The 72089-nt window shown below is 40.8% G+C and overlaps 3 protein-coding genes across 3 annotated transcripts; 1 reads left to right on the forward strand and 2 right to left on the reverse strand.

The window, feature by feature from the left end:
* The first annotated feature begins 20159 nt into the window (after window positions 1-20159).
* plekhf2 (pleckstrin homology domain containing, family F (with FYVE domain) member 2) lies at window positions 20160-33946 on the forward strand. The gene is made up of 2 exons (XM_079569895.1): window positions 20160-20208; window positions 32904-33946. Exon 2 carries the CDS (start codon window positions 32913-32915, stop codon window positions 33648-33650), a length of 738 nt encoding a protein of 245 aa, XP_079426021.1. The 5' UTR covers window positions 20160-20208; window positions 32904-32912; the 3' UTR covers window positions 33651-33946.
* Window positions 33947-40920: 6974 nt separating this feature from the next.
* Window positions 40921-50846, reverse strand: wdr73 (WD repeat domain 73; the record flags this gene model as incomplete). The annotated part of the gene is made up of 8 exons (XM_079569834.1): window positions 40921-41445; window positions 42574-42936; window positions 45249-45458; window positions 47800-47867; window positions 47952-48040; window positions 49391-49479; window positions 49567-49634; window positions 50776-50846. 8 exons carry the CDS (start codon window positions 50844-50846, stop codon window positions 41216-41218), a joined length of 1188 nt encoding a protein of 395 aa, XP_079425960.1. The 3' UTR covers window positions 40921-41215.
* A 10948-nt stretch (window positions 50847-61794) lies between these two features.
* Window positions 61795-65448, reverse strand: cfap418 (cilia and flagella associated protein 418). The gene is made up of 6 exons (XM_079569904.1): window positions 65245-65448; window positions 64117-64219; window positions 63970-64034; window positions 63798-63863; window positions 63529-63624; window positions 61795-62048 (listed from the first exon to the last, which is right to left on the reverse strand). The coding sequence occupies exons 1-6, from the start codon at window positions 65436-65438 to the stop codon at window positions 61880-61882; spliced, it is 693 nt and encodes a 230-aa protein (XP_079426030.1). The 5' UTR covers window positions 65439-65448; the 3' UTR covers window positions 61795-61879.
* Window positions 65449-72089: the final 6641 nt, after the last annotated feature.

Below are 72089 nucleotides of genomic sequence, written 5' to 3' on the forward strand. Positions count from 1 at the left end.
ATGGATTTGAAGGAGAACCTTTTTTTTTTAAATCTCAAATTCTGCTGCCTTTCGTCACATCTCCATGGAGACGAGCTGGAGACGGGCCCACTCCCGGTAAAGCTCACAGTCTTATCTTAGGAGGGGTGAGCTTCGTAAATTTTAGTTTGTACATTTATGCAGTAATTTTCAATGATGAAAATATCTGTCATAAAATAAATGCTTGTTTTTCAATTTGATTTATTGGGTAGAATTCTACGCGGTGTGGCTTTAACTACAGTAACTTAAAATGAAGAGCTCTTCACGTAAACAGATGATGGAAGTGGAGGCAGAGAACTCGTGTAATCCTGAACTCTAAGTATAAGTAAAAAATATGACAAGTCTTCAATGCCGGGTATAAAATGAGCTACTACATAGAGCAGGAGTGGCCAAAGTGGGGCCCGCGTCCCAAATTTGGCCCGCCGAAACAATTCTGTTGGCCCGCCAGAGAGTGACCAACAGAAGTGTGGTTAAAACTCTCTTCCATTCATTCTCAATGGTAAATATGGATGCAGTACACTTTTTGACCACCAGCGTCAAATTGGGGGCGCTGTTTCACTCCTTTTGGAAACACTGTTGTGGTGTCTTGGTATTTATTAATCACAGTGTTGTAGCCTCAACTTTCAGTTTTCCAACTTTTATTGCAAAGGTTGTTGACATCAACAACAGTATATGTTAAAAATTTACTTATAAAAGAATTGATGCTGAACTGACACAAAATAATCTAATGTGGCATTTTCTTTGAGTTAACGAATGAGGTAAAGTTACTGTATATGCTGTAAATGCAGGTGTTTTTTTTTTTCCCATTTTGCATTAAATTGCTACAATTCTTGATTTTGTTCTATTAAAACTAGGCTTTTGCCATAATTACCATTTGTTTTAATATAGCATGTTTTTTGCATAGATAGAATCAAATGCAAATGTAATTTGCAGTTATATGTGTTTCGTGCTTGACATCGCCGTGTTTGGCCCGCGACTCACAGGCACTTTTTCATTTTGGCCCTCGGAGACAAAAAGTTTGGGCACCCCTGACATAGAGTTTATTTGCTTGTAGTTAGTTACTACAAAATATAGGCTGTTGGAAATATCCATTGTCTCAGACATAGATCTTGGATCGTCTTAGTAGGTTTCCTCCGGGTGCTCCAGTAAAAACATGCACAGTAGGTTCCCCCTTTAGAGCTCTGCTGGAAAAGAGACTCTGACTCTCTGTGGGACTTTACTGAGTGAATAAAGGGGAATCAATAAATAAAAATATTAGTCTAACAACGTTTTTCCAGATGATCAAAGTTGTTTTCTTTCGTGCATTATTCATCGGTAAACTATGCTCGAGACCTTCTAAGACATAAAATGAGTGCAGCAACTGTAGTAGTAGTAGTAGTAGTAGTAGTAGTAGTAGTAGTAGTAGTAGTAGTAGTAGTAGTAGTAGTAGTAGTAGTAGTAGTAGTGGCAATAGGCCAAATCTGAAAAGCAGCATCTGTCAATCCCACTGTTTCTACGAGAGATTATCCTAATCCACAAATCAGAAAACTGCAGCTGTGGAATAAACCCGGACTGAACCAGGACTAAACAAAGATTAAACCAGATCGAAATGAAGATAAGACCAGATCGAAACCAGGGCCAAACCAGGACAGACCCAGATCTAAACCAGGACAACGCCAGGTCTAAATTAGGATAAAAGCAGGACTAAACTAGATTTAAATTGGGGATAAAACCACACCAAAACCAGACCTAAACCAGGACTAAACCAGGACTAGACTGTTTTGTGTGTTGTGTTTCTCTTACTTGAGTTAATCTTTTATACTCTACCCACCGCTTTAAACACCTTTTGCCAATTTGGCTTAAACAACACAACGCTCTGAAAACCACCCTGCGTTTCCTCGAAAACAAATAATTTTCTGTCATTTTCCCATTTGTTTCGGAGAAAACAACTTCCACTCAAACAGTAGGGGACGGATTGGTGCAATTTGAGTCCGGGTTTGTCTCAAAGTGGTAAAGTGAAAGTGGTGCTCTTGCTGAGATGAGGACGGTTTGTGTCGGTAATACAGTGGGAAAAACAACATAGTGTGATATTCATGATCCGCTAAACATGCAATCTCAATCATTTTCCTTTGTATTGTTTCATAATATACACACTGTCATCAGGATCCTGCTTCTGTCTGTGTCGGGAAACTGTCGCCAACACACTTAACAGCCACATTTTCCCTCTCTCTTGCATCAATGACCTATGTGTCTTATTTTATTCATGATTCATGGATATATGTTCAAAGCGCTGCACGGTTTGAGAAAAGCCTTTGCCGTGCTCCAGTGTGTGTTTACACGTGGATGTGCATTAGATTTATCTTATAAACTGGTGGTGCAGGTTCTGTGATTGCTAAGATCAGAGGAATAGTGTCAAAACCAGACCTAGAGAGACTTATCCATGCATTTGTCTCCAGCAGGTTAGACAACTGTAACGGCCTACTCACTGGCCTCTGACAATGTTCAAATCCAGGCTGAAAACAGTTCTTTTTGCTCGTGCATATGACTGAAAGTATTTTATCTGCACTCTTGCCTTTTACTGTAATTGATTAATTTTATGTTGATGTCCAGAGGAGAAGGAGCGACAAAACAGAGGTTAGGTAACTTTGTGTGAACGAGCAAGAAGAAACAGTGCTCAAGACAGAGCGAATCCAAACAAGACTTAAAAATGGTGGCAGCGTCAGGGATCATTTCTGGGATGGCAACAGATTTTACAATGTTGAATGTTTAAAGCGGGGGAACGCAAGGCAATCTTTCCGTTTAGATGCAGGCTGAGCCTCCCAAAATTACATAAAAATAGAAGCATTGTCCATAATGCTACTATAATGTAGGTGGTTTAACTCAGGTCAAATTTAAAATTTTGTCATCATCATCTTGGAAGCCACAGGAGTTGTAACCTGGCAACCTATTTAGCTATAACGTTGTTATAATTCTTTGTCCTGTCAAAAAAGTACTGACTGAGAGTGAGCCTCTGTGAGCGTCCAAGTCGCTTCTAGAGCTGATGTGAGACATCACATGACATCAATGGGGTGGCAAGACCCTTACTAGGGTTGGCAGCTGCCCCGTGCTCAAATCCGCCCCTGTGAGAATCCCAATGTTTAGCCATTTTCTGGTAGACTATAAACATACTTATCACACACAAATAAAGTCAGGCCAAAATCGAGTCCATATGGATGTTTTTTCACAGCATATTGTTCAGTAGAAGCTGAAAACTATACGTAGCATGAATATAACGTATAGCTTCTTGGTTAGAATTGTCCGTTTAAGTATTTATAGGCTTTTGAACCACTTTGCTCCTCTCCATGTCTCTGTCTCTTTATTTAGTAGAAAAATATATTCAAAATTCAGCATTTATTAAAGTAATATTGGAGAAATGGGAGAAAGTTTAGTTATTTACACGGTGGTACAGGGGTTAGCGTTCGTGCTTCATGGCTTCAACAGAAGGTCCCGCGTTCCATCCCCGGCCTGAGAGAACCTTTCTGAGTTTGTATGTTCTCTCCGTGTCTGCGTAGGGTTCCTCCAGGTACTCTGGTTGGGGCTGATGGCACAGATTGCTAGCCTTGCTTCTGTCAGTCTACCCCACCACCGAGTATGGAGCGAATGAATAATGACTGCAGTGTAGTGCTTTGTAATACAGACATGGGCTTTTACTGAAAAATATTGAGTTCTTCTTCTGGCTCCATCTGAGAGGCACCACCACCACATACTGTGCAGCATGTGTGCAAGGCATTATGGGATATTGAGTCCATTACAGCCGTGGCACAGCACACAGCTGTAAATAAATGAGCAAAGGCTAAGCCCCTCGACCCCCGGCCTCACACGTGCACCCGCCCGAGTCACGTTGGCTCTGACTGATGATGTCATCCGTTTGTGACCCACAGAGAGGTGCATTATGGGAGATAAGCACAGCTGGACTTTCAGCATGCGCCTGTTTACATAACGCTCGCGGCTTAAAGTTGAGATGGATCACAGGAGACTCATCAGGACGAGGCGAGGGAAGGACCCAGACCAAACCAGGACTCACTCGGGCTGGGCAATATACACAGAAATGATTTTCTTAATATTTTAGGGGGATTTCGCGATAACAATAATAATTTAGATTGCTTTGTCGCTTAAAAGGGTGATTGTCTTGAATAGACAGAACACTTTTTGGAGATTACACGTCAGAATATTTATAATGTTAATGTTTATTGTTTAGCACCAGCAACTGTTCTGTTGGTTTCTTGACATTGAACATATTTGACATATTATCTTATAATGTAGACGATATATTGCCCACCTCTGCTCGTACTTGTCCTGGTACAGTAAGCCGCAGGTATTGAGCCTAAACCCAGGATTCCCCTGTATCACGACGGTGGCTCACTTTTCTGTGTCTGTGTCAGACTTTAACTTAACTACTGTTGCACTATAACAACATACACCAAACGTTTATGAATCACTAAAATACTTGAGTAGGGCTGCAACTAACGATTATTTTGTAATCGATTAATCTATCGACTATTTTTACGATTAATCAATTAGTTGCTTGGTTATGAATGGTGTAGGAAAATTTTATTTTTTCCATTTTTTTATCACATGAAGCTAAAGTGGATCCGCTTGAGGACGTGTTGATGGAGTAAACGTAAAGTAAATGTTTGTTGGAGGCTCTTTGTGCTAATTCTGCTTCTGATTGGATCAGACACGAACAGATATTCATGAAATTTACAATATACAAAGTGTACTACACACACTTGTTATAAAAACAAAGTAGGTTTTTATCAAAAATACTAAATTTTCATGTAATTTTTGCTCTATTTGAGTCTGTGTGAACCAGAAAACGATTAATCGATTACTGAAATAGTTGTCGACTATTTCAACAATCGATTAGTCGTCGATTAATCGATTAGTTGTTTCAGCCCTATACTTGAGTCTGTTAAAATGACTGTTACTGGGTTGTTTTTATCATATCAGCGTTTCTGGCTTATTTGATGCTGATTAAACAAATATTTTTTGAGTAAAAGACAATATAACATTTTATTTTTCAAGTTATTTGGCTTAACTCTTGTCATCTCAGGGTGATTGTGGTTCCCGAGGCTCCCAGGCCACACCAGAGTTGAGAACTACTGGTCAGTGTTGTTTTTTCAGCCGTCCTCATTTTAGTCTTTTGGACAAAAAGGCTTTTAGTAAAGACAGATTTATATATGCACAAGGCAACTCAATGTGCCTCATAGCAACACCATAAACACAACAAAAAAAAACACAATAAAACAAATCCATCAATACTAAAAAAACAAATATATATGAAAAACTACTCACTACTGCCACCTCAGGTCTTACTCTTACTCTTACTGACTCGCACTTTTGAGTGACAGTGCAGGATTGTGGTGAACAGGTCTGAGCTCATTCTACACATTAGGACATGGCTGGAACATGTAGGGATCCCTTTAAAATTATACATTAAAATGAGTTAAAATACAGTCAATTACCATAGGCAGCAGTAAATAAGAGTGCTCTCAGCTTGGACTTAAACACAGTCAGGGTTGAGGCCTGTCTCCCGTCCTCACTGAGGCTGTTCCAGACCTTTGTTTCATGAACCTGAAACGCAGCCTCACCGTGTTTAATGGTGACTCTGGGAACCACCAGGAGACCCCTCCCTGAGGATCTCAGGGCCCGAGATGGTTCATACGCCTGTAACATGTCAGAGATGTACTTGAGTGCCTGACCATGAAGAGACTTATAACAAGCAGAGCTGTTTTAAAGTCTATTCTCTGTGCGAAAAAAGGTGCATCAGTGAAACAATATCACTATAGTTCTCATTGACGAAAACAACAATGCTCCTAGTCCAAAGCAGGTTTAGTGACCGAGCTTTAAATATGTCTGGTTACATTGGTGTATGAATGAGAGTGTACATGAGTGACTGGTTCCTTAAAGCGCTTTGGGGGGATCTAATGAAGGTAAAAAAGCACTATATAAGTTTGGGCCCATTTACCATTTGTAAGTAAGTATCGACTTCGGATTTCTCCAGAGAACTGGTCCTGACTCAATGTTCATGACGGCGGCTTAAGAACAAAAGACTGTGGATATGGCTCCTGGTCGGTTCAGGGGCTGTGGGGAAAAGGTCTTGGCACAAAACCTTGCTCTAATTGCTAAAAAAAAAAAGAAATCAATAAATATGAAACAGTTGAAAATGTTAGATGCTTCTCGCTTCACTGAACACATCCACGTTATGACACATGATGCTCTTCTCCAGAGGCCAATCTGTGTCTGAAACGCGCCTCTAACACCTGTCTATAACACAGAGCTTTTCAAGAGCGGAGCAGCTGAACGTTACAAGAGGAAATCCATACAGCACCTCCTGCTGCACAGTTGCTCTGAATAGAAGGAGTACATGGATGGGACGAGCTGAAAGCCTCTCCCCATGTGTCACAGTGGGATGTGCACATGCATACAAGCTCCGAGGGCAAGTTATTCAAATCAGTTACAGTCCGAGGCTCGTACACACAGCTCCCAATAGGCTTCCTGATGGTCGGGGAAACATTTTCACTGGATTGCAAGAACATTTATTTCAATATCTATGGAAAAAAGACTCTTAATTGTGGCTTGGATTGGTTTCCTGTGGAGATGATGGGTCCAGAAGTCTTACCAGTTGAAAACCACGGCTTTACTTTTCTTTACTTTAATCTGTATTTAAAACAGTGGTTCTCAACTGGCGAGTCGGGACCCAAAACTGGGTCAGGGTAGGGGACAGTTTTAGTGTCGCGGGCAGTATTGGGCCCAGTCCTTTAAAATGGTAATATATTCTATATTAGTAAATACAGCTTTAAAGGGGCTAGACGCAAATTAGCCATTTTATACTCACTACTGCCACCTCAGGTCATATGTGTAACTGCAGCTTCTATATTAAGCTCATGCATGACGGCAATTCAGACCCAAAGTAATACCGTTTTTAGCGACAGTGCAGGATTTAAGAAGCAGCTGTGGTGAACAGGTCTGGGCTCATTCTACACGTTACATTGTTGGAACATGTAGGGGGAGGAAAATACTTATTTTTTACATTTTTAAACTCTGTATAGTCCCTTTAATATGTAAAAAATACAGCTTTAATATATTATCCATCCATCCATCCATTTTCTTCCACTTTTCCGTTGCCGGGTCGTGGGAGCAGCCGTTGGAGCTGCCCAAATCACATCACACCAGCCCCTTATGGCTCCTCCTGCAGGTGGTGGGTCCACAGAAGGACGGCCTCATGATTAAACGGGCCTGTTGGTCTCTCATAAGTGGCTTCTGATCCGCTCTTTGTCTGACCCGTCACCTCAGACCTGTTTGCCCTGGGACACGAAGCCCCCGACAACAGAGCCCCCAGGATCATTCGGGCGCTCAAACCCCTCCACCACGTTGAGGTGGCGGTTCCGGTAGGGGAGCTTTAATATATTATCAGTGTTTTAGGTTTAGGTTGAGGTTTATTAAACATTGACATAGCAGGAAAGGACCTGAAATGTGTCAATTATAGTAGAATAAAAACAGCCATAGAAAGACCTTCATGTTTGTTTTGTGTTGCTTTTCTTGGCTGCTCATGGTCTTCATTGGCTGAGCTGGTCTCCAATAGAGTCTGAGTCATGAAGGTCTGCAGAGAAGAGGAATTGTCCTTCAGGGTCTGCATGTGGCCATGTCCCGCCTCTCACTCAGAGACTCGACGAGTTTTTGCTTTAAAGCTGATGCTAATGTCTTGCAGGAAGAGGTATGTCGTAAATTAGCGACACACACGGCGTTAAGAGGTAAAAATTGTTACATGTTTGTATCACATATTACTGCTTCAAACATGTATATGAGTTATATTCAGTGTTGGGGTAACATATTACAAAAGTAATTAGTTACAAAAATATATTACTTTTTTCAGTCACTAAGGAATACAGCATATTTAATATATATGTACAGTATAATATAATAATATACTAGTCATTACATTTTAAGTAGCTTGAGATACAAGTGCATTTAAATGCATGAACAAAAAATTGCCAAACTCCCCCAAATAAAATGCAGCACCAGATCAAGTTGGACACTGGTGTAAGATCTGTAATCTGTAGTTAATGACATCAAAACAAAACACGAGAAAATGGGGGAAAGAGAAGGAAAAGGAATTTTCTGACTGCGCTTTTGCTAAGTGGCTTTATTACTATATTCAATTTATATTTTGCTAAAAGTAACTCAAAGTAGTGCAAGTCAGCTACATTTTTGAAACAGTAATAACACATTTTTAAAGCTGTAATCACTAATATAGAATATGTTACAATTGTTAAGTAACTTTCCCAACACTGGTTATACTACTATATAGAAGTGAATTATTGGAAGTGTTTGACAGAGGAAAGTCCATGAACAAATGGAGCTAACGTCTCTGCATCCTACAAAACTGACAAAAAAAACATTATTTTCTTTCCATACATAACATAAGGTCAGTCAATTACCAAAGAGCCATGAAATAACTAAAAATAGATTAAAACAGTATCAAGGAAATATGTGGTGTTTACATTTGATCACATTACACTGGGTTAGAAGGGCCAGTCACAAGATGGCCGCCAGAATTGCCATTCATCCGAACTATTGCTATGGCCATGTCCTATCTAGAGCTTTATTAAATATCTTTGGCAAAAAACACATTTATTAAAGGGGATAAAGGGATAAAGTTTAATTTTTCCCTTCTGACAGCCTCGAACATGACCATATATGACCGATTCCAAAGGTACCGTTTACTGTGACTGCTCTTTCACATCAGATCTGAACCGGCCTAAAAGTACGTCTCCCATTCTCTCGATGGTCAGTGAGCGAGCGTGGAGAAGTCGTAACACAATCACACTGACACCACTCACATGAGCAGCACCGCCACAAATGATCGCTCACGAGAAAGTCTTACGCCTCCCCTCAATATCGGGCTCAATATCGAGCGTGTCTCCAGCTTCCGTTGACAGAAACCTTATAGTTACTTTAATGATTTACTATTTTATGATCGGCTGTTCATCTTGTGCGTAAAACTCGATATTTGACGGCGCACACTCTCTTCCCCATGACCGAACGCAGACACTGAAGCTGAATCTCTGGCTCCACAGATTCTCCCACTGACCTTCATGACCCTCATTAAGTCTGAGCTGAGGTTCAGGTTTGAAGAAGACACGTCTCTGAATTAAAGTCAAACTCTCCAACCATCGTCAAAGTACAGCCTTCAAGACTAATGGAGGACTACACTGGGACTAGACCAGGACTAAACTGGGACTACACAGGATTAAGATCATCAAGCAAACCCTGGCTCATTTGAGACCTATACAAATCATCTAAATGGATCGTTTTCCTCACATTGTCGTCCCTTTTTAGAATTTCTTTTTTCATCACTTTGTTGTTGGGTTTTCATCATGTTTTTGCCACATTTCATCACATATTTGGCACATTTTTGTTGCTTTTTGGCACTTCTTTTTTCAAGAAGCTTTCAAATTTTGAGTAATGCCAAACTGAACAAAATGTGCTCTGTTCAGGCTGGTAGAAGAGAACCTGATCAATAAACCTCATGTATGGTAACCTGTAGAATAAAAAACCTGTTAGAATAGCCTCCCAGAGCTGCCATTTGGATGAAAACTTCCTCCCACCCTCATAGATGTTTTGCTTGAGGCTCCAAAGGTTCTCAATACGGTTGAGGTCAGGGGAGGAGGGGGTCCACATCATGAGTTTCTCTCCTTTTATGCCCATAGCAGCCAATGAGACTCCAGAGGCACCAGCAGCTTCAAATACCTGTTTGCTGCTTTGTAGCAAATGTTCTCTTAATCTTATGTGTTTGTCTGGCAGAAACCGTCCTTATTATGCCTTTATCTGCACAAACCTGTGTGTGCTCTGAATCAGCCACAAATCTCTTAACTTTCATGAAATTTCAAAGGTTTTCATACCTAGTCCAAGGCATTCAACTATTTCACGCTTTTCATCAGCAGAGAGATCCTTTTAATGTCCCATATTGCTTGAAAATGATGATCTCCTTAATAATGTGGAAAGTCCTTTTTCAGTAGTTTTTCCTTTAACTGGACTTAACCTGAAAACTAATCCAAGGTCTCTGAGATTGACCCAGTGATTCAAAGAACCCCAGCCATGAGTTTCATTGAAAAGCTTTTTTTTTTTTTTTTTTACACTGAAATTCAATTTGCATAATAATTTGCAGTGTTGAAACAAGGCAGGAAGTACCGTGTGCCGAGGGGTAAAACCAACAGAGTGAAGAACTCTTTTATCCCCACGGTTATTGGATTTTTGGGTTTTTTAACAAGTTATAGATACAGTATTTTTACTGATATGAATTATGTGTACTCCTCCTCCGTAAGTTCTTGTGTTTTTTCCTCGCTGTATTAGGAATACTGTGCAAACCTCAGTGATTTTGACGCTTCCTGTAGCATTCTTTTGCCAATAATTTGACAAAAGAATGTGGAGCCTTTCTCTAAATTAAATGAAGCTTTATTCTTTCTATTGGGTGAAATGTTCCGCAGTGTGGCTTTAAATCACGGCCCTCACTTTATCCAGCGTGACTTCCTCTAAACTCGACACAGATCTGAAGTCGGTCATGCGTGGCCCAAGGGCAGCTCCGGGGGCAGTTTATATCGTGAGTGGCGGCCGCAGCCTCCGAGGCGCTCAGTCATGTGACCGACACATCATCGGGAAACACTGAGGGACATTTACCCACAATGCACTGCCACTGATCCCTCTCAGACAGTGATGGGGTCAGACAGCTGAGCCATCCACACTCGCTGCAGGCGACAAAAGGGTTTAGGCCGATACTGTAAGAGCGTCCTACAGCTGGCATCTGTGGGTTTACAGAGAACATCACTGTGGTAAAGGTAACCTACGAGCCGCATGTCAGGATCCTCTGAACAGGTGCTGCTCTCTATATAATAACTGTATTGTTTGTTTGTTTGTTTATTTATTTATTTGAGCAGGGACAGTGTACAATATACATTAACCTCAAAGGGAGAGATGCATTGTACCAGCTTATAGCACTTGTGCTAATTTCCACCTGTAGTCCCTGGGCAGACTGATGTCAACAAAGTCATAAAAATACTAATACAGAATAATACATTTCCCCAAAAACAGCATTAAAATCAACACACACTTCATTCATTCAAAGCATTAGATTTCACGCTCTTGCATACACACCAATTACAGGACATTATGGGAACAAGTTTGTTTTAAAATAAGCAATTTTTTAGCCTGGTGTGAAAAAGTGTTAAAATTTACACATGTGGTCAGCTCTGTTGGCAACATATTCCACTGTTTGATGCCACACTGGAGAAAGCGGAGCTGCGGATTTACACTGGGGGGTCCTACACTCGCCCCGAACAGTCGACCGAGTGGCTCGAGATGAAATTTCTGAGCTCAGTGAAATAAACTTTTTTAATGGAGGAGCTGCAGTACCATTAATTATCTTGAACAACAGACAGAGATTTGAATATATGGTTATGTTTTCAAAACTTAATATACTATGTTTTTTAAGAATGTGACAGTGATGATATAAGCAAGATTTTTTGTCATGAACTTTAAGAGAACTTTTGTACAATGACTCCAGGGGCCTTAATGCTGTTTTACAGGCCTGCGACCAACTCGTCATGCAGTAGCGAAAGTGCGGGATTATCATCGCATTTAGATAAAGATTAGAAGCATCTATAGTCAAAGAGTTTCTAATATATGTTAAATTTCAACGTATTGGTTAATTTTTTTATGTGTTTTTTGAAATTTAAATTTGGGTCAAGAAAGACTCCTAAATATTTAATTTGGTCTACATTTGAGATTTCCTGACCTTCAATGGTGATTTTTAATACTCATAATGTCTCTGTCTGAACTGTATGACCTGCCCTTGTACCAGAGTATATACGAACAAGTGCTGTTATGTGTATGTCGCCTCATCTTTTAAAATGTTCTATACGTTTATAATGTTGACATTATACACCATGCCCAGGGAACACAGATGAAAACTAGCTCTGCAGCTAATGCTTATACGTACTTGTAGGCTACTACTACTTCCCAAGTCAAATAAACAAATACATAAAAAGTTCTGCTTTGGTCCTGTTTAGTCATGGGCTGATTGAATTTTATGGTGGTAGGAAAACTTTTTAATGTTACCTTTAAGAACCATATAAAAGAAAGGATGCGAACACTATGAAATGAATCTTCAAATTTTAAATCCCCCTTTTGTCTCCACTATTCATCCATTTTCTTTCGCTTTATTCGGGGCCACGTCAAGAGATTTCAAGATTTTCACATTTCTGTTATTTGTCCTGAAGGAAATGTATCTTGGACACACAGGCTGCCACATAAAATAACAAGGACATACCATCCAACACCATTACAAACAACCATCACCAAACATTCCAAAACAGTCACCGCTCTGCACTTTGGCTCGAGTTCAGGACCCACTGAAATGGGGAGGAATGAGTTCTTATACCTAGGTATAAGCTTTCCTGGACCCTTTCCTGGGTCTTCCCTATGGCCTCTTTCCAATGGGATGAGCCCGAAACAACTTCCCAGGGAGGCGGCCAGGAGGAATCCAAAACAGATAACCGAACCACCTCAGCTGCTCCTCTCGACGTGAAGGAGCAGCAGCTGTTCTGAACTCCTCACCCTGTGTCTGAGGGTGCACACAGACACACAGCGAAGGAAACTCATTCGACCGCTAGAATCTACAGTTTTTCTCCACTATACAGTAAATCATATCTTCAATGTAAGAGCCGCTCTCACTTTGAGTACGGCTTCACTACATGCCCTTCTGCGCTAAAACCTGCATATAACAACAAACTGCAAACTATTTATCAAACAAGCTCGTCTCATCAACACATCCCTCCATGGTTTTGGAGGAACTTACTCGACAAAGTAGTAGACAGTAATCAGATCAGCCACTAGAGGGGGCTGTGAGACGAAACACCTTTTCTGTGAAAGGGTGAAAGCTGGAATAGTCTTAAATTCAGGGGCGGGACTGAAAAACAGCCCTGGACTCTGGTCAGCCTGGCCCAAATTAGCGTAAATGTGACACTTCCACAAACACATATGTTAACCTCTTACCCCCCGCCTTAACCGAGAGCATTTTCTCCAGTTCGGCTTTGCCCAAATCTAAAAGCTTCTTGACTGGAGAGCAACACTGTAACGTCTCATTTGAAAGCTAAAATCTAGAAAAGTGATGGTAACTTTTTGTCACGTTGTCACTGCATTTTTGTCATGTTTTTGTTGCTTTTACATTACTTTTTTGTGGCTTTTTGGCGTGTTTTTGTCACTTTTTCGTTGTGTTTTCGTCTCTTGTTTTTTGCCTTTTTTTTCATGTTATTGTTGTTTTTTCATCGCTTTTTTCATTGCTTTGTCGTCACGTTTTCGTCACATTTTGTTGTGTTTTTGTCACTTTTTTGTTGCTTTTCCAGCACAGTTTTGTTTTTGGATGCTTTTCTTTTAAGCTTTTAGATTTGGGTAAAGCTCGGTTACGCCCGGGGTAAGGGTAAGGTAAAGTGAGAGGCCAGACCGCTGCCCTAGAGCCAGTAGCCCTTCTGTGCTCTTCCAGAATGGACAAATGGCCAGTCCGCCCCTGCTTAAATGACTATTCGAAAGTCTTCCACCTTTACAGCCTTTAAAAAGAGCTTAAAGCTTAAAAGCCGATCAATCTTATGATCATTTGTGAGACCTAATAACTGTTGTAGCTTAAAATGATCAGAAGTTGCATTAATTGGCTGCTGCCCTCAGACATATTGTAGACTGTAGTGTGAGTTTCTGTGAAGTTGTAACATTAACAGGAGGATTTTAGCTAATTGTGTTGTTTCCTCCATTGAGGCTGAGAACTCCATAGAGATAAGGTGAGGAACTTGGAGTAGAGCCGCTGGTCCACTGGATAGAAAACTCGAATAGTAATAAATAATAATAATAATAATAATAAAAACTCTAAAATAAGTAGCAAAAGAGTGACCCAAGTGCGGCTAAACCAGGACTAGAATCCAAACAGGCCACAAAAATAGCATGTAAGATCTGCACCTCTGCGTTTGTGTCAGGTCACATGACCGTCACTCATTCCGGATGATTGGCAGCTGCCCTGATGCATTGTGGGTAAAGAGCTCAGAGTCATGTGACAGACAAATGCAGCATCATCGTTTACAGCCGGAGGTCACAGATCGTGGGGCAAACAGGACTAGGGCATGTCCAGAAATTAGTTTTGACCTTCTGTGTACAGTAAGAGCAGACGTTCGTGTGCAGTTCATCAAAATCAGACGCTTTTTACCGATCACAAACTAGCAGCTGTTGTTTCCGCAGCTGCTTCATTGAGACTATTGTGATTGAAGGGCATTGTACAGTATTTGTTCAGTATTAATGCCTTGTCAAAAGAATTCAATGAGAACAAATGTGTGTCAATGCAGCCGATAACACGACAGAGCGATGCAGGAAAACGTTTCAGTCATGTGGTGTTCTGTCTCTGGAGGCTCACGGCGCCGACGGAAAGAAGAGAGAGAGAAAGACAGAAGCTGCGTTAGAGCGAGCGCATGGCTCGGCTGCAGGGGGTCTGTGAGCGAGTACATTTATATTTATTCAAGTACATGTACTTGAGGAACTTTTTGAAGTAGGCTAATTGTACTTCTTAGAGCCGTTTCACTATGATACTTTTTACTTCTACTTGAGTAATATTACAATTAAAGGGACTATACACAGTTAAAATTATGTATTTTCCTCCAACTACATGTTCCACCATGTCCTAATGTGTAGAATGAGCTCAGACCTGTTCACCACAACTGCCTCTAAAATCCTGCACTGTCACTCAGAAAGTTGTTACTTCGGGTCCGAATTGCCGTCGCGCACAAGCTTAAGATAGAAGCTGCAGTTACATGTATGACGTGAGGTGGCAGTAGTGAGTATAAAATGACAAACTTGCATCTAGCCCCTTTAATGTTACCCCCACAACCATTAAAAAATTCTAACCACTGAGAACAAAAAGTTGTCAAAAGAAGCATAAACCAGTCTAAACTTGATCTAAATCAGTCCAAACCAACACAAACCAGTACAAACTAGACCAACATTTATCTAAACTGGATATTTTGAGTATTACACACTTAGGTAGAGAGACAGAATTAGAAACAACTCATGATTCAATAAAGTGTGCTCTACCAAACAGTTGAGCAAACTATTAAAGGGTTAAAAAGATCTTTTTGCATATTTTTCAGGCAATTCCTTTGGAAATACTAGGATTAACATCATTTCAGACTTTTACTCAAACATTTACTCTGTATTTTCCCCTGGTACTTTCTTACTCTTGATCGAGTAATTGTTTTGGTCACTACTTTTTACTCCTCATTTCAAAATAAAGTTACTCTTACTTGAGGCAACATCAAACATTTCTGTTTGAGGAACCAAACCTCAGCCCAGCCTCACCGTGAAGGTGCTGCTCCTAAAGGTTGTGACACATGTAAAACATTTCACAACCGAGGTTTTAAATGAAATTTACAAAGGGTTTTTTTCCTCTTAAGAAATCATTCGTTAGAAGGGGTAGGACATGTAGGTTTTACTTCTACCTTTTCTTTCAACCTAAACTTTGTTTGATGTAAACATGTCTTCAAAATTCCAAATTTCTAAATAAAGACATCAATGAACCAATCAATCAATCAAACAAACGTGCTTATGGGCGAAGACAGCGCTTCTCTTTGGGCCTCATGGAGCTGACATTGCTACAATAACAACCTTCACAGTTACAAGAAAAAAAAGTAGAATCAATAAAAAAACATCAACATAAAATGTATCAATTACATTAAAAGGCAAGAGTGCAGATAAAATACTTTCAGTCATACGCACGGGCAAAAAGAACTGTTTTCAGCCTGGATTTGACGAAACACCAACTAATACAACAACAAATACTCCGACTTATTGTCTTTTCTTGCCAAACATTAGTTGTGTATAAAATGTGACATTTTCAAATGACAAAAACTAAACTAAAGCTGGATTTGTTCCGGAAAGAGTCTCAGCTTATTCAGGCACAACTATAAATGGCATCTGCAATTACGGAGATGGAGCCAGAATATTATGGAACTGATATAGTAGCAGATATAATGTCTCCTAATGACGGCTCTTTTCATCTCTTCCTGTAATCGAGTCAGAAATAATGATGATAATAATAAAATGGACAGTTCTCAGGGCCTAATGATTCATACATGATGAGAATTCTTGTGTGACCTTTAGGGCTTGATCAGTTTCAGTGGTGATGGTCATAATTAGAAAATGCCCACTGTAGAAACTATGTCCCGACCACAAAACTTATAAAATATATATATACTGTTCAATAGTTCAGTAGAGTCTGTATTTTACTTGAGAAGTATTTTTATTTAGAAATTATTACTTTTTTACCATAACATTTGAAAGATAAATGAAAATACGTTGCTGTGTGTTTTCTTTTATTCAAAAGCTGGAATTGTACGTTTATATTTTGTTATTTACCTTTTCCTTTTCTGCACTGCCCGACAACAACAAAAGCCACTCGTTCTAATATTCGTTGTGCTTTGATCACAGCGGCGTTGTGCAACATGTACATTAGGGTGTATGTGAGAATGTGGGTGGTGGTCGTAGGGGCTGATGGCGCACATTGGCAGCCTCACACCTCCGTCAGTCTGCCCCAGGGCATGGGGCAGGTGTGTCTGTGAAAAGTGCGACACAAATAAAGTCCTTTCCTTTACAATAACGCCACTGGAAACAGCAGAACGTTTCATTTATATCTTTTTGTACTTACCAAAGCAAAAAATATATCTGAACATACAATTGTAAAGCGAAGAAAAAGAAAAATGTAACTGAAGATACCACAACTTACGACAATAAGATGTGGAATAGTATTTATTTTATTATAAATGTATAATATATATTATACATACTATATATATTATATATACTGCCCTCCTGGAACTGCCACATTAACGGGACTAGACGGATTGTCTCATGATCGGAAGGTTTGGGGTTCAAATCCCGGTTCCTGCAGGTGCAGACTGTCGTTGTGTCCTTGGGCAAGACACTTCACCTAATGCCTATGTGTAGATGGACTGTTGGCGCAGATGTGAGCAGCCTCGCTTCTGTCAGTCTGCCCCAGGGGAAACTATGGCTACAGTTTCCCACAGTCCCTTCCCTTAACGTGGTGGAGGGGTTTGAGCACCCGCATGATCCTGGAGCTCTGTTGTCGGGGCTTCGTGCCCCTGGTAGGGTCTCCCAGGGCAAACAGCTCATAGGTGACGGGTCAGAAAAAGAGCTGTTCAGAAGCTCCTTATAAGTGACCAACAGGTCCTGTTAGAACCATGAGGCCGTCCTACTGTGGACCCACCACCTGCAGGAGGAGCCATAGGGGGCAGGTGCAGTGTGATTTGAGCAGCTCCAACAGCTTCCCCCACGACGCAGCAACAGAAAAATGGAAGAAGATGGATGGATGGATGGATGGATGGATGGATGGATGGATGGATGGATGGATGGATGGATGGATGGATGGATGGATGGATGGATATTGTACATACTTACTCTCTTTTTGTTTTTTGTTTTTTTTCTTTTAAATTACTTCTCTGGAGGAGAGGCAGTGGCATCAGCTCCTTCTCATTCTCTACATTTCCATTTTTATTTTTTTATTTTTTATTTTGCGCAGGACCAATAAGATTGAACAAAGGTAACTTACAAATGCAGTGGAAAACTGTGATAAGATAGACTAGACTATATGGGCATTATTCCCCACTATAATCATACATCCAGATCTTTGTGAGTCGACTCTCACCACTGATTGTGTCGGAGGCTCCAGGACGCTCTCTGGGGAACCCCTGGAGGAGACGGGTAAGACAGACCAGCCCGGGCGCATCTGAGGACAGCCACATCTGTGACGCCGCCCCGGATAAGTGGAAGAGGCTGTTATGAAAGAAACTAAAGTCACCCAGAGTCAACGAGGACATGGAACACACAAGCTTTGAGGAAACAGAGGTGGAAACTGAGTTACATTTACTCAAGTACATTTAGTCTAACTGAGTAACTGAAGTACTCAATAGTAGTTTTATCACACCGGACTGTTTACTTTTAATTTCATTTAAAGTATAAGTGAGTACGTTCTTTTTCTCAGGCTTGTACGTTATCTCTTTTGATATTATTTTGTTTGCAGTGGTGGATAGTGTTAATAAAAAGTATTAATTTGGGGTAATCTTACTCTTACTTGAGTAACTATTTGACTGACAATTTTTACTTCTGCTTGAGAATATTATTTTTAGTCTCACTGATTCTTAATATCCTGCTTAAAAAAAGGTCAATAAAAAAAAAAATTGCCACATTTTTTAAGCTTTTTTGTTGCATTTTCATCCTCGTTTTTGTTAAAGAAGCTTTTAGATTTGGGTAAAGCCAAACTGTAGAAAATGTGCTCGGTTCAGAGGGGGGCTGGTTGTCACTCTTATTCAGCGGAGGGTAATACTTTTACTGAAGTATCTACATTTACTTAAAGGGACTATATGGAGTTTGTAAACGTATGTATTATCCTCCCCGTATGTTCCAGCCATGTCCTAATGTGTAGAATGAGCCCAGACCTGTTCACCACAACTGCCTCAAAAATCCTGCACTGTCATTCAAACCTGCAGTTACATGTAATACCTGAGGTGGCAGTAATGAGCATAAAATGACCTTGCATCTAGTCCCTTTAAACTCTTAACCCCCGCCTGGACCGAGGACATTTTCTCCAGTTCGACTTTACCCAGATGTAAAAGCTTCTTGACAAGAAACGCGAGGATGAAAACCCAGCAAAAAAAAGCAACAAAAAGTGACAAAAACACAGCAAAAAAAAAGCGATAAAAACGCAATTTTGCAGGTCTTAGCTTAAAGCCGAACTGGAGAAAAATTTGCCTGATTAAAACAGTACTAAGTAACGTGTTTACCTTAATAAATCCTTTCCGTGGTCCCTCTGGGGGTAAAACAAGTGTTTATGGGATGACTGGAGGGTTCTTCATCTCCTCCGGTGTCTCTGGCCAGAAAACCATGTTTGCAACTTGACTGCCACCGGACCGGAGTCACCAATACACACTAATAGAATCACGAAGAAGAAGCTAACATGCTAATGGGCAAAGCTATCTGCGGGCTAACGTCACTTTAAACAGTATTTACAGCCAAGTTTGAGTGAAAAAAATTAGTTCCATTGTATAATTGGATGCACAGTAACCCTCTCTCCCTTCGCCTTTCCTGTCAGCGTAGCATTTACTCTCCAAGACAATTAATAAGTTAAAAAAAATCGTAACTTGCTACGACACCTGCAGTTGCGCTCATGGCCTCTAGGGGCAAGAGCTACTTTGAGAACTGCTTTAAGAAAGGGGTTAAGAGGTTATATCGCTTTTTGAAGTAATTGTACTTTCACAAGTAGTTTATTTACATACAGTGCTTTTTACTTCTATTTGAATAATATTAATTTGAAGTATCTGTTTTTACTCTCGCTTGAGTATGAAAAAAACTGTTAGTAAATCTTCAAAAGAAAAATCTTCATTTTGACGCATAAAAAATATGTATTTGTTGTTTTGCTACTAAATTCTTCCTAATAATTTATTTTTATGTTTATATAGTATTTTAAAAATATTATAATTTTCTCATTATTATCTTTCTCATCATTTATGTCGCTACTGAAACATAAATCAAACTTTTAAGCTCAAGTAAAAAAATAAAAAATAAAAAAAAATTCTCTTACTTGAGTAATTATTGGGGCCACTACTTTTTACTTCTACTTGAGTAAAATGATTTTTAAGTCGATAATTTTACAAACTGAACCACATGTTATTTTAGTAATATCTGGCAACTTAGTGAAGCCAACACACTTTCAATGGAAAACACCTCTCTCCATTTTGACACCTTTGTTTTTGAAACCCCGTCTAAAAACAGGCACAAAATCATTGTTATTACATTAAAATGACAGTTTCAGTAACGCAGCGTTGCCGTGTTTGTTAATGACAACTTTCCCCGGTCCATAATACCCGCCTGTTAAGCCTCCTTTGTCGGCTCGCCCTCCGCCCTCCGCCCTCCCTCCCTCCGCTGGAGCCATATTGACTTGTTATCCACCGAGCTTTTCCCCTTCGCCTGAACACTCCACAGGTGGTCAGCGTTTTCTCACACTAAACTGGACTTAAACTAACCCGAAACTCCGCGATCAAGCCCCAAAACTACGTCCGAACCGGCTCGGTAAGTCCCGAAACTAGCAAACATGTTGGATTAGCCTAACGAACTACTATGAGCTACTCGATCCTTACTTTTCCCATTGCGGCTAGCAGGCTGTTAGCAACTTAGCAAAACAACCATCAAAACCTCTTATTTTAAAACACTTGAGCTATAACACACACTCGTACGGATATAAAAATGTTCATTGAATACACGTAAAGCTTGAAATTAGTACTTTAAGTGAAGTTATTTGACAAAAAAGCGATTCCCAAGCTGCGGAGTGGACTTGACAGCTGACTGGCTAACTTTGGAGCTAGCGTTTATGCTAATGCTAAAAAAAGTTGGGAGTCTTGACTGAAAACTTCACAAAACGTAAATAAATGTTTGATTCATCGCGTAGCATCGATTGCAAATAGTAAATATAGATATATAGGGGTGGGCTTGGCACGTTTTGGGTGACGTAACATGTAAGTAGTGGTGGTATTTCGACTGTAGTTGTAATTATTTCCCACATTTCTTTGCCTCTGGCCTCTACCTGTTTGGCAATGGCGCACACCTGCCTGACTTTTTACCTGTGCGACCACGTGACGCTAATGGCTCTATTAGAAGAGAGTCTTTTTTGGTCAGAAAGGGGAAGTGTTTCTGTGCATGTCTGGTGTAACAGGGCTTCGTGACATTCTCTATATTTGGACAAGCCCCAACCAGATAATCACAGATATAATTAAACTGTGTCAAGTGTCAGTGCGTTTTCTCAGCTCTGTCATGTTGTGCTGTTAGCTGCATGCATTCTTTCTATCTTTCAAATATTGGTCAGAATTTCCCAAACGCTCTGTACTTCCTCCTTGGAAAACGCTGAGAGGTGAAGTCGAGTTGGTGCTTGATGAGAAGTGTGAGTCATCCGCTCACTTTCATAGTAAAGTACAGAGAATCTACAACAACAAATAAATAAACAACTTGTATCCAGTGGGACGGACCTTGGGATTGTATCGGATTCCTGGTGTGTTTCTGGTAAAGGGTTTATCCTTCACATAACGGACACTGTTTTACCAGCAGTGGCCCAGCAGCTAAAAACATTAGGAACATTTTCTTGTCTTCATAGTAGGGCTGGGCGATACGGACCAAAAGTCACATGCCGTTGAATATCGATACACGATATACTGTATATCCCGATATTGTTTCCGCAAAGTGAGAACTGTGAAATGAAATGTTAAGTCAAAGCCAAATACGAGCAGTTTTATTGAAAACTCTCTATATAACATAAACATAAACACTGTGTAACAAAGCTTCGTAAGGTGCACATTAAATAAATAAAAAAATCTTAAATAAAAATAGCCTATAAAATAAAGTAGGTTAATATTTTTTTCTGAGAGCTGCATTTATATATAAAGTGCATTAAACATCAGTTTGAGATTACCTGTTTCTTTTTGTTAATTTAACAGCTTATCTGAACAGTCTCAACCAGTTGCACAAGAGAATACTTATTTTTTTACTTTGATAAACCGGAGTGATGTCTTGAGGTAAACATTAGAAGACAGACAATCGTGTTCTCCTTCATGTAAAGATTTTGTGTAAGAAACACCAGCCTGTGAACGGCATCGGCTTCAGAGAAGCTCTGTGGGAGGTCACGATATTACCACTGCCCTGAAGAAAGTATTACAGCGCAAATTTGAACTATATCAATGTATACGATATGGACTAGTTCCATATCTCATTTAATTTATTGCAGAGGATACGTTTGTTTTTACCTAAATTACCAATTTTAAGGATTCAAATTGTGATTATTTCAGTAAGATTGAGCTGAATTATTAGGGCTGAGACGATCCACTTTTGTCACGATCCGATGCATATCACGATACTCAGGGGCCGATCCGATACGAATTGCGAATAATTACAACAAGTGATATGTTTACCTTGAACTGTGTAAAAGTCTAAAGTTTATTTAAAAAAAACAAAGCGTCTGTTAAGATTGAAAAGTGCATTAGTACAAAATGTAGCAAAGTGCTGTAATGGGTACTGGGGAAAAAAAAGAGTGTGTGATAAAATTGCCTCCGAACACAAGTATTGAAAGTATTGCAATAGATAAATTTGCGATTGATAAAGTATCAATGCTTGGTATTGCAGCACAAAGTATTGCGATCCAAGTCCGATCCGATATTTTGTCCCAGCCCTATTAATTATGCACCTGTTTTGTTGCGTATCTCCTTATGTAATGTTTAGTAAAGAATATTGTAGCTACTGTTAAACATTTTTGCTTTGGGCGACACTTCGGGATAATCGTCCCTTTGAGCGAGACCAGGAAACGTTCACGGCATTTGGACCCAGACAGAGTTGTTCAGCAGCTTTTTCTTTTCTCTACTATTAAAACACAGTGTTTTCTACGGCTGGGACAAAATATCGGATCGGACTTGGATCGCAATACTTTGTGCTGCAATACCAAGAATCGATACTTTATCAAATATCGCAATACATTCAATACTTGTGTTTGGAGGTATTTCTATCTCCGAACACACACTCGTTACGCAGCACTTTGTTAATGCACTTTTCAATCTAAACACTTCATATGGCATTTGTTTTATAAACTTTGGACACGTGACTTTTCACACATTTTAAGGTAAACATATCACTTGTTATAATTACTTAGCAATATGTATCTGATTGTGACAAAAGTGGATCGTCCCAGCCCTAGTGTTTTCTTCCCCTTATTGTGCTGTTTTTCTCGGTAAACATTAAATGAATGACATGATCCTGTACTCATTTTTGTTTTGTACAACTACCTGTCTTGTAATTATTTATTCCTAACCTGTTTGTTCAGTATCTAATGTTTTAATAATTCCATTTACTAATGACTCATTCCTAGTTAAGTGATCTGAATTAATTTACTGCCTGTTTTTGAGGCCTGCATATGAAGTCACTTGTCACCTGTTATTGTTGTCATTGTTGTATGATGTCATCGATCACATGACTTCAGCTGCGTCACATTATTCAGCGTCAATCTCCTGTTAATCTATCACCAACACAACAGGAGAGTTTACAGCAGGTAACCGTAATGCTACACTAGACTTGAATCCACAACTCCCGTGCACTTAAATCACCGTGAGTGACTTTGTTTTGAAATAATGTTGTGGTAACGCGGTAACTGTCACCTTTGTGTCGCCCAGACTATAATCCCATGTTTTAAATGGACACAGATTACTGTGTTATAGGATTAGGAGGAGACAGTGTTGTGAATGGACACAGTTTATTTAGAGACACTTGAGCTGATGAGGTTAACTGAGTGACCCACTGGGACTGGAACTGACCAATGGGCAGATAACACACTTATATGACTTTATCAAATAGAAAACACACTTATATGACTTTATCAAATAGAAAACACACTTATATGACTTTATCAAATAGAAAACACACTTATATGACTTTATCAAATAGATAACGCAGCAAACCACAAAGCCATTAACTGTAATCTAATGACCGGCTCAAACCACAATGAGGAAGAGACACCCAGTTTCCAACTACACAATTACAGGCTGCAAATTCTGTGGAGAGAAGAGATAAAGGCTCTTCTATGAACTGTACAGCTGGGACTAAACCAGGACTAAGCCAAGGACTAGACCGGAGACGACCAAACCAGGACTAAGCCAAGGACTAGACCAGAGACGACCAAACCAGGACTAAGCCAAGGACTAGACCAGAGACGACCAAACCAGGACTAAGCCAAGGACTAGACCAGAGACGACCAAATCAGGACTAAGCCAAAGACTAGACCAGAGACGACTAAACCAGGACTAAGACGGGTACTAGACCGGGGACGACTAAACCAGGGCTAAGCCAAAGACTAGACCAGAGACGACTAAACCAGGACTAAGCCAAGGACTAGACCAGAGACGACCAAACCAGGGCTAAGTCAAGGACTAGATCAGAGACGACCAAACCAGGGCTAAGCCAAGGACTAGACCGGAGACGACCAAACCAGGGCTAAGCCAAGGACTAGACCGGAGACGACTAAACCAGGGCTAAGCCAAGGACTAGACCGGAGACGACCAAACCAGGACTAAGCCAAGGACTAGATCAGAGACGACCAAACCAGGGCTAAGCCAAGGACTAGATCAGAGACGACCAAACCAGGGCTAAGCCAAGGACTAGATCAGAGACGACTAAACCAGGGCTAAGCCAAGGACTAGACCAGAGACGACCAAACCAGGGCTAAGCCAAAGACTAGACCAGAGACGACCAGACCAGAGACGACCAAACCAGGGCTAAATCAGGGACCAGACTGGAGACGACTAGACCAGGGTTAAGCCAAGGACTAGACCAGAGACGACCAGACCAGAGACGACCAAACCAGGGCTAAATCAGGGATTAGACCAGAGACGACTAAACCAGGGCTAAACCAGGGACCAGACCGGAGACCACTAGACCAGGGTTAAGCCAAGGACTAGACCAGAGACGACTTAACTAGGGCTAAGCCGGAGACTAGACCAGGACTAAGCCAAAGACTAGACCGGAGACGACTAAACCAGGGCTAAACCAGGGACCAGACTGGAGACGACTAAACCAGGGCTAACACGGGGGCTAAACTGGAGACGACTAAACCAGAGCTAAGCCGGGGATCAGACCGGAGTTTTTCTCCCTAAAACATTTCTTCCTTACAAAAGTCTTCCAGAATGAAGACATTTCTGGGCAGACTTGTACACACTGCTCTTGGAGGTCCATCCACAGATCTTCAATAATGATTAGGTCAGGAGACTGTGAAGGCCACGACAAAAACCTTCAGACTGCTCCTCTATGATCATCACGTTTTTCCTTCAGTGTTTTCTGTGATTGATCAACCCCCAGGCTTTACAGTGGGACAGATGTTCTTTCTTTAAATTCTGTGCCCTTTCTTCTCCAAATGGACCCAAAATGTTTGGGCCGGAAGTCTTAGAAAAGTCTTGTCTTGAGCTTCATGTTGCAAAGTGAACGTGGACTAGCCCAGGGCTGAACCAGGATTTCAGAGCGTCTTTTGAAACAGGACTTCTGCTTTAGTGATGCGTCTTTGAGCTCGCACCAGACACTTTCTCTTCCTCTTTTCATTTTTGACTGAAACTGAGTCTCAGCACGCCGTTATACGAATCATTAATACTGGTGACTGTGTAATTGCAAGTCGTAAACAGAAATTATTTGTTTAAAGCCTCAGTAAATAACACTTCACTGAAGGAGCGGAATAAAAAACCTCTTTTGGCGAGTTTTGATTTAATTAAAACATGTCTCTCCTCTGACCTCGACCTGTTCTGGGATTGGGAAATTGCCGGCTCGTTTCCATGGAGATGCTGCTCAATGATTGAAAGGGGGTTAGTATTAATCTAAATCTTGTTTTTTAACAAATTAGAATGTTATTCCCTCATCCACATACTTGAGAGTTATGTCCTGAGCCATTCACTCATGTTAGAGTAATATGTGAATCTTCTGCAGGGACTATTTATGTGGGGACGCCAATATAGTTGCTCAAGCTAAGGAAAGTTAGTTTGAAATGAAAAGAAAATGCATCTTTTTACCGCTCACTGAATTTGGCATAAAAGTTCTCATAATAACCAGGAAATAAAGTCGTAACTTGTATCATTATTGGCCTGTTATTACGTTTACAGCTGTAGAGTGTTGGACTTGGGCTAAAGCTGAAAAACCAGGACTGTTTCCTCAAACATTTAACTCCTCTGTGACATTTCCATTCCTGACATCCTCTTTCTCTGTCATGTTGTTGAAGTCGGAGGAAAAGCAGAGATAAGCTGTCATTACCAAAGCCTCAATCTGCTGCTTCATCAGGGAGGAGCCCGGGCTTAGATCTTAGTCTTGGTTTTGTCCTGGTTTGGTCCCAGGGGAGACCTCAGATTCCAGCAGCCTCTTCAAAATCTTCTCTGGACTTTACAGTCAAAGGTTAGCCTCATGAAAATGTGATTGTAGAGTGATTGTCTCAAACACTAAAGTATCTTAAACTTTGTTCATTTAGAGCTCAAACAGCTGAAACAAAATGTCAAGTCATTTCACTTCCTGAATTTCACACAATCTCCCCATAAACCCCTCCCACCCCCTCCTCCTGCTCCACTTCGCTGCAATAAAGAGAGAGAAGGGGGGGGGGAGTCTGTGCAGCTCGTGTGGTTGTAGTGAAGCTTTGGCAAGTATTTTTGCCTTGTGGTGAAAGGATTAAGTTTAGCAAGAGATCGAGCGGGAAGAGGAAAGTGTGCCAGCATCACTTATCGACAACCTGCACTAAGAACAACAGAGATTATTGCACATACTTTTGTAAAGGGGTTATTGCACATGTTACTTTACAGTCTTGTCGTTCAGTCTGACAGCAGTGGGGATGAAGGACCTGCTCCTTCTTGCACTGAGGGTGTCTCAGTCTGCCACTGAAAGAGCTGCTCAGCTCCTCTACAGTCCTGTGCAGTGGGTGAGAGGTGTTGTCCATGATGGAGGTGAGCTTGGCTAACACCCTCCTGTCCCTCACCTCCTCCACAGAGTCCAGGGGCCCAGGACAGAGCTGGCCCTCCTGACCAGCTTGTTCGGTCTGTTCTTGTCCCGTTCTGTGCGGCCCGGGGCCCAGCACACGGCAGCGTAGGGGAGAGCAGAGGCCACCACAGAGTCATAGAAGGACCTCAGTCTCCTCAGAAGGTGGAGGCGACTTTGGCCCTTCTTGGGAGTTGGTGTTGTGGGACCAGTCCAGATTATTGTTGAGGTGAACACCTAGATACTTGAAACTGTCCACCTCCTCAGTGTCCTCCCCCTGGATGTTGAGCGGTGTGTGCGGCCGTGACTTCCTCCTGAAGTCGATCACCATCTCCTTCGTCTTACTGATGTTCAAGCACAATAACAATCCACGGAAGACGCCCAGGGCGCCAAGAGTTTTTCTAAACTGTGGTAAATTACCAAAACACATCAACAATAGGCGAGTTTTGTGATTATAATCCTGCTCAAATATTAGTGCGGAACCGCCCGCTCAGTCTCTGGTAGAGCAGGGGTTTTATTAACTGAAAATTCTCTGTCATTTACAGATAATTTTACGCTTTGATGGAAAATGTTGAAGGCCGTCCGTTATTTTGACAAATTGAAAATCTTGTTGTAATTAAAATAAAGACTGACCACTGCGTTTCTTGAATATTAATTTAAACTTGAAAATGCAAATAAAGAGCTCCAGTGCATTTCCATCACTGAAGTATGAAGCGTAATCTTGTTGAGCAGATGATTCTCTGAATAAGTCGTCCTCGTTTGAGACGAGACGAGTTTGAGCACGTTTTTGTTGCGAAATTGATCATGATTCTGGGTGGTTTAGTTTATCTCCATTTATTCTGCAATCTCAGATTGTTTCCGGTAAATAAGAGGCACAGTGAGAACCATATTAAATACACTTCATAAAAGACACATTTGTATTTGTATCTCACTGTCAGACATGAAACCATATTAACTTTATTTTACTCTATGTGCGTGTAAGGTGTCTCAGTTACACCCGTTCAAAACTCTAACAACTATTGTGATGTAATATACAGTTTAAAGGCAAAGCTACCAAATATTAATAAAAAGGGTCAAATTCTATCTCTCGTTCTTCTGGCATTTGACAAATATATATATATTTTTTTATTCTAATTGACCTAAAAAAAATAAAAGTTTATTCTGGTTTCATGTTTGACAGTGAGAAAAATGCAAATGCGTCTTTGTATGAAGTGTATGTAAACATCTGGCTTATTGAAACCGCTGACAGTGAGTCTGGATTTCCAGGCACCGAATCAGACATTTAATACAAAATAATATAAAATGGAGTCTGACTCCGGGGCTGCAGAGCTGTCCTTTATGGAGCACATTCCCAGAGTTGACATTGATTTGCAGTACTTTCAGTACTTTCAGTATGTAAATGTGTTGGTCAAATAAATATTAATTTCCACATATCTCAAGGGCACAGTGCTATTTACGCATGCTTGACCTTCCCGTTTAATAATTCAGCCTTTCGATCTGCGTCCATATGTTCGGGCCCATTGGTTATGCATGGATTATTCTGTAGGAGCTCATTAGCAGGAATTACATCTGTCCTGTTTTCTACGAGGTCTTTAAACGTCACATGAGTCGCCTTCACACAGGAGTCAGGAGAAACGGATCAACTTTAGTGTCAAACATGACTTTTTCATTATATTGTTCAACATAATGTGATATGTACCCACTATTTGTTTCGTCTAAACTCTTTTACCGGGTTATTTCAAGGCAAGGCCGGTGTTTTGATCCCCGGGGGCCACCTCGGTTATTTATACCATATACCATCGAGGATGTATGTTCACATTGTGCAGTTTCAACTCAAATAAAGTGCAATGCTTTACCTGAAAGGGTAAGCTGTTACTACTCACAGTGGGGGAGATGGTCACAGTGCCAAAATTCCCAAAATGTTGAAGTGAAAGTGTCAAAGAAACCCTGCTAGACATGTTTCAATTTACAATTTCCCATCCTGTGCAGTGTAAAGACGTACACAACATGTTTATTGTGGATTCCACGGGGTGTCACCTACATTCTGCAAACATCAGCGAACTATGAGTGAAAAAAAAGTTTTGTTATCATTCATATTCTCTGAAAAATAATCAAAAAATAAAACAAATCTGCCAGGGTATGTAAACTTTTGAGCACAACTGTATATGATAATATTCTTGTTTGTTCACATACGTTCAATTGCCATAGGCAGCAGTAAATAAGCCTGTTTTCAGCCTGGGCTTAAACACAGTCAGGGTTGAGGCCAGTCTCACGTCCTCACTGAGGCTGTTCCAGACCTTTGCTGCATGAAACTGAAACTCAGCCTTTATAGAAACATATATACACATACACATTTGAGCCTGACCATGAAGAGACTTGTGCATAAGCAGAGCTATTTTAAAGTCTATTCTCTGAGCGACAGGAAGCCAGTGTAGAGACCGGAGCACTGGACTAACATGGTTGTATTTCCTGGTCAGAACTCGAGCAGCTTTGGTTAAAATGCAGCTCTAATAGCTCGTTTACAGAGGCCAGTGAGCAGCCGTTACAATAGTCTAACCGACTGGAGACAAAGGCATGAATTAATCTCTCCAAGTCTGGTTTAGTCTTGTTTTTTTATATTAGCAATGTTTTTTAGATTGTAATAGGCCACCGATTTAATTGATTTAAAGGATCTGTATCCTGCTATTTTAGCCACTCCAAAGTAAACTATTGGCATTTATATGATATATTGTACCTCTACCACTATGGAGTACTTTTTGTGAGAAATATAAGTATTTTCTGGGGGTATTTTGCAAACCCGGAAGACACAACGCTTCGATTCAGATAGTTACGCCCCCTCTCTCTGAGCTAATCCGCCCATGCAACATTAGCAGTAAAAGAAATATAAATATCACAGCAGTAAGTAAAGTTACTTCACAATGCCGTTATAAGGAGTTGACATTTGCAACACAGCTTCATTAATGATTTTGATTGCACACCTGCCTCCGGCCGCTCCATCAGGTGTTTATGTTATGGGACTCGCAATGGTTATAAAAGTTAATCCACTTTGGTGAACCTTCGCCAGAATCAGACATTCATCAGAGACAGTCACAGGAAATACTGTTTTGGTGATGGAAGCTGAATCCTAGAAAGAAATTCCCAACTTCTGGCGAGTGGCCTCTTCTTTCGGAAGGTTGCACCTCTCTCGCTTTTCTCCGTGACATTATCGTTAGGTAAGAAAAAAGAACAGGCGTGTCCAGAGTAGGTTAGAAAGAGCTCCTTCTTCACAGCTTTCAGTGCAAGCATGACATCTGTTCAGACGCTCAGAGGGTGCTGTTTTATAAGCTGTTTTATAAATTAAATCGGGCCATAAGGCACAGACGTCGGGCTCTTCCTGTTTGACACTGATGTAAAAAACGTCACAACTCAGTGGTTTTCCAGGAGAGGGCGGAGCAGGATTCAGGAGGATTGCTGAGAACTGCGTGAATGAAGCCAAAAAACACTCTGGGGGTGTTTTTGATAAGGAAATAGCAAAACAACGTGGTTAAAAGCTCCAAAAAGTCGATTTTGCATGATAAAGGCCATTTAATATGACTGTTAAAATTCAGGTCTGAGTCCAGGGGCCACAGTGGCGCAGTTGGTAGAGCAGGTCGTCTCGTGATCGGAAGGTCTGGGGTTCGAATCCTAGCTCCTGAAATTACACACTGTCTTGGGCAACACACTTGTGCACGAGTGAGAGAGTGATGACTGGTTCCTTGCTGTAAAGCTTTTTGAGTGCCTAATGTAGGTGGAAAAGTGCTATAGAAGTTGAGACCATTTACCACCAGACTTCTAGCTTGATTTTTAGGTTCCAGTGAAAGAGTTGCCTTGTTTTAGCTTGTTTCAGCTCTTCACACCCTCTGAGCTTTACATTTCCAGCTGAACACACCTGTTTTAGACGAACACAGTCTGCCTGTTCCTGTCATTAGTGTCATTATAGTCATTATATTCAAATGAAGGCTCTCCCTCTCATTTACTGCTCTATTATCAACTCACACCTCACCAACACAGGGAAAATGCGACTGATATAGCAACATTTTGATCCGGTTTAGTCCTGGGTTGATCCTAAAATAATGCGATATATTGGCTAACTGTCTTGAACACTTTCTCAATACAAGACCCAACAACAAGGCAAAAGTAAATGAGGAGAAATCATGACTAAAACTGAACTTTCCCACATTTCTTGAGTCCCCACGGTGTTATAGTTTTAAGCTGTGTTTGCAAAAAATAAGTAAAGATGGAAGAACTCGAAGAACTAGGAGTGCGTGATGGAGTTTTCTTCTCCTCAGGTGTGATTCTCGGCTCTTATTATTTTTATAACTGAAAGTACATTTCGTGCTGCAATAATCCCTTATCCGTGGATGACATCGGATTTATTAAAGTTTACTGATTATGAAAAGTTGAGTGAAAGACAACAGTGAAGAATAGTTTGTTTAGAAATAATCTCCACAAGCTTAAGCCGCTAGAGCTTTTGTAAAACATCACCCGTTCGCCGTGCAGACGCCTTTAGAAACAGGAAGCTCGTGGTTGGTGAGAGTCCACCTTTTCAACAGCTGTGACTTGTGTAAAATGTATACACGCACGTAAAAGAAAATTGTGATCTAATTTAAACCCATTGAGTGGAGCCGTCGACCTCTTTGTCCTTCAAACCGGGCCGTGACTCAGCAGAACCATCATGACGTAGCGGAGGAAGCAGAGGAGATGATCAGACAGGAGCCTCATGTCCACCAGAGCATTATAATGAGACGCAATTGGGAGTTTTCGACCAGGACTTTCCCGTATCCCCTCCCGCCGCTCGCTCCCAAAACCTCAGGCCGGTTTTAGACACGTTGGTGGTTTTTCACGTCCATAAATCACATGAATCTTGTGTCGTTTTCATCCCAAACCTCAAATTAGAGCCGTGTCTCTTGCTGTAATTTGCCCACACTGGCCGCCCACTAGGCCTGGTTTGGTTCTTGTTTTAGTTCTTGTTTTTCCCCCGTTGGAGCCTGTCTTATCGGTTTCACGGTTTCGTCTTTGGTTTAGAACATTTTTGTCTCTAATACAGTAATAGATATGACCTGGTGCAGCTGGTGGATGTGTCAGCACACCGACCCATGAACCTCTTCCTTTTAGCGTCTACATTGTTGTTTGGAAGACATTTACAATATGTCACGAAACCAACAAAGTCTGTTGCAAAAACTGCTGCTAAATTTAAAAAAAATATATATATATATTCGATGCATCATCTCTTAACACATTGAGTGCCAAAAACGGAAAAACACATTTTTGCAGGGAGTTTTTATTGTGAAACAAGACACACTAACACACCTTTAAATGTGATTTTGGCAGCTCTGGGATGAACAGAAGTGAATGAATGACGATCAAACATTTGTGAAGAGCCAGGATCTAGACATTTTATATATTGTTGCATTTCTTTTCTTTTCTGTCAAAATGACACTTTTCTCTCGCTCTCTGGATCGCGTTTGACTAAGCAGAGCGGTTTCCTATGGAAATATCGAAACAGTTGAGATTTTAACATTTCTCTGAGTTTTTAAATGGTTAAAATCGGTCCAAGGACGACTGAGAAACATCCTGTTAAAGTCTTCAATCCGAGCACATGCGATTGACCACGCAGTGTTTCAAAACGTGTCGACAATGTTGAAGCTTATATATTTAAGAATTTGCCTCTTCCCATAACGTTAATGTCCGTTGAGAGAGGAGAGAGGAGTTAATTAGAAAGCAGAGAGTTATCTCCGAATCTAGAAATAAATCAGTGATTTTGATCAAATTTAGCCTCTGTTTAGCTTAGATTTCTCAGTAACCGAGGCAAGTAGAACTAAACTGTTTTCACCTACGGAGAGCTTAGAGTCATAGCATGTGTCCATATCTATAACATAGAATATGCTGTGCTGCTACAAATATCATGAACAATGGTCTGGATTGTTGGCACACAATGTGTTAAATAAAGGGTGTAGTTTTTTTATTCACTTTTGTAGTTCACTCTAGACAATTCTTTTTGAGTGACAATGTCTTCATTAAGATGTTTGTGTAGCACCCTCAAGGATTGGAAGGACCGTTTATAGACCTTGTTTCCTCCTGATTTGATCTTGATCTAGGCCTGGCATTAATTGGAGGGTCGAATGTTTTATAAACCTTTACTGGGCTGAACCTCTGATTATCTCATCAGTTTTAAAAACATGCAAGTCCTAACTCACCGCTCCCCTCCGTGTCTCTCGCAGGTGGAGAAGATGGTGGACCGTTTGGCGAACAGCGAGGCCAACTCCAAGCGCATCGGGGTGGTGGAGGGCTGCTTCGGCGCCGCGGGACAGCCCCTGGCCATCCCCGGACGGGTCCTGATCGGGGAGGGCATCCTCACCAAACTGTGTCGCAAGAAACCCAAACTCCGCCAGTTCTTCCTCTTCAACGACATCCTGGTCTACGGCAACATCGTGATCCAGAAGAAGAAATACAACAAGCAGCACATCATCCCTTTGGAGTCGGTCACCATCGACACGGCGCCGGATAACGGCGAGTACGACTTACGGAACGGCTGGCTCATCAAAACCCCGACGAAATCCTTCACCGTGTTCGCTGCCACCGCCACCGAGAAGTCCGAGTGGATGAACCACATCGGGAAGTGCGTGGGGGACTTGCTCCAGAAGAGCGGCAAGGCCCCGGTGGGCGAGCACGCGGCGGTGTGGGTGCCCGACTCCGAAGCCTCCATCTGCATGCGCTGCCAGAAGGCCAAGTTCACCGCCGTCAACCGCCGGCACCACTGCAGGAAGTGCGGCTTCGTGGTGTGCGGGCCGTGCTCGGAAAAGCGCCACCTGCTGCCCAGCCAGTCGTCGCGGCCCGTGCGAGTGTGCGACTTCTGCTTCGGGATGCTAACGGCGGAGGCTAACGGGGCGCGGCTGCAGCGGCACGAGCCGTTCAGCCACAGCGGCCAGGTGTCTGATGAAGAGGACGACGAAGACAGCAGCGACTAAGACCGACCACACAGACTCTCGCGGACTTTAGAGATGGACACGGATTCCAGGTAATCTACAGAATCCGTGTCTGTTCGGCCCCGTTTTCGTTTGGATCTTACTTTTGCAGACTCTTTGGAGACGGACGTTTTTGCTTCCACTCATCATGGCGAGTATTTGGCCTCATTTGCACCATTTTTGGGGAATTATGTCGAAATGACAGCAAATTTACGACTTCTACGGACTTTTGAAAAATAATCCATGGATTTTTAAGATGGCCTCCAGTTTTGGTAAACGTTTCAAAAGGTTGTCATCTGTATTGGATCATTTTAGAAACTTTGGTTCAGTCGCCGCCAGTAGGTACGTGTTAGACTTGTCATTAGAGCTGTTTTACAACCCAGTACAGATGACTGCTTTTTGGAAACCTTTACTCCTATCCGACTGATGGCTTACGCAAACATGGCTTCCATTTAAGATAGGGAGCACTTTTTGGGCATAAGAACTACATTTTTTGAGATTTTCACTTTTGATTCTTGGGGAAATTGTTCATTTTCACCGTTTGTGTCTTTGTGTTGATGCTGATCTCAAAAATCAAATACTTTTAGATAATGGTTTCCAGACGACATCAGGAAATGACCAGTAGAATTACTTTTATTTAATGCATTTTATGGGAAACTACATTTTTCTTTCCACTCACTTTTCGGCCCTTTGCAATAACAAGAAAACACTTGGATCCTTGAAATTGTTCATGGATTTGTAACGCATAGAATTTTACCCATTGTACTGGATTAACTAGAGTCTTGAGTTTGAAAAGCAGGACCTATATTTTTGTTTCTGACAATACATGGTCTATTTTGTCACAGTTTTGCATTTGTATCATAGCAAATGGTCTAATCTGCTTCTATTACATCGTATAGTCTTTTTTTTAACAATGTTCCTCGTCTGATTTTGTCGACTGAAATATCTGGTCGTAATTTTAGTCAAAGCTGATTAAAACTAGACTAAAACTAAATTAAAAGTATTTCATGAGACTAAAACTATGACTAAAAATGTACATGTATTTTTGTCGACTAAAAAAGACAAAAGGAACAGAAGGGACCGTTGTACCAGAACTAGGGCTGGGCGATAAATCAGATTAATTCAATTAATTCATACTTTTAAAAACGGCTACATCGTAAATGGAGTCCGCCGCTCCATGTCCCCCCAGGGTGCGGCCATTTTATCAGCGTTTCTGATGCTCAGTCGTGAAATGACAAAGGCCAAAGTGTTTTAAGAGGACACGCTGGAGTTTCTGCTCCTGAGCCTTTCGCTAACTCTGCTCTGAGCCGACTATTTAACTCCGCCCCTTTCCCTTGAGTCTCCATGGAAACAGTTTTCAATCACAGCAGAGGCGTGAAGACGATAAAACAAACACTTTTGAAAACTCTTAAGAGATTTTTAAATAAAGGGTTATGTTTTCTTAAAGGGGCTAGATGCAAGTGAGCCATTTTATACTCACTACTGCCACCTCAGGTCATACGTGTAACTGCAGCTTCTATATCAAGCTCGTGCATGACAACACTTCGGACCCAAATTAACACCTTTTTGAGTGACAGTGCAGGATTTTAGAGGCAGTTCTGGGCTCATTTTACATCTTAGGACATGGCTGGAACATGTAGGGGGAGGAAAATACATAATCGTGACATTTTTAAACTCTGTATAGTCCCTTTAATGGGCCTAATTGTAGTTACATTATGAAATATTAATGAGCAGGACTCTGAGCAGTTTTCTTCATATGAAAGATCAGGGGACTTTTAAAATCGATTAAATCGTAATCAAGTAAAAACATTTATATTATTTGGCCATGTCGCCGAGCCCTAACCAGAAGATAGAAACAGAAACATAATTTTGTAACCAACAACATGTAATTGTGATCAAGATCAGGGGACGACCGATATATGGGTATTCTCTCTTCGGAACAGAAAATCATAGAGACTTCAGGTTTCTTGCATTGGAAAGAGCTCAGTCACAACTTCCTAGGCCTCAGGGGGAAATCGAGCAGAAGTTTGTACAACTCTAATCCCATTTTATATTGCACTTGACTTTGGCGTATAACTTCGTAGCCATAAGAGATACAGATTTACCATTATTTTTTTGGAATCTGCTGATTCTCTGTCCTCATCAGCCCTGTGCTTAGCATCATACACAGGATTATAGACAGACTTTTTCAATAATATCAGCACAACGACCAATCAAAATTCCCCAAAAATCTTACTCAGCCGTAGAAGAACCCATATCGGTCGACCTCTAATCAACATCAAGACAACTATTCAGTGACCAGTGGTGTGATGCTCCAGGATCAATAGGCGATAGAGTGAAAACCTACCAGAAACCCTATGAAACAATTGCTCCCGGACCGTGATTGAAAGGAAAGCTAATGCTACGCTAACCACAAATGCAACCGTTAAGCCTCTAAAAGGTCTAACACGCACATCAGTTCTCGCATAAAAAGTTCCATAATGCATCCTTCCTATATTTCTATTCCCAGCAAATTATTTCCATTTGACTTTTGAATTACCTCCCAGTTTCTACACGCTGACGAGACCGCACCATCTGGGGAGCATCAGCGGACATCTGCCCGTTCAAGAATGTACCGTACGGTCTTCACCCTATGGATCGATCCTGAATTCATCTACATGTATTACCGACCCTTTTTTACTGAAGCTCACATTTCAAAACCCGGCACATATGGACTTCGACATGAAAGGCTTTTTAATTAGCCCCATGTTTAAAACGATGTGCGAACTTTCCCTCCGCCCCAAGGACCTCTTTGCCCACTTTGTCAACAGTTTTCAACTCATCTACTACTTTTGTGCTACTACGAGCTAATTAACTTGTGTTTAATAGACTCAGAACCACAGCTTATTTTGAAATGCCGTTCAACACAGTGTTTCCTGACTCGCTTTGCTCCACCGCTCAAGCGTCTCCGAAACACCTGTGATGACTTTGTAAACTTCCTGAGCAGAAGAGGGCAGCGTTACCCAAACTAATGAAGTCCCTTTTGTGAAAGAGACTTTTATACTGGACTATATTGACTGGAATTGCTCCAACAAATCAGACACTAAAACTGAACTGGATGCACATTTCAAACCGTAGATCAACTTGATTCTTGCAGGAATAAATATCATATAATTGGAGCTCTGGAGACCCATTAAACCTGCACGAATGAAACAAACAATTCCAGGGCCCGATGCTTTGAAGCTGGTCCCTCCAGGATTTTGTGATTGTTGCGAAAATGCCTGATTTCGCCATTCTTCCCACAGTTGAAATGGAAAGTTGCTCAACCCTGATCAAACTGAGCCTCTGACTCCGAGAAGAACAGACCTAAAGACGAGTTTATTTCACACGTCGACTCGGTTCACGTAGCAAAGCACCAGCACCGAACGCCGCCGCATCACGAGGGAAAGAAGAGATCTAAATACAGTGGATTTAGGTCAGTTTAAAGCTCGAAAAAAAAGCTCCAGGAGCAGCGAAGCAAAACTCGGACGCAGAGGAGCTCGCTGTAAAGTCAGACCAAGGCAAATGATCACCTTAGTGTCGATATTTTACATTTTATCATTTAAAAATGTAAGAAGTAAATAATAAAAGTGAAATGTAGGCGAAAGTGCTGGTGAAGATCTTGACTCCTGGCAGCTATAGGAGTTATTAAAAAAAAAAAAAAAAGTATGTCTAGGTTGGATACGACGTGGTGAGCAGCTCCAGCAGAGCGTGATAAAAACACTTCGAGCACAGAACAGCTCGATATCGATAATGTTTGGGTTTGGGGATTTAAAAATGTGGAGGACAGTTTTTGGTTTGAGCAATGGCCCGAGTGTAATCAGGAAGTACAGAACGAGGCGCCGACACCGTAGAAGAAGAAGAAACTGCAAAATTTAACAGCTTTGCCCGCGGATTAACTCAGAGAGGCGCCGGGCCCCACTTCCAACGCACAAATATAACGAGTAAAATGAATTTAACTGATCGGAAACTCACTTTGGTTGTGCGGAAGTGGCGAAGGAAAGTAAAGTTATCGGCTGATTTCGCAAAATCCTGGAGGGACTCTTCAACTGGTCCTGGATAAGCGTCTTACAGATACAGACGGCATCTCTGGATTCGCCCATATATGGTCATGTTTGAAAACAGTTGGGGGGGGGGGGAACAATTTGGAGAAAAATCTTATTCTATTTATTCAAAAAGTACTTTAACAAACGCTGAATTATGGATATAGTTTTCTACTAAATAAAGATACAAAGACATGGAGTGGAAGTGGTTCAACAGCCCATAAATACATAAATAACACAGAATGCTAATGCTAACGGCTAGCTACGACTGCCGTTTTTTCACTTCTACTGAACAATCTGCTGTGAGAAAATATCCATATGGGTCCGATTTACACTTGGCTTTGTTTGTGTGATAAATAAGTTCATATTCCACCAGAAAATGGCTAAAAAGAGTGGATAATTGTGTTTCCCGTTCTGTTTTCCCCCTCGGCGAAGCCACGCCCCCTTCCATGACGAGATGCCGCCTGTACAAATAAAGTACGAGTACAAATGTGAAGATCTTTACACTAAACTAATGTAACACTTGCAATACCAAAATGTACACAGGTATGTAGGAGCCGATTATGCAATACTAAGTCTTCACTCTGTGCCTTTTAAAGAGTCAAACTAAACTAATCCGTCTGTTCTTCCGACTAAACTTTAAATCTTGAGTGATTCCCATGTTTCTCAATGGACCATAAACTGTGAAGCACAAACGTCTTTCTCTGTATTAACCTGAGAATAATCCACACCCTTTAATCGATGAATGCTTTTGAATTCAGTGTTTAAATTTTATCTTCTAACTTAATATATTATGTTTGTACAACTAAGCCCTTAACCTAACCCGGTGTAAAGAGGATTGAGCCAGTCATTTTTATCCTAAACAAGGCATTCATTTTAAGATATTTTTGTTTAAGCCCAAAAAACACTTCTTTTTTTTTAGGATTATTTAGAATTTAAAATGTTGAATACACTCGTACAACACGGAAGCATTAGAAAATAAAAATATACAGAAGGAAAAAAAAAAGTTGCACTTCTTAATTATACATTATTAAGCCTTTATAAAGCTTTGGTGAATCATTTACAAAACATTTATAAAGCTTTCCTGATCAGGTGTTAGGTGTTGTATCACTTCTCAGCACTAAAACCTTTAACAGTGATTTAACAAACGAGAAAAGCTTTGCAAATGTTTAAAACTATGAAATTAACAAGTGCTTTATTAACTCTTAAAAACGTGTATTGAAGTGTCACCAAAAAATCTGTGGACTTTTGGGAACAAAGGGAACATTATTTTATTGTCGCTGTAGATTTGTTTAATCACTAAATGCTTTTGCAGTGGCTCTGGATGAAACTTTTTTTTAATGTAAAGATGAATTTGTAAATATGAATTTGGGGCATCTGGTTTTTATCTGTACAGTTCTGGACTTTGAAAAATGACGCCGTTTCAGAAATGCTGACTTTTAAAACATCTGCAGCTTTTGATAAAGAGAAGATTAAATCTGCGTAGTACTTTTGATGAGTATTTCAAAAGGAAAGCGCCACATTTCAGTCTGCAGCATCGTATAGGTTTATTTTTGAATTAAATGTAGAGATCTTCTTTCTGAAGGCTGCAGGTGGGTTTGAGGCGACGAGGCTCTGGATTGGCTGAGACTTGAGACAGTTTTGTCTTTTTTTTTCTGTTTATTTTTTGTGTTCTTGTAGTTAAATTCCTGTTGAAAGGGCTTGAACAGTAACCAGCAGTTTGTACTAAATCTGAGCGATGTATAAAATCATGACTCTCACCTCCGTGTCTGTGGATTCTTTCAAACTCCTTTATTTTACAAATGGTACAACGAACAACAATATATAAACACACCTGTTTTTGCATTTTCTATATTCCCATATACACATAATAGAGCCTTTCTTTGCTGAGAGGGGGGAAACCATCTGCCTCACACAGGGCAGTGTTCAGGTGTTAGTCCTGAGCCGGTGTGGGCCGACCTGACTACTGCCTTCAGTCTCCTCTGAAACCGTGCACCGCCTCCTGGGTTTGTCCTGTTTCAGAGCGTGGTGTCCTGCACTGTTCAGCTCCTCCACCCTCTACTTCCTCCTGCGCAGCTCCCTCCACTCCACAACAACAGTCTTTCCCCATCTTCTCCTGGTTTGTCCACTAACACAGATTTATGAACATAATTATCGAATCAGTTTCATGTCTTTGAATTCAGTGCATGAAAACGGAGCAAAAAAAAGTAAAATCATTTTTTGGTCACATTTTTGTAAATGTTTCGTCAATTTTTTATTAAATTTTTGTCACATTTTTTGTCATTTTTTTTTCAAATTTTTGTAAATTTTTTGTAATTTTTTGTCACATTTTTGTCATTTTTCTCGTCAATTTTTTGTCAATTTCTTGTGACATTTTTGCCACTTTTTCATACATTTTTCGTCACTTTTTTATCAATGTTTTCTCCCTTTTTTGTCACATTTCCATCATTGTTTTTGTCTCAGTTTTGTTGCTCTTTTCACAGCTTTTTTCCAGAAGCTTTTGGACTGGGGTAAAGCCAAACTGGAGAAAATGGGCTTGGTTCAGGAAGGAGTTCAGGGGTTAATATAATATTTCTTTGGGGGCCCCTGAGAGATCCAGTGCATGAAAACGGAGCAAAAAAAAGTGATTTGTGTTCAGATCCAGTGACCAATCACGGCTGTTTCCTCCAGAGCAGTGGTTCTCAAACTGGAGGCTTTTACCCCTAAATTAAGCACTCAAATCACTCTTAATCATACACCAGTGAATACAAAATGTGGAAAGTTTGAGAACCACAGCATTTTCACCGGATCAACCACCAAAACAGAGAGAGTGGCGGCTGCGTCAGATCAATCTCCTCCACTTTAAGAATCGAAGGACAGGACTCAGATAAACAGCTCTAAAAGCTTTTCTTCAATAATAAATGTATTTCTTGTCTCGCTCCTGGATTCTCCGGTAATTCACGGCGATACGACATTCGGGACAGGCTCTTATGAACCAAATTTATTTTTGTATTTTTATACAATTTTGCACAAATGTAACTGGACAAACAGTAGAGAACAGCGCAAGAGCAGAATCCACAAGTTAATGTTTTTTGCATCATAAAAAAGTCTTGGTAAGGCAGTTTTAGCCTCTTTTCCTTAATTGTAGTACAAAGCTTCATTTACATCAGTCGTCCTCAACCTTTTTCTTCCTATGGACTGGCACCAGGCTTAAAATTGTTTCAGTCGCTCTAGTCTCCGTCGAGGGTCCAGTGTCTCCAGCTTTTGGATCGGCCTTTTCCCACTCTCTCCTCTCTGATTGGTCTGCTCCCTCACTCCCTCCTCTCTGATTGGCCTGCTACCTCACTCTCTCCTCTCTGATTGGTCTGCTCCCTCACTCTCTCCTCTCTGATTGGCCTGCTGCTTCACTCTCTCCTCTCTGATTGGCCTGCTGCTTCACTCTCTCCTCTCTGATTGGTCTGCTCCCTCACTCTCTCCTCTCTGATTGGCCTGCTCCCTCACCCTCTCCTCTCTGATTGGTCTGCTGCCTCACTCCCTCCTCTCTGATTGGCTGTTCCAGTCCCACACGTGCACCGAGGCGTCGCTGGCGGCCGACAGCAGAGTCCGCGGCCGCTCCGAGTGCCAGGCGTGACTCGTGACGATGGCGTCGTCTTCTGGCGACGAGACCGTGTGACCTCTGTGTTCGAACTGAGCATGCGCGGGTCCAAGCTCCGCCCCCCAGAGCGACGTGTCAAAAATCTGCACCAATCCGCTCGAACCTGAGAGAAATGGGAAGATATGAGGATACAAAAAATATTCAAGGCATTTGGCCATCATTTTTTTGTTGGGTATTCAGCTCACTTTTGTAACTTTTTTGTAATTTTTTGTCACATTTTTGTCATTTTTTCGTCAATTTTTTGTCATTTTTTTGTCAAATTTTTATCACATTTTTGTTATTGTTTTGGTAATTTTTCTGTCACATTTTTGTAATTTTTTAGTCATTTTTTGTCAAATTTTATCGTCAATTTTTTATCCATTTTTTTTCATTTTTTTTGTCATTTAAAAAACAAAAAGTCATTTTTTTGTCCAATTTTTATCAAATTTTTGTAATATTTTTGTATTTTTTTTGTCACATTTTGTCACATTTTTGTAATTTTTTAGTCATTTTTTGTCACATTTTTTCGTCAATTTTTTATCACATTTTTTTCATTTTTTGGTCACATTTTTGTCAATATTTTGTAATTTTTTGGTCAATCTTTTATCACATTTTTGTCGATTTAAAAAAAAAATGTCATTTTTTTGTCCAATTTTTATCAATTTTTTGTAATATTTTTGTCACCTTTTTTTTTCATTTTTTTGTCAATTTTTTATCAATTTTTTGTAATTTTTTTGTATTTTTTTTGTCACATTTTGGTCATTTTTTCGTCCATTTTTTGTCCATTTCTTGTGACATTTTTGCCACTTTTTCATACATTTTTCCTCACTTTTTTGTCAATGTTTTCTCACTTTTTTGTCACATTTCCATCATTGTTTTCGTCTCAGTTTTGTTGCTATTTTCACAGCTTTTTTCCAGAAGCTTTTGGACTGGGGTAAAGCCAAACTGGAGAAAATGGGCTTGGTTCAGGAGGGAGTTCAGGGGTTAATATAATATTTCTGTGGGGGCCCCTGAGAGATTTTCGGATAAATAAGGGGCCACAACATCCCATACTTTGGGAATGGCTGTTCTAAAGAAAACATCCTGAAAGACCCGGTGCCCAACAGAGACATTCAATTTGTTTTGTTGTTTATAGTAAACATTAAAGGTATTAGGCCTTAAAGATTAGACACAAGCAAATAAAGTTTACATTATTTAAACTTTGATAGATGATGTTTTTGGTTTTGAAAAGAACAGTGTTAAAAGCCCAAACCTGACAGGGCGATGTAATGCTCCAGCGCCGGGGCCCAGGACACGTTCAGGGACCCTCTGTGCTTCCCACCGTCCACCTCCACCAGAGCCTGCGCCGCGCACCTGTCCATCCTCCTCAGGTCCGACACCACGGTTTGTCCGGAGACGCTCGAACGCACCACGGCGCTGCGGTGAAAGGCCGCGCTCCACTCGCCGTGTTCGGAGGAGCGGGCGGCGGCGGCGGCGGCGGCGGGAGCGGCGTGTCGGACGGGAGCCGCGGACGAGCGAGAGTCCGCCACCAGGACGCTGCCGTTTACAGAGCCGCACGCGAACGCACCGTCACCCAGGAACTGCAGACACGACAGGGGCTCGGATTCTGCACAGGCTGAAGAGACAGAAGAGGAGAGAGAGGTGGTTTAAGGCGACACACTGCAGGTGAATAGGGAAAAAATGTATATTTACAGATATCAGTTTGAAACTTTTGCTGTCGATCACTGGCATAAATGTAAGAAGAAAATACATTGCAAGTCGTTTTATCTTTTCATATAAGAACAAGGTGTTTTATGCCTAAAAATGCCCCAAGTTCCCATCTTTTCAGCGACGAAATCTGAATAATGGATAGAGCTACATTCAAATTTATGGTTTCATTTTATTGATAAATGAGTTGCCAAGACTTTTTCAGAGGGGATTTTGAATATCTTGTCTAGTTTTAAAATAAGCTGTTTTTTAGTGGAAAATTTTGTAAAAATTTAATTTTCGCCTTATTTTTTGACATTCAAAACTCAATAAATGGGGCTTAAGGGATTAGATAATAAAAAATCCCTCTGAAAAAATCTTCCAAATATTGTTCAGTCCAAGGCTGGAAAATGTGAAGTCTTTAGGTCCGACTGACGTGTACATAGTGTCGCCACAATGACAGAAAAATGTGTTTTGAGAAAAAGGCTCTTGAAATTGCGTTCTCCCATATAAGTCTATGGGGGAACATTGAATCAGCGCAATATTTAAACATGTTATTGTGAAGATTAGGCATATTTTCTGTTTTCGGGTGAAAGCTTATATGTTCAGAGACCAATTTGGCCCAAAACCTGAAAACTAAAGAAATTGAGTTTTGCCTGTAGTGTCAAATATGTTTTCCTCACATTGTGACGCTCCATAGAAGCAGCTCCTGCACTGTCTCACTCTTTTAACTCTAGAAAACAGTCGCTCAAATTCATAACACCGTCACTGACACCGGAGATAATCCACCTGATAAAAAGAACTCTATCCGAAATCTATCAAAACATGACAATACACAACACATGTGAGTCGTGTTCTTTTATATTAAACTGTGTCATGTCTAATAAAATGAAAGAAAAGCATCATGAGAGGAGCAGATAAAAATGCTCCAAAATGACTGGAAAATTAGGAATTTGGGAACAAAGAATTGCTAAAAAAAAATAAATATTGAAGATGGAAACTTGTTTTTTTGGTCCATTCATTCCTGGGATATGTGAGATTTCTCTGCTGAAGCTCAGTGTCCTTTGAACAGAAACAGCTGCAGGAGAGAGAAACTAAATATGTCATATTTTGAATGGGAATAAATGACCAGCTGACTAAAATAACTATGTGTTACTCTTTACTGTGAGGCCAGAGACACCGAAGTCTGAGACAGGAGCAAAACTGTAGATGAAGTCACAAAGTAAATGTGTCAGTCCTGAAGGTCAACCTTGAAAGAGAACATGCCTGATTAAATACACTAACCCTACCCTACCTTCTATCACCATCACTGGGTGAAAACATGTGTCTGTAGGAAAAAGTGTGTTTTGGATTAAGAAAACACCCAGGCCATCAATAATAATAATAATGCATTGGTTTTACTTAGCGCTTTTCTGGAAACTCAAAGACGCTTTACATTGCACTATTCGTTCACTCCATACTCGGTGGTGGTAAGCTACTATTGTAGCCACAGCTGCCCTGGGGTAGACTGACGGAAGCGAGGCAACCAGTCTGCGCCATCGGCCCCTCCGACCACCACCAACCACTCACTACATTCGCCAGGCTTCCTGGTGTTACCAAACGGTCTCTCATCCAAGTCCTGCCCGGCCCTTCCCTGCTGAGCTTCCAAGCTCTGACGGGATCAGGCAGAGCATAGGCGGTTTGGCCCTGATGTCTATGGCAAAGATGTCTTAGACCAGGCTGAAGCCCAGAGACCCAGGACACTCAGATAAACGCAGCATAATGAAAATCACATATATGTATTTGGGTGAAAACCACCCGGCAATAGTGTTCTGGGTTAAACGTGTTACTGCTGCAACATTTTGGTCAAACGCACATTCATCTGCAGGTAACACAAATCCTTTCTTCTAGTGCATCAGTTCTGTCTGTGGATGCAAAACAACTGATTCATGATTGTGTTGATGTTTTATGGACTGATTGTATGTAAGTTACTGTGCAGCACTTTGAATTGCCTTGTGTATGAACTGTGCTCTACAAATAAACGTGCCTTTCCTTGTGGTTCTACATCAGTAAATGACACGCTGACTCAGCCTGTAGATCTTTCCTCTAGTAAAAGTTCTAGTTCTAGCAGGAGGAGGAGTATCATGGTCGTAACAGTGATATTAGTCCTGCTGACTCAGCCTGTAGATCTTTCTCTAGTAAAAGTTCTAGTTCTAGCAGGAGGAGTATCATGGGTGTATCAGTGGTATTAGTCCTGCTGACCCAGCCTGTAGAGCTCTCGTCCCGTCCCGATGTCAGTGAGCTGGATGTCGTCAGTCGTCGCTCCGTGCAGGACCCTGGGCTCTGAGGCGGGGGCGAGGGGAGCAGCCAGCCTCCTGCCCCGCCCCTCCCTGCTGCCCCCTCTCCCTCCTGTGTCTGCACCGTCTGAAGACTCACATTTAGCTTCAATACAGCTGCTTCGCCTGATCACATCTAACAAGGGAAACAGAGGGAAGGAAATGACAAACACAGGTCACAGGCAGAACGGAGCACTTTAAACACATCCAGGAGCTTTGACATTTATTATTATTATTATTATTATTATTATTATTATTATTATTATTAATATTATTAAGAAGACTAAAATATGAACAGATTTTGTTTTACTTTTTTGTTTTGTTTGTTTTTTAAGTTTAAAGTTATTTACATTAAAACTCCAGAACGTGCTCTGTAACAATCTGTAATAACTTGTACCTATGTAGTACGTACACAATGGAATAACTTGTATTAGTACTTTGTAAGTACATAATGTAATAGGACACGAGACCTTTAGGGTTAGGGCTTAAAGGAATAGGCCACCGTTTTTATATACTAAGATATGTTCTTACCTCACTTTAGTCGAGTTAATATATCCCCGTCTGGTCTTTGTCCGCGCGCTCTGTCACGCAAACGGAGCACATACGCAGCCTCTCCCATATGTGACATAGCTCCGAAAAAGCTCACGATAGAAGCTACCAAGCTCTTCCACGTGTTCCCTATTTAAATAAAGTTACGTGAAGTGTTTTCATGCAAAGTATATTTACACAGAAATGTAGCATGTCGATTTTATAAGCAAATAAAAAGGGGGACTATATTGTGAGGCGTAATGATACGAGGAGCACAGCGTCCGCGTAGTAACTCCTAAAGACTTCCCCCGCTCACTTCCGTCAATAACCTTTAGGAGTTACTGCGCGGACGTTTTACTCCTCGTATCATTACGCCTCACAATATAGTCCCCCTTTTTATTTGCTTATAAAATCGACACGTTACATTTCTGTGTAAATATACTTCGCATGAAAACACTTCACGTAACTTTATTTAAATAGGGAACACGTGGAAGAGCTTGGTAGCTTCTATCGTGAGCTTTTTCGGAGCTATGTGACATGTGGGAGAGGCTGCGTATGTGCTCCGTTTGCGTGACAGAGCGCGCGGACAATGACCAGACGGGGATATATTAACTCGACTAAAGTGAGGTAAGAACATATCTTAGTATATAAAAACGGTGGCCTATTCCTTTAAGGTTAGGGTTAAAATTAGAATGATGTCTTATTAAATTATGTACCTACAAACTACAAATACATATTATTTCATTGTGTATCTAACCCATAGGTACAAGTTATTACACATTGTTACAGAGCACATTACATTGTACCACAGATATAATTCATTCATTGAAAAGGCAGCTTGATTGACAGGCACTAGAGTCAGCAGAAAATGCTTCCAATTTTCGGGATTTTAGACTAAAACCAGCGTGCTTAAAAATATTTGACCTACCCAGTGTGGTCACATGGGTCATAGCGATTTTTAGAAAAAAAAAAACTCTTTGGAGCCAGGCTTTTAAGCCTTTATTAGGACATTTGAAGTCCCATTAGAATCAATGATCCCGAGAGTCTGTTGGAGTCGCCCCCGGCCACCAGGGGGCGCTATTACAGCATTGTCAGCTCCCCACATGAGGACCAGACAGAAGCGCGTTCCTCGCCCATTACATTGTACTAAATTTAGGCACAATGTATCAAGGGTGGTGTAAAATAAAGTGTTACTGAAATGTTTGATGTTTGTTTAATGATTAAAAATGCTAATTACATTTTCCAGAAGAGGTTCTCGAGGCAACATGGACCGTAACTGCAGTAAAAGGCGGACTTAACCTCTTAACTCTCGCCTGAACCGAGAGGATCTTTTTCCTCACGTCATCAGATTTTTTTTCCATCATTTTTTTGTTGGGTATTCAACTCATTTTTGTAACTTATTCGTTATTTTTTTTGTAATATTTTGGCAGATTTTTGTCATTTTTTCGTCAATTTTTAATCACATTTTTGTCACATTTTTGGTAATTTATTTGTCTATTTTTTGGGGGGGGGTTTCAAATATTTATCACATTTTTGTAATTTTTTTTATCACATTTTGTCACGTTTTTGTCATTTTTTTGTCCATTTTTTATCCATTTTTTGTCCATTTTTTTGCTACATTTTGGTCATTTTTTGTTACATTTTTGTCAAATTTTTATCACATTTTTGTCCATTTTTTTGTCAATTTCTTGTGACATTTTTGCCACTTTTTCATCAATTTTTCGTCACTTTTTTGTCACATTTCCATCATTGTTTTCGCCTCAGTTTTGTTGCTATTTTCACAGCTTTTTTCCAGAAGCTTTTGGACTGGGCTAAAGCCAAACTGGAGAAAATGTGCTCGGTTCAGGTGGGAGTTAAGGGCTTAAATATTTAATTGGTGATTTTCCAAATGCAAGCTTTGAAAATGTGATATTGGTTCAGGTCTGTAATCATGCAGAGCCTAGACTCACCAGAATCGTCTCCTCCGAGGTCCCAGATCTGCAGTGAGGAGTTCACGCCGTCGCTGGACACGGCGCATCTGCACAAAAACCCACAGATCAACAGCTTTAAAACTACTGACCGTTAGTTCAGTCGCTGGGATTAAAGTTTTAAAGTTACTGACCTGGTTCCTGGGATGTGTTTGAGGCTGTGGACCGGAGCGTCTGAGAAGCCTCCATGGACAACTTTAAAATCCCGCTGAGCGCAGAGGCCCTGAACACAACACAGGGGAAACGGTTCATTTCATGGACTTTGCTTCTGAAGTAATTCTAATTAATCACATAAATGCTTGTTGTTACATCCACATTGGTAATTTTTCCAGTTTGTCATTTGAACTATTGTATTTGAAGACTTTGCCACCCGCCTTAAGGGAGAGCATTTTCTCCAGTTCGGCTTTACCCAAATCTAAAAGCTTCTCGGCTGGAGAGCAACAATGAAACGCCTCATTTGAAAGCTGAGACCTACAAAGTTGGTCAAGTCGCCGCATTTTTTGTCATAGTTTTGTTGTTTCTTCATTACTTTTTGTTGTGTTTTTGTCACTTTTTTGTCACATTTTTTCTATCATTTTTTTGTTATGGTTTTGTCGTGTTTTTGTGGCCTTTTCGTTGCTTTGTTGTCGAGTTTTTGTTGACTTTTCATCACATGTTTTGTCACTTTTTTTGTTGCTTTTCCGGCACATTTTTGCTTTGTTTTCATCCTCTTTTTTGTCGCCATTTTGATGCTTTTAGATTTGGGTAAAGCTCGGTGAAGGCGGGACCGGTGGCACTAGAGCCAGTGGCCCTTCTGTGCTCTTCCAGAATGGACATATGGCCAGTCCGCCCCTGCGTGTTATCGCTCATTATGACATGTGTTTTTAAACAGCCTGGTTCTCAGATTGAAGACTTTAACAGGATGTTTCTCAGTCGTCTTTGGACCGATTTTAGCCATTTAAGCCCTCAACTCCCACCTGAACCGAGCACATTTTCTCCAGTTTGGCTTTACCCCAGTCCAAAAGCTTCTGGAAAAAAGCTGTGAAAATAGCGACAAAACTGAGACGAAAACAATGATGGAAATGTGACAAAAAAGTGAGAAAACACTGGCAAAAAAGCAACAAAAAATTGATGAAAAAGTGGCAAAAATGTCACACAAATGTCACAAGAAAATTGACGAAAAAATGACAAAATTATGACAAAAATGTGACAAAATGTGACAAAAAATTACAAAAATGTGATAAAAATTTGACAAAAAAATGACAAAAATTTGACAAAAAATTACAAAAAAAATTACAAAAAAAATACACAAAAAAATTAGAAAAATGTGACAAAAAATGACAAAAACAACGACCCAACAAAAAAATGATGGATAAAAATCTGATGGTGTGAGGAAAAAGATCCTCTCGGTTCAGGCGGGAGTTAAGAGGTTAAGCAACCTTAGTGCTATCATTACATTGTAACTGAATTGTAATTGTCATAAACCAGTGAATTTTTAACCTAAAACTCAAAACGCAAATATCATTCATCCATTTTACACTTTATTGGGGACAAATATCACTTATTTAAAAATGCAATAAAGATATTTTCACACCTTGTTCTGCTCAGCCAACAGTCTCAGCGGTAAACTCAGCTCCAAGATTTCATTTTTGGAAGAAGCCGAGTATCCAGCCACACACACCGCTGTGGATGAATGAATAAACCAGTAACGATCACATACGAGGCTTAATGATTAAAACATAATTAATAACTTTACATATATCGACTCACTTTTGCCTGAGGTCCACTCTAAGACACGGGTCGGATGCTCCAGCTGATAAACATGAAGGTCTTTATATCTGCAAGATCAGCAGGAAAAATGTATCAGTCAATAAACCCGGACTTTTAAAGCAGCATAAGCTTTATTTAAAGTAGACAAACATAAAAGTATAATATTACACTCATTAACCCCTTAACTCCCACCTGAACCAAGCACATTTTCTCCAGTTTGGCTTTACCCCAGTCCAAAAGCTTCTGGAAAAAAGCTGGGAAAATAGCGACAGAACTGAGACGAAAACAATGAAGATGAGACAAAAAAGTGAGAAAACTTTGACAAAAAAGTGATGAAAAAATGACAAAAAATTGACAAAAAATGGACAAAAAAATGACAAAAATGTGACAAAAAAGTGACAAAAAAATGACAAAAATTTGACAAAAAAGTGACAAAAAAATGACAAAAATGTGACAAAAAGTGACGAAAAAATGACAAAAATGTGACAAAAAATGACAAAAAATTACAAAAATGTGACAAAAAAATGGACAAAAATATGACAAAAAATGTGACAAAAAAGTGACCAAAAAAGACAAAAAAGACAAAAAAAGACAAAAAAAATGGACAAAAATATGACAAAAAAATGACAAAAAATGTGACAAAAAAGTGACCAAAAAAGACAAAAAAAGACAAAAAAAATGGACAAAAAAAATGGACAAAAATGTGACCAAAAAATGACAAAAATGTGACCAAAAAATGACAAAAAATGACAAAAAATGTGATGAAAAAGTAACGAAAAAATGACACAAATGTGACAAAATATGTCAATAAAAGACCAAAAAAATGACAAAAAAAGTTACTAAAATCTGATGACGTGAGGAAAAAGATCAATTTAGATGAGTTTTTTATAGATCTTAGCTGTCAAATGAAGTGTTACACTGGCCTACAGGATTTGGGTAAAGCTGAACTGGTTAAGGTTAAGAGGCTATGGCTGATCATCTGATTTAGTTTTATGCTGTAGATAGATAGATAGATAGATAGATAGATAGATAGATAGATAGATAGATAGATAGATAGATAGATAGATAGATAGATAGATAGATAGATAGATAGATAGATAGATAGATAGATAGATAGATAGATAGATAGATAGATATGAAATGAGAGAAAATGTGCTAGGTTCAGGTGGGGGTTAAGAGGTTAAACTCTGTGGTTTAAAATGTCCTCACGTTTTCAGAGACTCGATGAACCAGTCGTCCAAAGCCTCCTCCGGATCAGAATCCTCCTCAGACCCGCGCATCTTTGAAAACAAACCCACGCGCTCCTCTCGCACCGTGTTGTTTACTTCCTGGTTCGTCTCGCTCTGTTGATGCGCCGTTTGAATGCGGCTCTACAGCGCCCCCACCTGGACAGGAGTCGCCACATCAGCTTATCAAGGTGCAGATAAACCGAACAGCGCTTCAACCTCTTAACCCCCACTTTAACCGAGCACATTTTCTACAGTTTACCCAAATCTGAAGAGCTTCTGGACTGGAGCTTACAGCCTGTAGGTCAGTGCAACGCCAAATTTGAAAGCTAAGACCGACAAAACAGATTTTTTTTTTACACGTTTTGGTTGCTTTTTTGTAAAAAAAAATAAAATAAAATAAAATTGTCACGTTTTTGTTGCTTTTCGGTTACTTTTTCATCGCTTTTTTGTTGTTTTTTGTCTTTTTTTTTTTATGTCTTATTTTCGGGAATATTTTTGATTCATTTTTTAACCCCATGAGGTCCACACTCCCGCCAGCTGCAACAAAGCCGATTTTCGGACATAACTTTGGAACAGAAAGTGGTTGAGACTTGCGGCCTTGGTAAAAGAGAGCTTTCAAACTCCTACTTTGTCTCCAAACTGGCCTGGTGTCACCTCGGGGTCCCCCTAGAACAGCTGGAGGAGGAGGAGGTGTGTGCGGATTGGGAAGTCTGGGCATCTCTGCTGAGACTGTTGCCTCCACGACCCGGCCCTGGATAAAGCGGAAGAAAGCGGATGGATGGATGGATGGATGGATGGATGGATGGATGGATGGATGGATGGATGGATGGATGGATGGATGGATGGATGGATGGATGGATGGATACTTCGGAAGTACAGGTTCCACCTCTAATAAAACTCCTATCCCTACACATTGTTTTGCAAGTACTTGTGTGCGCACGTTTCATGATGCACATGTTCAGATTTTTTATTGAATGGATTATCATAATATAACATAACAATGATAATCATAATAAAAAACAATAAAACTAGCCTTTTCCACATCCAAAGTTTGTCCAAAAGGATTCGGAGGGGTTTGAACACCTGAATGATCCTGGGGGCTCTGTTGTCGGGGGCTTCGTGCCCCTGTAGGGTCTCCCAGGGCAAACAGGTCCTCGGTGACGGGTCAGACAAAGAGCTGTTCAGAATCCCTTATGAGAGAACAACAGGCCTGAGAACCATGAGGCCGTCCTCCTGTGGACCCAGCACTTGCAGGAGGAGCCATAAGGGGCTGGTGCAATGTGAGTTGGGCAGCTCCAACATCTGCCCCCACGACCCGGCAACGGACAAGTGGAAGAAAATGGATGGATGGATGGATATATATATATACTGTAAATATATATAGAATGCTATTTGGGTCCAGAAAATGCTGAAAAAGTCTGTGTGTGTGTGCGCTAGAGAAACACACGCCCTGAACTTAAGTCACCAAAAGTGTCACTCAGATTAAAAATACTCAAAATCCTTTATTATTGCTGACCTAACGTATTCTCCATTTACGTTAAGGGTAGAGTAGCCAAAAACATTTACTCAGGTAAGAGTTAAAAAGTACTAAGTAACTGTTTGATTCATGTTTCAGTCATGGCATAAATATGAAAAACAAAAATATGTTAATCCACAAAAACATATAAATGGAAATCATTATGAAGAATTAAGTAACTGTGTCAATATTAAAATTTACTCACAGCTGCGCAAGTTACTGCTTTTTTATTCCAATAAGAGTACAGATACTTCATTATAACGTAACTCGAGCAGATGGGGGGCTGTGTGTCCTGTGGGGGTTCCAGAAAAAAAAAAAGTTAAGAACCACTGATGCAGACTTAAGTGTTTGTGAATAAATGTACTTTAAGTTTAAGATATTAAGTAAATATTAGCTGGACCAGTGAACAAGTAACATGAATGAGTCGGTGTGAAAGCATTTTGAATAACCGAACTCTGACTATTTGAATAATACTTCTTTACACACGAATACAAGTAAAACATTAACTTTCTCTCAGAGTCCCATTGTCTGATCGGTCATTCAAGCCGCCCCATAAAAGCACTGAGCCGTAGAACAGTTTGAGTAATAAACGGTCATAAAGTATTTGATTATCTGAAACAGAATGAAACGGTTAAACAGAGCGCACTCGGCACAAAGAGAACGGACAGTTTACAAATCTACAACAGCTTTTTCCCTTTACAATATTGGCTTTACCCAAATCTGAAAGCTTCTTGGAGAAAATGGTCAAAATGGCAACGAAAATGAGACTAAAATGAGGATAAAAGTTCAACAAAAGAGCGACAAAAACATGATGAAAAAGTGACAAAAAGGTGATGAAGGAGCCGCAAGAAAATGATTTTAAAAAAGTAATGAAAATGTGGCAAAAATATGACGAAACTCCAACAAAAAAGCAATGGAAAAAAATGTCCAAAAAGCGGCGACATCCCTGCAACATCGCCAGGAAAAAGCTGCATTTAGATGAGTTTTGAAGGTTCTCGAATGAGGCGTTACACTGGTCTATAGGCTGTGACCTTTTAGATTTGGGTAAAGCTGAACTGGAGAAAATGTACTTGGTTAAGGCGAGGGTTAAGAGGTTAGATTTTTTATTTGATGACTTTGGGAGCCCCTGCCCTGGACGACCGACTGCCCCATAAACCCAGATATTATTTATTTATTAGTTTATTTGACAGGGACAGGTCACATTAATGAACATTAAGTATTCGCTGCAAAGCTCGTTCTCAGCTGTTGTCCTTGGGCAAAGTGTATAATCCCAACAACAATTAGAAAACACCCCTCCTGGAACCGCCACCTTAACGTGGTGAAGGGGTTTGAACACCTGAATGAGCCTGGAGCTCTGCTGTCGGGGGCTTCGTGCCCCTGTAGGGTCTCTCATGGCAAACAGGTCCTCATGGATCAGACAAACAGTGGTTCAGAAGCCGCTTATGAGAGACCAACAGGCCCGATTAGAATCATGAGGCCGTCCTCCCGTGAACCCAGCACCTGCAGGAGGAACCATAAGGGGCTGGTGCAACAGCTGCTCCCACGACCCGGCAATGGAAAAGTGGAAGAAACTGGACGGATGGAGTTATAAAACATAAAACAACTTAACAGTTGAGGCTACAAACTTACATAACAAACGTTGATACAATTTTTACATTAATAATGGAGATTTTGGAGCGAGGGCAGGTCACACAGTTCAGACAGAGACATTGCAGGAGATCTGAACAGGGTCTAATGAGCACATCGCTGACTAAAAGAACCGTCTGCCGAAAGGTGGTCCGTCTGAAGGCACTTCACAGTCTCCTCTAACCATCGGCCGAGTGGCTCTGCCAGAAGAGGATTTCACTTTTACTAAACAAACCTGCAGAATGTGAATGGCCAGATCTTATCAGATGTGAAGAGCTCAACAGTGTTGGTTTTCTAGTTTGTGCCTGAACGAGAGACCATGAGGAACCAGGGGCAGGACTGAGGGGTTCCTTGGTGGTGGTCGTGCAGCGCAGCGTCTGTCCTAAGGTCCACAGGTGTGGATTTTAAGATGGTGCTTGGACGGTTTGAGAACCACTGAACTAGACACACTGGACACTGGGTCAACTGCAGAGGACACATTCAGGTCAGACACATTCAGGTCAGACACATTTCAGGTCAGACACATTTCAGGTCAGACACATTTCAGGTCAGACTCTCACGTTTCAGAAGACACTTTACATCGAATCAAAACGCATACATTAAAAACCTTTATAAGTTGTCATTTCTGGTTTATTCATTCCTCCACAGCGTCACAGCAGGATACTCAACTTCTTACACTTCAAATACATTAAAAGACAAACCTGAACAAAACCAATTGTGATGGGAAAGTCATTTAACGACAGCGATATCCAAATGTGATAAAAGTATTTGTTCTTGGAGTTCAGCATCTCTATTCAAATGAAGCCGGTGCAGACAGAGCACGTCCTGTCGGGGATATAAGGAGCAGCTCTCCGTCTGCAGCCTGTGGACTCTGCAGGTCACACTCAGGTAAGTCTGGATTCATTCTACGGTTTTGATGGTTTTAAACCTTTTAGTCCATTGTCGACCATAGAGTCATGTTTTACTTTTGTACTGCTACAACTAATTCAGTATTGAAGTAAAAGCTTTTTATTGTGTAAATTGTAAGATCAGCCCTGAATTATCCAATCCACTTACTGTGAAGCGCTGGGGAGCCCAAGTGCAGCCCGGGGCAGGGTTGCCAGGTCTCGGCACCCAAACCAGCCAAAAAAATCTGAAAATTCTGGAATGCTGGAGTTTTTTGTTTTACAAAAAATTGCAAAATTCTTTGTTCAGTTTGCGGCTTCTCCACATAAAAAACGTATAACTTTAAAAAGTAATTTGGCTCATTCCAATGAACGTCCTAGGAGGCTATAGATTTTGCACAAAGTGTAAAAAAAAAAGCAAATTCCCGCTTCGCAGACTTTCAGCAAAAATGTCCGACATAGCATGTGGCATGTAATGATAATATTTTTTGCTCAACTTGTCGATATACGTCTGTACCTGATTTTTTTATTCTACGACAAACTTTATTTTTGGCCTGGTCCTATCTCGCAATGTTAAAAATTGAGCCACTATTTTCAAAAATGTAAATTTGGAAGTAGCCAAAAGTGGTGTTGGATCAGGTTTAACTTTGGGCCGAGTTTTTGTTCGTGTTCACTGGGTAAAAATTGCAACAGCGTGAAAGATATGTTCTTATTATGATTATCAAACGGTCCTCATGGGCTGTGCTTCAGTTACTGCTCCTCTGTTACCTGTGTACCTTTCTTATTGCCCTGATGTGCCATCTTTGTCAGGAAGCACCAAAACATTTTTGCCTCTCCATGAAAATAATAGTTCCAAGCTGCAGAGCTAGTTATGTGTTCTGCTCTGTTTCAGAGTTGAAGATGCGTTGTGCTCAGATCGCGCTGGTGCTGCTCCTCAGCGTCTCCCTGAGCAAAGGAAAAGGCACCAACGATGTAACGCAGTATTCTTCATTGCAATGTTGATGTTGTAAAGTGAAATGGTAAATAATAATAACTTTGTGTCTAACGTTTCAGGGAAACAAAGCGGCTGAACCACCACAGGTAAAATCCACCTCACACCAAAGAGAACATTATTAATTTAACTCATTTGATCAGTGAAGTGAAAGCACAGACACTATCATACTACTGGTAAAGCCCCAGACAACATAGCTCCTTGGATCATTCGGGCGCTCAAACAACCCCACCACGTTAAGGTAGCAGCTCACGGGGTTGCTATAACAATAACCATTATATACAAACATCTGGTATAAGGGCCTTTAGAACAGCAATAAAAAGTGTTTGAGAATCGACCAGGCTCTGCTACCTGTGGCTCTGGAGCCACATGCGGATCTTCAGCCTCCTGGAGTGGCAAAACAAAATATGAACATTGATATTGTTATTTTAGTCACAAACGTTCCTAAATTCATGTTTACTCTTTAAAATCTGCAATAAATGTTATGGGCAACACACATATAGGAGGGACAAAAGGACACAAAATTAAACAAAAGATGAAAACTTTTAAAAGTTTATAGACTGTGTTATATTTTGCAGCTCCAAGCTATTTTCAACAGGATTCACACTGGGCCTAGTTTTTGAAGTCAAGGATCCAGGATTTGACTGTAACTGATGACTGTGGTTGTTTTGCAGTATGAGTTTGGAGACATCATTTCCTCCACCATGACCGGCAGATGTGGAGTGGTCGTAATGAAACACTACGTGGTTTATTTGGGCAAAGAGACGTTTGAGGGGAAGAACGCCGATCAGGACATCTTTCACCGCTGGGAAGGTAAGCACAGCTGCTAATGGCTGATCCTCAGCACTCATGTGTTTTCAGTCTGGTGTGGTCCATTTATTGATCTGGTTTACAGGCTGCTCTTACAAAGACCATATACAGTGGAACCTAGGGGTGGGAACCTCTGGGTACCTCATGATTCGATACGATGCGCGACACATGGCTTACGATGACAATTATCTCATTATACGCCGATACTGTGATAGTCGATATATTGCACAAAAATATAACAATTAATAATAAAAATACGAGTTTTAACCTTAGTTTTAACATATCACATATTATTCATCATTTACATTTCTTTTCATGTGCTTTGTACCTCTTTTTTCTGTGTCTATAAATGATCCCAGACTTGCACACTGAAAATGGGTGATAGATCTGTCACTTTTTTAAGTAAATTAAATTAAGTAATTTAAGTAAACAAGAAACCACAGTCCTATTTAAAGGAATAAATCAACCCCAAATGTATCTTATATATAAATATGAAAACTATCATTAAAAGTAAATTATTTGTGTGACAGTGTTTGGTCCAAGTGCCTAAAACTGTAGTGCTGCCCCCTGCTGTCCTGCCTGAATTCTTGATCATTGTTGGCCTCTATTGACTGTGAAAACAGTGGAGCCCTGCAGCCTCAATAATATGCATCGAAAAATCGATATATCGGAAAATCGATTTATACATTCCTAGTGGAACCATACGTTTACATACATTATATAAAATTATTTTTTTAGGTGAATTAGAATTTTCCAAATTATTTCTATTTGCTAAATGCCAGAATACCATTTTTACAAAGACAAATTTCATTCATATTTAGTAGCGTTGCCTTTAAACTCGGTCTTGGATTTCCTTCCACAAGCTTCTCACAATACTCAGCAGTGGTTTTGGTCCATTCGTCCAAACAGAACTGCTTTCACTGAGACACATTTGTAGGCCACCTTGCGTGCCTATGCCTTTTCAGCTCTGCCCATACATTTTCCACTGGATTGAGATCAGGACTTTGTGACGACCACTTCAGAACATTGACTTAGTTGTCGTTTAGCCACTTTGAGCTTGGCAGTTTGCTTTGGCTGCAATGTAATCGCAAACAATGCAGCCTTAAGTATTTTTGCACTTCTAATAATAAAGTAAACTGAGATCTTAGTTCTAATTTTAAGTGCAGTGAGAGGCTTTTTCTTCATTTAAAAAAATGCGCACTTTTGTTCCACCTGCAGATTCATTATTTCAAGAAAATTGTACTTATTTCCTGATTATTTCTGGCACTGTGTGATTTTAAGTACAATACAAGCGGTCAGTACCATTAGTGTTTTGTTTCCAGACGAACCAGACGGCTGCAGGTTTGGGATTCTGAGCAAAGGACGCGACCTGGAAAAAGTGGTAAATTAAATCACAGATGAATTCTGTTTTTCACATTTTCACATGCAATGTTTTTGTTTGCTTTCAGGCAGGATATGATTACACAACTGAGGAAACCACCAAAGAGAAGATGAAGCAACGAATCACAGATTTAGTAAAAGACTGTGGGCAATATGACGTTCTGAAAAACAACTGTGAGCAGACGGCCACCTACGTTCGCTTCAAGGAAAAAATGACCTATCAGGTGTGCACTGTTCTTTAATTCTGTGACCTGCTTAGTCCTGGAGCAGTTCAGATGTTGACCAGAGGACAGGTCCTGAAAAGTGTCCCAGACCACAGGTGAGGGGAAGAAATTAACAGCTTTGTCCCCGACTCAGCTCCCTCTTCAGCACAGCAGTCCGATACAGTGACCGCATCACTGCTGACCCTTCACCGATCCATCTTTGTGAACTCACGCAGCATCCATAACCCTAACACAAATTTAGTATTACTGAGATCCCATAAGAAGCCTGAACAGAGTCAGAGGTAACCAATAACTCAAATTTATTCCGCTGAACTTTATCCTATTGTACATTGCATTAAATTGTGTATTTTGATTTTAGCTGATACTGTTATTTAGTAGGAGTATCATTCCCTGTAAATATTTTGCCATGTCAAGCCAAGAACTAAACTACATGTAAACCAGGCCAAAAACAGGTTTCTGACATTTCTAAACAAGACAAAGGCTACAGGGGAGGACGGTCTATACCAAGAACCCAGTGATCCTCAAACAACACGCCTCTCCCTCAGATGTGCGGACAGGGGCACCTGTCTGTGGGAATGACACCACTTTGGAGTCAATTGGACACTATGGGGGGCTAACTTCACACAGGTGAACTACTGTGCTCCAAGTCCAGGTTTTCTGCAAAAGAAAGAAAAAGAAAAACTCAGCGGTAAATGACAGTGACACTCCGCAGGGGAGCGTGCATCGCTATTTAGGCAGAAAGGGACCTTTCTGTGCGATGCTGGAAGTAACGCAGATCTGCGCTTCCCTTCAAACTGAGTTTGTGGGAAAGGAAGGGATGCACTTAATTAGAAAGACACTGTTTCATCCGCCAACACACCTGACCGCTGCAGAAAATGCAGAAAACACACATACTTTTATGCAAAATGAGTGGCGGGCTGGATTAAATTGCTTGGTGGGCCGTATCCGGCCCCCGGGCCGGGTTTTGCCCACGTCTGTGCTCGACCAAGGTGACCTCAGATCCTGTTTCATAGTAGGCTACTATGTTGATCTGCTCTATGCAAGTGAATGTGTTACTTTGAAACGTAATGCTTATTTTTTGTGTTTGCTTGATCTTGTTTCGTTCTCAGGATGGTGCACTGGCAGGGTTTGCACTAAGGCATTTTTCAGAAGATGCAAATCGAAGATTGCACTATTTTATTGAGATGGTCACCAGAGAAGACAAATGGCGAACGGCCCAGACCAAGTGCAAGGACGAAAACAACAATCAGAGAAAATGATCAAATTTTCTCTCATCAACAACGGGTCTTAAACAAAATACATCTGCTACCTACGTACTGTATGCATTTTTATTTATGTGAGACCTCTGATAAAACATAAAAAGGAGGATCCTGCTCTGGTTCACACAGATCAGTGAACTTAAATACAGCTCACACTTCCTTCACTTAAGAAGATCCTGAAGTTTGGAAACTCAAACTTATTAGTTATTTACTGAAGAATAATAGTACTTTTATTTATTTATTTCACCCCTTTCACATTAACTGTCACTGCAGCATCGTGCAAATGTCCATTGGGGAAAACCAGAAGAACCACATTCATAGAGGCTTCAGTGCAAACAAAACTAAGGGACTTCAAAGTGACGTACAGTCAGGTCCAACACAAACACGAGGATGTACTTAAACTGCAGACCTTCACCTTTCATTTCAGAGTATTTACATCCAAATCGGATGAACAGTGTAGAAGTGTTTTTATGTGAGTGATGGGACAAGTGGCAGCTCAGCTGTTCCATGGCCTTCCTTCATTATGAAATGCCGCACCTTCACAACAGCCAATCACCGCATCTGCTCATCCCCTCAGCAGCCCGTCATCGCTCAGGATCCCCTTTTTAAGCTCCCTGGTCAATCACTCAGCCGTTTGCCAGCTGTGCTGCGACCCTCCTCCACACCTTTCTCCGCCTGCTCCTCCTCGGCTCCGCTCATCAAGTGGCCAACCCAGGTCTCTTCCACCACCACCAGGGTCCAGGCTCCGGGGAAGATCATGGCTATCATTCGTCAAAGCCATGCATTCCATATGGTTCGTTCAGTCTTCCGCCGGGGTCTGAGCCCCAATAATGATTCATGTTCGGTAATAAAACACTCACACCGTCATTCTGTTTCTGTTTCTTTTCAGGTTGAAATGTGGTGGATGACCAAAGAATTCTTCCCCTGGTGAAACGCCTTCACAACAACAGATCAGATCAAAAACCCTCTCCAGGAGGTGGCGTTTGAGAGTCAAAGTCAACGATCAAGAGAAGACTTCACCAGAGAGACTACAGACGATTAACCACAAGGTGGAAACCACTGGTCAACCTCAAAAACAGGAGGCTGATTCTGAAACGACATCCTTTGGACAGATGAACCAAACAACAACTTATCCCAGAGTGATGGAAAGAGAACAATAAGGAGAAATAAAGGATCTGCCCATGATTCAAAACATCCCAGCTCATCAGTGAAACATGGTGGTGCAGCATCATGGCGTGAGCTTGTCTGGGCCAGGTGGTTCGGACAATATTATGAGTTCATATTAAGAAAAATGCTTGGACGACGCTTCACAGTGCAGATGAACAAACGACCAAGTCAATTTCACTGCTGAAGACCAAACTGAAGGGAAAATGTCCAAAGAATAAGCAGGAACTGAAGATATTTGCAGTAGAGGCCTGGGAGAGCATCACCAGGGATGAAACCCAGCGTCTGGTGACCTCTAGACATCAGGCTGTCAAGGATTTAGAACCAAATATTAAAAATAAAAAAGTTTGTTCATCATTGTTGCTTTGTCCCATTACTTTTGGTCACAGTGGGAGGTTCACATAAAAACGCTTGTAATTCCTACACCGTTCATCCTATGCAAATAGCCTCAAATTAAAAAGTCTGCAGTTTAACTACATATTTTTGTTTCATATGTCCCAATATTTATAGACCTGACTGTATTTGGACTGGACACGGACCTCAGACGGATAACGCGAGTCTTTGTGCCAGCTCTGGTCTGTTAAGCCCTTTACAAACATACACTTTTAATCTGCCACTCTCAACTAACACATTTTATTTTACAACTTTAATACATTCATCGACCACCAGGACTCAAAGTAAGCACTGGTTCTAGGGCCCTACTGAGTGCTCTCTCATTAGAGGGGAGTTTGTGCACTTTTCTCCGTGTGGTTAAAAGTGCATAGACTGGAGACATAGTGAAAATATCAGCACAACTGTAAATACGTTTGGTCAAATCTCCGTTATATTTGAGTTGTTGGCCAGTGCTCTACTTAATAGTCTCTTGGTAATTACTACAATACCATGGACTTTATGTATTATCTGATACAGTAGCCTACTAATACATAGCGGAATGCATGTAATGACCAAGCAAACTAAACTAAAAAAATAACCATCTCCAACACCCAGAGGTGGCCGTGTCCACTGTTTGCAAAAGGCGTTTGGGTCATGCTGCAGGTCAGTCACTTTAATCAAGCTTCATCACACATTGTAACCAGCAGAGGGCGGCAGACACCAGATACAAAAGAACATGTTTATTACATCACTGTTTTCAAACAATGAAATACAAAAGTGTCAAAACCCACAGACAAGGGTTTTTCCCTCATAACAGTCTCCGGACTAGTCCTGATTCAGACGTGGTTTAGTCCCGGTTCAGTCCTGGTGTTTCCCGGCACAGACCCATCGTAGCGGGGGCGTCACCATTAGCATCAGCTCCGTTAGCTCGCTCACGGACGTCCAGCTGCACTGACAGCAGTAGGCCCTGAAAGCTCGTCTCCTCCTCAGTTTGGACTGAAGCTTTGGCCGCTCCGGTACATTGTTCCTGAACGATAATGATGAAGAGGAAGAGAAAACAGACGATGGGGAGCGAGAGGAGAGAGAGTGTGAGGAAGAGAGGGAGGGCAAAGTCACAAAGATATCACTTACTCACAAAATGTATTAATATTACAGGGAAAAACACAAAAATGTAGACTTTAAAGGCCTTGTGCTTAACCTTTTTCCCTTATAGCATAGTCAAATTTCTATCCTAAAGCACATTGTAAAAAGCAGATCACAGTGTGCTGTTGTTTGCACCTTTTAATATTGGGATTTAATTGATTGAGACCCAAAACAAAGTGTCCAGATCATAACAGTTAAAACTAGTGATGGCCAAAAACTCTGCGCTCCGAAGCTTGTATCGCTCTTCCTGAAGGAGATGCTTCGAAACACTGTGCTGGAGCTTCTTTCAGTAACGTCTGGTCACGTGACTGTCTCGAAAACTTCTTCATTTTGTGAGTTGCGTATCGTCTCACTGAGCTGCCTTTAGCGGCGAGGCCTAAAAAACGGAGGTTTCCTCGTCCATATAGTGATGTGAATCATTAGTGATGAATAAATGTGCTGTGCTTCCCCCATTTCCCATTTAAACGCATTCACGTGGAGAAAGAGACTGTGAGCCAGAATACATTTTATATATTGTATATTTTCTTAATCTTTACAAAGTCCTAGTTTTGAACAGATACAAAAGCAGGCGTGGAGCTGACCAGGCGGCAAAAATATTTTTCCTAGGATAGTTCATCATCCAATCAGAGACTAACTTAAGATTAGGCACCAGCCCACTATCCTTAAGGTTAGTGGCTATAGGGCAGGGTTAAGATGATTGGTTTATATATGTGTGACGTTTCACTCTCATGACTTGTGACTGCCTGATCTACCAACGATCCTAGGAAAAATATACTTGCGACCAGCTTAAAGAAACGTAAGGAGTGCCATCTACAGCAAATAGAGCCAAAATGAGCTCTGACTGAATGAAGTAAAAAGATTGCGCATTAACGTCCTGCCTTTGAGCAGCAGAGCCGCAGGTGACTGAGGCCCCGCCCACTGAAGCTCCGCCCACAGACCCACGCTACAAAGAAAATGACTCTTATTTCTCGGTCTGTGATTAATTTGATCTTTCAAACCTCAATATCAGGCTGTAATAATAAAACTGCCGCGATAATAAAGTTTGTCCACAAGAGGTCAGTGTTCAAACAGAATGAAACGGCTCAGAGACTTCGAAGCTACGACACTTTTTTGCAGGAAAGCCTCAAAGTGTTACAAGGCTTGACTCGCCCATCACTAGTTAAAACTATTTCCTTGTTCCTCAATATAAAGTGGCATTTGTGGGTGATTTAGTTACAGACAGTAAAGTCTCTGCTTCACAGTCTGAAAGTGGTAAGCGGACAAATGAATGAATGTATGCGCATGAAGAATGGGGACGTGTTGAAATACAGGGGAGTTTAAATTAAATTTCCTCCCCCTGGAATGTGATCGTTGTTATTTTTCACCTGAAGAAGAGGTAGTCGCAGCCGCCGTCCCACTCACAATCGTCAAACGTCAGAACACTGAAGTCACATGACGTGCACCGTAGCTGGTCACATGACCTGGGGAAACAAAGTACAAGTTTGAGTCCAAGAACAATTCCCTAAAATAAAGTCTGAGTCACATCACTATCACCTAAATACAAGTTCGAGTCACAAACTTGCATCCCATTTAAGAAAAAGTGTCAACTCAATGGATCCAGGTCATTTTTTATTGTCTTTAAAATGTCTCTGACCTTTTGGACGTTGCGGTTCCGATTCCGGTTTGGACAGAGCTGCCGCCAATGAACACCGGACAACACCTGCACAAGAACAAGGGATCAATAACTAATCATTTAATAGTGTATAATTCTACAAAGAAAGGCCCATTCAATGACAAGTACAACAAGTTCTAAAAAACAGACATACTTTCTTCCCCCAGAATGACCAGAGACTTTCTTCACAACAGCAGCACCTTTGGAAGAGGTCTCTGTCTGAACATTACATTAAACACAATGAGTTATTTTAGCATGATTTATTCTCTGTATTTGGACAGGATTTGTGTCGAATACTTACCTTTGTAGGAGTGAAATCCGCACTTTCGTCCTCTAGTAGCTTATCCAAAAAGGCGTCTAAATCGCTGCTGCAACTGTTCGCTGGTAATTTACACTTTGTAGAACTAAGACAACAAATATGACAGTTAGATTAGGCAGTGTTTTTTTTTTTTTGTAGATTATTAAAAAAAACTGTTAGAAACTCAGATTTGGACTCGAAACTATTTAGTGACTATTTGTCCTTGGACAGGCAGCAGAAACATGTAACCAAGATTCATTTAATCACTTTAAAGATGCATTATGCAACTTTTTAAGCAGAAAAAAAAGTTGATATTTGTATTTGACCTTGTAGTGACCCAGCGGCTGTATGAGTGGTCAGCATTGTGCCTTTACTTTTCCGAAAACCTACAAAACAACTGATCCTGGAGCGTTGTAGAGACCACTGTGATTGAAAGTAATGTTGCCACGCTGACCACTCACTACAAGGTCAAGTAATAGTACCTAGTCTTAGAGTTTCAAAAAAATCTACTCTTCCTTCTTCCTTGTGTAACATGTACATTATTCTGCATAATTATTTGTTCTTGTATCTTATATCTATTGTATATCTTTGGAAATGTCAATTATTATATATTTCCTTTCTCAAATGAAATTGACGCTGAAACATATATCAGACGTTTTCTCTCAAATAGGTACTCTGCACTAAAGACTTTTTACTGCCAAATATTTCACTCTCATTTGAGTAATATCTCGGTTCACCACGTGCTGAGAGAATTTATTTTTTATGTCACTATTACTTCAGTTAATATTTAATCTGCTCTTCCCATCTCTGACCATTTCTAGATCATCATCATCATCACACAATAATCAAAACATAAAACGAGATGGATACATAGCAACATATAAAAGAGGGCAAACTTGTAATGCAGCTAGTTCAGTAAAATTTCACCTTTTTAATTTGCTACCGGGCAAACGCCTTGATTACGTGCCATATATCAATAAATAAATGTACAACTTGTCGACAAAAACACTAAAAAGGTCAACCATGAATCCCAACCTTGTTGGATATTTTGATAGCTGGACATTAAAAGTTCATCCTGCGTGTGGCCACTGTTATGCTAGCACCTCGGCTAGCTCTCCTTCGTATGTTTACCTTTCTTTCCTCTCTTCTTCTTTGTGTCTCTCCGTCTTCTGTCCTTCGCCGGAGCCGCCCGGACCTGCCGCCGACACCGACACCCTCCCGCAGAACCTCCGCTCCACTTCATCCAGCAGCTGGTCCAGGTCATCGCCCATGTTTCTGCGATTTACCTTTACCCCGGGGACCTTAGCATCACAGCTAACTAGCATGCTAACGCTACAGCAGCACGGCGTTCGACCGTTGCTTAGTAACGCCCGGGAGTATTACACGATTATGACGCTTGAGGGCGCTGTTCGCTTAAGAATAAACTGCAGCTACTCGTTTCAGCTTTTAGGAAAATGATTATATATATTTAGTAATTTATTCTGGTTTTACACATTTGAAACCAGATGAAATGACTATTATTTTATTTTATTTTTTAGTATAGTTGGTGTCAATAGTTTTAGCAAGGTCAATCAAGAAAAACGCACGTAGACTAATCTTATTATGATAGATCCATGAGACTAATGGCCTCTCCCAGAATGGCTATGCTAGTTTGGAATATATGCTAAAACTGCTAGCATGTCTTTGTAACAGCGCTTTGTAGATAGTTTTTTGGTCTCATCGAGAATCATAACAAATAGCTACTGTTTCTTTAAGAGTTCATTTTGCTACGTGTGTATAGTATCTGTTGTCGTGGCCGAGTGGTTAAGGCGATGGACTAGAAATCCATTGGGGTCTCCCCGCGCAGGTTCGAATCCTGCCGACAACGAATTGTTTTGCTTTTGTGACGATGTCAAAGGACCCAGTGGGGAGCAGGAGACAGTTTTTCCTCTGAACTGCATTACACTTTCTCAAGTCTTGTCTAAAAAGAAAATGTATGAATTACAAAAATTATCATTAATATCAATCTGGGTCCATGATTTCTCTGTACAAGACCAAATATATCCTCAAAAACAAAATAATTTAACCTCTATATAATATTATAGGCCTTCAGAACGCTGTGATGTCACCTGAAACCCAGCCATGGCTCGGCCTGTCACGATAACACATTTGAAGTGCGATATATTGAGGCAAGAAAGTATCGCGATAAACGATGTTATTGACTGTAAGATACTAGACACCAGTGGTGTAGTCAACGTGATACGCAGGTATACGCCGTATAACCACTAGAAGGCCTGCAGAATTTCCGTATAACCACTACAAAGTGGGAAAAGATACGTATCACTCATTTGCGCAGTGTTATTTTTGCGTTTTCTGTCCGTTTGGAGGCAGCACAAACTCCACCACAAACTATTTCCTCCCCTGAAAACGAGAGATCACAGACTCATCCCTCTCTCTCTCTCTGTCCCTACCGACAGACCGACTGTTCCCTCTCAGCTGTGCTCGTGCGCAATTGCGCACAGCTCCGGTGTACATGAGCACAAAATAAAACCCGGCCTGAGAATAGCTCATAATGACAGAGGCTTATTAACCGTCCTCACGGCGCTGGAGGAGTCGCGTACGTCTCAGCTCATAGACACTTTCCCTGTTCATCCCCGCTCTGGGAGTCCACGATGCCGAACGCTTCTCTCCCTCCCCCGCAGCAGCGCGTGAGAGCGGTATTGGGCAAAGGCAGTGACAGGTGCAGGCGGGAAACAATCTGTATTACAAAGCGCTGAAGTCCACGGGAAAGACCGCGCAGACTGTTCGAAGTGTGCGTTTTACTCTCAGACACTGAAGCTGTCCCTTGACAGAGACTGAAAGGTGGATGTGCCCCGCCCACAGCGCTGACCGAGCCACGCGCGCTCATGTTCATAAAAAAAATGTCCTAAGATTCGTTCTCCAGGAGCAGCGCGCATGGTTTTGTGTGTGGGGGAGTTTGCAGGCGCGAGAGCCCGGTGGTTGACCGGTGGAGGGGTTGGTGAAAGCCGACTAGGCTTTATTCATTGAAGTTTTCATTTTGGCTTCAGTCCCACAGCCTTATAGTCTAGCTCAGGGGTCACCAACCTTATATCAGCTGAGGGCGACTTTAAGAGCATTAAGTTGTTTGAGGGCTACCAGTTAAAAACAAACCCTAAAGACTTAAACATACACTGTTCACTTATAGGATATTGACCCCGTATTATATTAAAATAGCTTTATTTTAAACTCACACTGAGTCACAAGAACCGAAATAACTGTAATTTTAAGAATTAGATTCAAGAAAATGAAGTGTTTTATGATTTAGAAAAAGTCCCAAGGGCTACTGGACATGCCCCAAAGGGCCCCTGGGTGCCCGCGGGCACCACGTTGGTGACCCCTGGCTAGCTACAGCCTTTGAATTTCTAGAATATTCCTATAGGTCTATTGCTTGTTATTTCAATAACATTTATATTCACAGTTTGGTTTATAATCTATTTAATTCTCTGATACATTTAATATTAGTAATAGTATGTGACGGGCTATTCTTTTCAGCGCATATAATTGGCTATCCCCCACGCCTGCTAAAAATACAGTATACCCACTAGAAAGAAGACTACACCACTGCTAGACACCATCAACTCTCAGGCATAAAAATGACAGTAAACCTTGGTTCTAAAAGAGCAAAAAAAAAAAGAAATATAATGTAACTCAATTTGCTTTAGTTAGAAATAATAAAGAATAATAATGATGAGAAGAAGATTTTTATTAAATTAAAAATCAGGCAATAAAAGTTTTTTCTTTTCTTTTCTCATTGAAAGGCTGACCCTGCGTGGGGGTTCTCAGTCACCCAGTCACTTTCCGAAGTAGCTGAAGTTTCCAAAAGTAGTCATTTGTATTCGGTTATTTTTAGTTTAATACATTCCACTGGCAAATCACCCAAGAAGCTTTATAAATTCTGAAGAAAGGTTTGAGAAAAGAGAAAGCCACTGTAATCTGAAAGGAACAGACATCTTTAAAAAAAAAAACCACACACACAGGTTCAATTCTAAAGCAATGGAACAAACAGTTACAGTGACAGGAATTAAGTTTACGGATTGAACTTCAGAAAGAAGTGAAAGATTCAGGAGCTCTCAGAGAGTTCAAGAAACACATAAAAGCTACAATGTTAAAGAAGTATGACATTTAGACTTGGACATGAATAATGTGAGATATTTGATTTGAACAATGCGATGGTTTGTTTCTTTTTTGACCAACATCTGGTCACTCTAATTATATGTACAACAGGTAATCACTAAAACGCCTAAGAATTCAATTTTGCGGTGGCAAAATGACACTGAAACAATTTTAAAGAGAAAATATATTCGCCTGATTGTGAAAATAAATAAGACAGCAAGTAAAACTCAAAGTGCCACCACAGTTTGCAGCAGGGGCGGATCTAGAAAAAAAAACACGGGGTGGCAAGCAGAGTCATGGATAATTTCTGGGGTGGCAACACATTTTACAAGGTCGAATGTTTATAGCAGGGGTGTCCAAACTTTTTTCATGGGGGGCCGCATATTGAAATGTACACGGGGTGAAGGGCCATAGATCAATAGTTAGTGCCGCAAAACCTTCGACTAGCAGAGGTTTAAATTGTGCCCCATACCTCTATTTAAGCTTAAAACCTTCATGCCAGCTCTGTCTCACAATAAAATGTTAGTTGTTAGGTTAGAATTGTATAGAATTATTACATTCCAAATAAAAAGGTCCATCTGTGGTGATGTGCAGCGATACAGCAAGAGGCCGAGGTCCACCATAAATTGGTGTGAGGGCCGCATTTGGCCCCCGGGCCGCACTTTGGGCACCCCTGGTTTATAGCGAAGGTGCGCAAGTTTTGCTTGATCGCAATTTTTCCGTTTAGATGCAGCTGAGCTTCCCAAAATTATACACAAATAGTAGCATTGTCCATAATATAATGGAAGTAGGAGGTTTCTAACTCCACCCCTTTAGATCCGCCCCTGGTTTGCAGCTCAGTGGGTGTGGGAAATGCATGTTGTGAACAAGGCTGCACTGTGTGATGATGCCGATAAGAAGAAGAAGAAGTCTTTTGATACTGTGAAATAAACTTAACAACCTTTCGATTCAACACATTCAAAATAGCAGCGGGCTGTACATTTCTTTCATCGTCACAGCACATGGATTTCCCCTCGCTGCTGCTTTTATATCCCACTTCTCTTTCCACTGTAAATATTTATAACTTCACAGACTGCGTCATGAAAGGCCATGGGCGGATGGAAGCTCTGAGTAACGTTACTTCATCTGAGGAAAAAATGATCTAAAAGCTTTTGTTTTCAGACACGTTCAGACAAGTTTTTCTGTTCATGTGAATGCAAGTTGTCAAAAATACATTCAAAATACATTCTGAAAAGCATCTGATTACTGAGCAGTATTTTGTTGCTGATGCCTGTTGAGATACTGTGCTGTGGTCTCTGAAATGAAAGTAAAAGTCTGCAACATTGCCAACTGTGGAGAAAGTGACTTTTCAAAAGCAAACATCAACTTCCTCCGCTCCTGATTGGATCTGAAAGCCCCTCCTTATTTCCTGTGCTCGTCTCATTGGTCCGAGATCAGCAAAGGGAAAGAAAATGATTAATTGTGACTTACTTTTCATCAACATGCAGGCCCTGGAGGTCAATCATTCTATTAAATGTCTAGTGCTTTTAGACTTACTATGGCTTTAATGTGAAAGAAAGAGTGTTCCTTGCATTCAAACATCAAACTATTACATGAGACTGCAGCAACGGAAAGGGAAGTCAGTGACAGCAACTTCCTGATACAAAACTGACTCTGAACACGCATATGCAGGTCATAGGTTTGATTCCTGGATTGTGTGGAGAATATTTGTGGAGTTTGCATGTTCTTTCCATGTCTGCGTTGGTTTCTTTTGCCAACCCCCACCCTGCAAAACCATCTCCTTTTGATCTGACTTTCTTTCAGCTCTCTTTACTTTATGGCTTTTTGTCAATTTTATGAGGACTTGATTGTGAAAATGTAAAAAACAAGTGAGTGAAAATGGAGAGGTCTGGCTTTGAACTCCAGTAAACAAGGGCATACTAAGAGCAAGATCAGTCGGTTGAAAACAGGTGTGGTGTAGGCAAATAAGATCAAGAGCTGAGAGGGAGTGGCTGAAATAAATGGTATACTCCACATGAGAAAACACAACTGAAATGCATACCTGAGAAATCACTCCCATCTTTCTCTCAGGAAACGTACAATAACGTCTGCAACAAGTGCCCCCATGGCTGCAGGCGACGACTGCTGCTGGCTGAGCCTCAAGTCTGGCCCAGAGGTTCTCAAACTGTGGTTCATGTGGCCCTTTCTGTTCCAAAGCAGGAGTGTCTGGGTCTCACAATATTGTAATCCTTCAAACTACCTGTTGGTTGGTTTGTGTATTGCAGAATGTGGGGATTTTGTGGGGACTTTAACCTCTTAACTCCCGCCTGAACCGAGAGGATCTTTTTCCTCACGTCAACAGATTTTTTTCCAAAAAATTTTTGTTAGGTATTCAACTCATTTTTTGTAATTTTTTACCACATTTGTCATTTTTTTGTTCATTTTTATCACATTTTGTTCAATTTTTTGTCATTTTTTGTCATTTCTTTATCAAATTTTTATCAAATTTTTGTAATTTTTTCGTCAATTTTTAATCACATTTTCGTCTTTTTTTTTGTCACATTTTTGTAATTTTTTGTCACATTTTGTCACATTTTGTCATCAATTTTTTGTCAATTTCTTGTGACATTTTTGCCACTTTTTCAGAAATTTTTCATCACTTTTTTGTCAATGTTTTCTCACTTTTTTGTCACATTTCCATCATTGTTTTCGTCTCAGTTTTGTTGTTTTTTCCAGAAGCTTTTGGACTGGGGTAAAGCCAAACTGGAGAAAATGTGCTCGGTTCAGGTGGGAGTTAAGGGGTTAAAGTGATTTGAAGCGAGACTAAATGTTTTATAAAGGATCATTTTGCAAACTGATGGCTGGTGGACACTGTTCACTCGTCTCCACAGTTCAATGGTTCAAAGAGAGAATTGTTTCAGTTTCAGGCTCCAAGCAGCAGATGTTTAGCTGAGTCAAGTGTTGCATGCAAGCGGTGTTTATTTCCGCTGTTAAGTGCAGGGAACATTCAGTAAAATGCAGAGTCAGACCCGCTCAAACATGTGGCTTGAGACCATAAATTAGATCTAAATAATAGAGATCAGCAGGTCCCATTCAGCCCCATTCAAAAGTAATGATCCTCCACTGTAAATCATGTGGATCTCCTCTGCTAGATGTTGCCTCTGTGTAGGTCATGCACAGTTGCAGGAGCACAGCGGATCCACTTCTGGTTTCTTGTAGATTCGGACTCTGTTGTTGGTCAGTGCTTGGAGTTTGGAGATGAGCACAGCCGGCAGAGGCTCCACGTCCTGCGTCTCCAGCATCTCCTGCTCCTTCAGCGAGGCCAGGCTCGGGAGGGCGTCCTCTGGGACCCTCTCAAAGGATCTATCAGAAAATCGAGACTTCCAACGGATGCGCAGAGTCCTCAGTCTGGGAAAGTGCTGAGGGATGAGTGCTGGTGGTTCGGGAGCTGCTTGGACAGTGCTGTCATATCTTCAGAGTTTATCTGCTTAGGCATAAGGGTGAGGTGGGTCACTGAGGAGGGGATCGACCTGATAAATCCACAACCATCTGCAGCCTTTATTACCAGAGAGGTGAGAGCAGGCACGTACCTCAGCCAGGGGGACAGCTTGTACGAATGATCATCTGATTCATCCTAAAGGTAATAGTTTTAGAGGCACCAGATGGCCAGGCTCCACAGAGATGGCAAAGTTCTCAACATCTTCATAAAGTCCATTGATAACATCCTGGGTTGGCACTTCACACGCTCCAAACTGGAGAGGGAGCAGTCGTGCAGTGGAGGCAGCTCTGGCATGTGGTCTTCATAGGAGGCGTCTGTGTAGATCGACAGTGAGAGGTGCTGCAGC

Source organism: Gobius niger, assembly GCF_951799975.1.
Source record: "Gobius niger genome assembly, chromosome: 13".
Classification (NCBI taxonomy): Eukaryota; Metazoa; Chordata; class Actinopteri; order Gobiiformes; family Gobiidae; genus Gobius; species Gobius niger.

Bases quoted from the DNA above. Each gene is read 5' to 3' on its own strand.
- plekhf2 (XM_079569895.1), top strand. From the start codon at position 32,913: ATGGTGGACCGTTTGGCGAACAGCGAGGCCAACTCCAAGCGCATCGGG.
- cfap418 (XM_079569904.1), bottom strand. From the start codon at position 65,438: ATGCTAGTTAGCTGTGATGCTAAGGTCCCCGGGGTAAAGGTAAATCGC. The intron at 64,220-65,244 runs GTAAACATACGA...TTGTTGTCTTAG, and splicing joins GAAGAAGAGAGGAAAGAAAG to TTCTACAAAGTGTAAATTAC. The intron at 62,049-63,528 runs GTGAAAAATAAC...ATTATCGTTCAG, and splicing joins TGCGACTACCTCTTCTTCAG to GAACAATGTACCGGAGCGGC.